Source organism: Pholis gunnellus, assembly GCF_910591455.1.
Source record: "Pholis gunnellus genome assembly, chromosome: 11".
In the NCBI taxonomy this organism is placed as follows: Eukaryota; Metazoa; Chordata; class Actinopteri; order Perciformes; family Pholidae; genus Pholis; species Pholis gunnellus.
This window is the reverse complement of record NC_136538.1, coordinates 2873006-2933762: the sequence shown is the minus strand read 5'-3', so window position 1 is coordinate 2933762 and position 60757 is coordinate 2873006. Positions and strand designations below refer to the sequence as shown.

The 60757-nt window shown below is 41.4% G+C and overlaps 2 protein-coding genes across 4 annotated transcripts; one reads left to right on the top strand and one right to left on the bottom strand.

The window, feature by feature from the left end:
- The first annotated feature begins 15378 nt into the window (after nucleotides 1–15378).
- LOC306703009 (uncharacterized protein) lies at nucleotides 15379–30818 on the top strand. 3 transcript variants are annotated; one of them, XM_079168811.1, is made up of 9 exons: nucleotides 15379–15416; nucleotides 19191–19255; nucleotides 22829–22979; nucleotides 26556–26616; nucleotides 26697–26766; nucleotides 26915–26992; nucleotides 27866–27928; nucleotides 28014–28076; nucleotides 29781–30818. In XM_079168811.1, exons 3-9 carry the CDS (start codon nucleotides 22858–22860, stop codon nucleotides 30053–30055), a joined length of 732 nt encoding a protein of 243 aa, XP_079024937.1. In that variant the 5' UTR covers nucleotides 15379–15416; nucleotides 19191–19255; nucleotides 22829–22857; the 3' UTR covers nucleotides 30056–30818. The 3 variants fall into 3 exon arrangements, with proteins under 3 accessions (XP_079024937.1, XP_079024939.1, XP_079024938.1); XM_079168812.1 differs by lacking the exon at nucleotides 15379–15416 and adding an exon at nucleotides 19861–20001 and having other exon boundaries at nucleotides 19179–19255; XM_079168813.1 differs by lacking the exon at nucleotides 28014–28076.
- Nucleotides 30819–30947: 129 nt separating this feature from the next.
- Nucleotides 30948–59854, bottom strand: nt5c2a (5'-nucleotidase, cytosolic IIa). The gene is made up of 18 exons (XM_079168809.1): nucleotides 59785–59854; nucleotides 58592–58713; nucleotides 50659–50732; nucleotides 49264–49381; nucleotides 49054–49149; nucleotides 47024–47115; nucleotides 42685–42742; nucleotides 42122–42215; nucleotides 41966–42019; nucleotides 41769–41852; nucleotides 41566–41607; nucleotides 41241–41348; nucleotides 40499–40565; nucleotides 39804–39974; nucleotides 39317–39368; nucleotides 38285–38345; nucleotides 37611–37787; nucleotides 30948–37522 (listed from the first exon to the last, which is right to left on the bottom strand). The coding sequence occupies exons 2-18, from the start codon at nucleotides 58690–58692 to the stop codon at nucleotides 37289–37291; spliced, it is 1683 nt and encodes a 560-aa protein (XP_079024935.1). The 5' UTR covers nucleotides 58693–58713; nucleotides 59785–59854; the 3' UTR covers nucleotides 30948–37288.
- Between the last annotated feature and the right edge of the window lie 903 nt (nucleotides 59855–60757).

Below are 60757 nucleotides of genomic sequence, written 5' to 3'. Positions count from 1 at the left end.
CTATGTGTGCATACATCTCGAGTCCTCCTTAATTAAAAAAAACACGACTGTGGAGGTTCAAGAATCACATGGAATTCATCTGGGAGACAGGCCGCATCCAAGTGTGTGTTTAGATCAAACAAACGTGTTATGGCGGTATATTGTCTGCGCCATGTAGGCCACGCTCTGCACTTGCACTTGTATTCGCTTGGTAAGGCGGTTGCAACTTTCATCAGCTCTATATATTATATATAATGTCGGTATGTGTAATGAGAGAGTGGACAGAGGGTCAGGGTGGTGCTGCTTCATAAACCGGTCGACGGGGAAGATTTTAGACTGTGTGATGAGCATGACAAGAGCAAAGAGACTGCGTGGCATGAGACCGGCGGTGGTCACATGCGCGCCCTTCCTCTGCGCGCACGACGGCTCCGGGAGAAATGAAGTGACTGAGGGCGCATTCCAACATATGGATCGGCGTTAAGTCCGAATTAAAAGGCAACATCAAATGACATTCATACAAACATAAAGAAGTAACGTTTTACATTTGTGTTCAGGTGATTTTACACAAACGTAATGTTAGTTTTATTTAGTAAATCCTCAACGGGCTCCACTTGTTTAATTGCCTTTATACTCAGTTAATGTGTATTCTCTTATTTGACTGCAGTTATTACTAAGCCAATAGTTGATGTGCTTACGATTTAAAAGATAATAATAATAAAGCAACAACAAATAAATGTATGACTCTGGCAAAAAAACATGCCTGTAACAAAAGAAATCCCCGTTTTTTGAATTCTTCGGCCTTCATGTGTTTATTTTCCTGTCAAATCACCTCCTCGGCTTTCTCCCATCCCAAAAGCTTTACAATAAAAAAAGGCGGGATGATTTCACAACGAGCTGTTATCACGTCAGAGGATGTCGTTGCGTCGGGCCGGTGGTATATTACAAAACGGGATGTAGACATGAGGGGCATCCAGATACATGATCATCTGAATACTGTGTGTTATAATTATAGTTATAATACCACTATGCTGAGTGCAGTGCACGTGTATCACAGTGTTACCAGTGTTTCATCAAGTGACTGACACAACTGTACAAATATCTCATGCATCCCCTCAAAGGACCCCCGGAGGGTTCCGGACCACAACACCCACCCGCGCAGACTAAACCGGGTCCGGTGTCTTAAGAGGGCCGTGCACCGCGCGTATAACCCTCCTCCATCACCACCACACAATCCACATCTGCCCGTAATGCGAGGACGAGTTTATACGGCCGCCGTAGTTAAGTCTTTGTTCATTTTACACTGTATGAGTTGTCAGAAGATGATTGAGGGAGGGTAATGGTCCACTGGGGACAGCGGAACGGGGTTTCCTGCCCTGAGAGGAGCCTGTAAAGGCTGGATGTGTGAGTGTAGCGCAGTGTGCAGAGGGGCCGATTTATGTTGCTGATGTTGAGATGCTCTCAAACACATTACGGTGATACATTACTGGGGTTCAAGGTTGGACTGATGCAGAGGTTTGGTGCTGAAAGCTGTTGACTAAAATTAATCTAAAATATTTGCATCTTAAAGGGGAAGGTTTGCGGAACAGAATGTAGACCAAAATGCAACTTCAAAACTCCAATAAACATGTCAGTTAACTGTATTTTTAATTGTAATCCACTCTAAACCGTTTAGACAAGTTTCCCTGACACGCTCACTGTCTTGCTTAAGGCAACATCAGCAGTTGGTGGACTGTGTGTTGTGACGTCAGTCCTAAGCCTATAGTATCCTTTAGAATAAAAGATAAACCGCCGTCAAAATCTAAATGTCCACTGGCTCTTATCGATGGAACTTTCATGCCTTATAACATCCAACAAAACATGGACTCTAGCTCCCCCTAGTCTCCAAAAGCTGGCAGTGGAAAAGCGCAGGGAAATATAGCAGGGGAGGGGGGCACAGGCTTAATCAGCCGCGGAGGGCCCGGAGCGTCCAAACTAAGCCTCAGTGTGAATGGAGAGGACGAATTTAAATCTTATACTTTTGGATCTATTCATGAAAATTTACCAAATAAGCACCAGCAAAAGAGAAGATGTGTTTTTTTGTTGAATTCCGAGTGAAGAAGTTACGGAGACACTGAAGCCAAATCATTGTTACATTTGAAAAATAATACTAATAATAAAACAGAAGATCTTACAGATAATATTGTGATATATATCTTTTGTCAGGATTTATGGTTTAGGTTATAGATAACTAATTCTCAAATTCTGAAGTGTTTGCTGTTTAAGATTCCAGATGAAAGCAAAACGTGTGTAATCCTGAAATGCCCTCAAGCAATGATGTACAAATGTAATTCCACAAGAATTTATCAAAAGGAAAAACAAAGTGTTTTGAGATGCTTAACGGTAAAATGAACATGTGTATTTATTTATTTATTTACAAATCTGTAAAAAAAATAATCACTTGACCTGACTTTCTAATTATTAACATTATTTCACGCCTAATTGTTTTACTGTTAAAATCTGTGCTTTTGAATAAAAAATCCCTAATAATGGCAATAAGGGGCAGAAACAATTTCACTATCCCTGATAGCCCATAATTGGTGCAATATTAAATCTCGTCCCGACTGATTGAGGATAGGATTATTAATCCAGTCCAATAATTCCGCAGCAGATATCAGCGGCTCGAAATAAAGTCGGATTCGGTAAATCTTCGCGCGGTGTTATTCCAGCGGGCCACAGTGTGAGCAGGCCGCAGCTCACAGAGCTTATGTGATAAATCATGTATTTTTAATGAATATCAATAGAAGAACCCCCCCACCAAAAACCAGGAGCCGCCCGACTATCTAATTAGATTAAGCGGCGACGAGGGGCGGCGCGTGCCGGACGGGGGAATACTGCGGTAATGACTGCTATCACGGCAGCGACTTTCTAATGGGTTCTGCCACACAGCCAAACCAGGGGGGGGCGAGGTGTGTGTGTGTGTGTGTGTGTGTGTGTGTGTGTGTGTGTGTGTGTGTGTGTGTGTGTGTGTGTGTGTGTGTGTGTGTCTAATCCGTGACACCCTTCTGTCGGCCTGTTAACAAGGCGTCATAGGCTACGTCACATATAGCGAAGTCTGACGGCTCCGGAACTTCGGCATTGTTGGGGAAACAAAGTGGAGGGATGGCTGACGACTGAAGATAATATTTGTATGATAAGTGATCAATAACACGTTGTTTTCATAAATGACTAATCCCACAGGATGAATAAAAGTTACACAGCTTCATCTTTCTCTTCAGAAAAGATGCTATAATAAAATACGTCGTTACTGTCAATATCTGCAGGATCAGAGTAAAGCACCTACCACGAAATATACACTCTTACTCTTTCCCAAAATGACGGTACAGAGGGCTTTACAGGAGAAATAAAAAGAGAAATTGTTGGGGCATAATGAAGAAGATAAAAGACAACAATACACGTTTATGTGTGAGAAGAGATCTAAACACAGAATATAGTCAATTAAGGCCTTCTCTTAAGAGACACTACATTTAAGTGATAAACATAACAATGCATCAATAATTATAATTCAGCAATTTAATAGGCATTATTCTGAAATGGGTCATTCTGCATAATGAGCCCTTTTGCTTTTGGTACTTTTACTGAAGTAAATACCTGAACGCAGACCGTTTCCTTTTTAACAGACTATGTATACACTTGAGTACAAGACCTGAGTATTTCTTCCATCGCTGGTCTTTAATTGAAATCAAGTAAAAAAACAACTGGAAACCAACGCAAAGAGGCTATTCAGTGATTTCTCTCTCTGTTACAAGACATTTTTCTGGATTTTGGTGATTTTGGTAAAAAGAAGGCCAACAATCACAACTTGTTATTGACTATAAACCCACCTAAGGACACTGAATACAATAATACAATATAGTAAATAAAAATAACAATGATGTTGAAGACATAACAGTATATGTAACGGGAAATAAAAAAGCCTATCAGTTTAAATCAACACAATATCCTGTTATTATTTCTAGCTTAGATAATATGTTTGGGATTCATCCTCTGATATGTTAACACACGATACATTCTGGAGATGAGGTGATCTCATTGCTGGTTGGTGCATATTGCTTCACAGAGGTGGCTTTTTCCAACCCTGGACAAACCAAGAGCTTCAAATCCTTCAGCAGAGACTACAGAGACACGGGAAAGAGGGCCATGGCTTCACTCATATCTGGAGTTACTATACGTACAAAACATACTTTCAATAATCACATAATCTGCATGCATTGGAGGAAAGACCTTTTCTTTTTGCACATCCTGAACCTTCATAATTCAATGCTCCGTTTTTAGACTTTATTGTCTCATTTGACATTTTATTTATCTCTATATTCATCATTTCACTCTCTAAATGGTTTGTCAACACAATGTGTTTTCCTGTCATGCTTATAAAGTAATCTGAAAGTGAGAGGGCGGATGAGAATGATATTCAATGCTTCCATTGGTTTTGACAACTAATTCAGTACATACAACTGAGCACAGGATGGCCCCAGAGAGCTGAACACGTCTCACTCTCTCAGGAGACTTTCTGTCCTCTGGACGGACCACAGCTGCTGTCACTACATGACATCACTTTCCATCCCTGCTTCTTCTTCTATTAAGCAGTTAAGGAGTTGAGAATATGAAATGAAGTATCTATTAACTCTGTAGCTATTTATTTGATGTTAGTATTTTATTATTTTATTCATAAGTAGTATTGTTTAATTACTCTATACGTTTGCTTATTTAGGTTGGATTTTTTTCAATATTAAGATGTCTTTTTCTTTTGATAGACCTTCGTTTAGTTTGATTTGTTGTTTAAGTATATTTAGTTTTTTGGTTTGTCCGTTTGCTTATGAATTGGGTAACACTGTGGGCTGGTATAGGACTCACAATTTTCAGTATAATATAATAATATATATATATATATCATATAATAATATTCAGTATAATATAAAACACACACCCACATGCTATGATGAGGTTTCACTGTTAATTGAATAATTTACATCTCTATTAAATGTTGATGCCTCCATGACCAAGTTCAGCAGATGAGACTGAGGACAACTATGTAGAAGAACAGATGTTCACTTTGCCTAATATGTAGCTTGACAGAGTTCTCATGTGTGCCCTGGTGTTCTCATATTTCCTTACCTCCTCATCCCTCACTCCCTAACTGTCCGTGCTGGATCTGTCCCCTTTGTTTTGAAAAGCTAAATAAGTTATTAGTATGACTGCATCCAGCTAGCCTAACCGGTCTGGTACAGCTAGAAAAGAAGCTTCATGTACATTTAAAGAAAGATGTAGGAAGGTAGAGTGGAAGGCATTGAAACAGGTAAAGGAATTTGGGGAGCACATTCATCTTGATGCAATTCACTTTTCCTGCCAAGGATAAGTGAATTGTTTTCCATTTCTTCAGATCTAGTTTTACTTTCTCAAGTAGAGAAGAAACGTTTTCTTGGTAAAGGTTCTGCACATCTCTTGTGATGTTAATGCATGCATATTTAAAGCCATTTCTCGACGTTTTGAACGGTAATACATTATCCTGAATTTGAAGCACCAAGTTATTAACGGGTAGCATTTTTACTAAAATGTAGTTTATACCCAGAAAATGTACCAAATCTTAACAAGGTGTGGATAATGTGAGGTACACTTAGAATAGGGTCTGACATATATAATAATAAATCATCAGCATATAAAGATAATTTATACTCTTCCTCTCCTCTAAGAATTCCACTTTAATGTTAATGACTTGAGTGTGATGATGAGGGTTCTATGGCCAGAGCAAATAGTGGGCTGATTGGACAGCCCTGACGCGTTGCTCTTGACAATGTGAAGTATTGTGATTGCCTACCATTTGTAACTACAGAGGCCTTGGGTGAATTGTATAGGAGTTTAGTCCATGAAATCAAGTTGGGACCATAACCAAATGTCTCTAAACATGTAAATAAGTTTTCCCATTAAACCCTGTCAAAAGCTTTCTCTGCGTCCAGCGAGATAACCACTTCTGGTAGCTCACCGGATGCTGGAGAGTGAGTAATGTTTAGAAGCTGACGGACGTTGGTAAACAAAACCGGTTTGGTCAACAGAGATTACTTCACTCATTGTGGTTTCTAGGCGTAGGGCAAGAGCTTAAAAAAAGTTTTAAAAAATTAAATAAAAAATGTAAAGTTAGACTTGATAATAAAAATATCCCCATAGTCGAAATGATGAGATAGAAAGTCATAATTATGAGATACTTACACACAACAGTCATAGAAGCAGCTCTTTGGCTGGTTACTCTACATTTGAAACTTGTAAGACTTCTTTAAACGTGGCTTTACAACACATGAGATACTTCACGTGGGATTGTGCAAACGCACCCTTGAAAGGATTTTAAGCTTTGAACAAAGTTATTGTAATAACTTGTGTTTTATATTTGTCTTTGCTATTTTCTTTAAAAGTTTGATGGAGTAATGTGGGTTTCTTAACCCTGTTGGAGCTGGAGCTTTTCAGGGGAGAGACAGGCCGCTGGACTTTGCTGCTGCTAACTTTCTGCAGCGAAGTCACACCAAAAATGAACTGGATCCGGTTTACAATCAAAAAGTATTTAATAAACAAGAGAAGCTACAACAGTTGCAAACAGAATTAAAGCTGCGAGCAGCGATGAACGGGCCCTCGCCTCCCCGGCGCGTCGGGGGCGGCGGCGGGACTCCTGCCTGCGCGTCGGAGAACGTCCGCGACCGTCGGACCGCACGTCCGCGAGCGAGACGTCGTCGATCCCGCGTGGGACCGCCCGATACCGGAAATGATGCTTTGCAAACAGTCCGACGCTATGGAAAAATGACACCGAAATCGAAATGGCCAACTTCGGTAGGTTTTAGAGCATGGTGCCAAGAGACTTATCTTTAAGTCTCTACAGGATACATAGGCCTACCAAGTTTCGTACATGTAGCTCAAACGTAGCGCTGGGGCTGCTCTTTTGAAATATTTTAGGGGGCGCTACAGAGGCAATTTAAAACAGACAAGGCTAAAAATCATACCACATATTTCTTCCAACGCCTTTGACACATGTGCAAAGTGCCATGAATTTTTGAGCATCCTAACCTACTGAACCATATTTCCTTCAGCCAGTAGGTGGCGCTATGAGTTTTTTGATTTTTTTCAAATCAGGTATGTTCAGGCTTGAAGTGGCATCATGCACAATAAGTTTAGTGCAAATTGGATAATGTACCTTGGAGTTATAACAACTTCAATTTTGCATGGCGAACGATGCGTCGCCAATGCAACAGCGTTCAACGAAAACTCACAATACTTATGGCGATTGTTCATCAATGTTTTAAGGCAATCCTTACAAAATTTGAGACTAATCAGGTCACCTGGCTAGGAGGAATAAATGAAAGTATAAAAAAAACATTGCCTTCAGCCAGTAGGTGGTGCTATAAGTTATAGAATTGTTTTCAATTTATCTGCGTTCAGGCTTGAAGTGGCATCATGCACAAGAAGTTTTGTGAGGATTGAATAATGTACCTTGGAGTTATAACAACTTGATTTTGCATAAAAATGATGCAAAATGGCCGCCACGCCACGTCAAGGTTCTTCGACGAAAACTCTAGCTTTTAATAATTTTTAATCACAAAGGTCTTGAGAGCATCCTGAACAAATTTGAAGGTGATCGCATAAACGCAAAGAGATATCAAAAAGCTTTTGATAAATCTGAGTGATCTACATCCACTAATGATCGAGAGCAAATTTGGTAGCAATCAGAGTCAGCGTGTGGGAGAAGTTTGCAAAGATGTGTTTTACACTAAATTCAAGATGGCAGAAAATCTAAGTAGGCGGAGCTTAGGGGTCTGAGAGGCTTTTTGTTAGATCTAGCGGATGTGGACACGTGTGTTGAATTTCAAGTCAATCGGACAAACTGGCCGAGGGGCGTCGCCGGTCCGCTTTGTAGGGGGCGCTAGAGAGTCATTTTTTTACACACAAATATGGCACCTATATCACACCTCTATTTTCGCCAGGCCTGACAAGTGTGTAAAATTTGGTGAGTTTTCATGTATGGCAAGTACCCCCAAAATGCTCACAAAGCATAAAAATAAAAATCTCTAAGAAAAATACCCCATACAATTTCAATAGGGCCTTCGCTGGCCCGACGTTGTCGGTGGCTCGGGCCCTAATTACTCTATCGATATCAATATGTCCCTTGGGGCAGAGTCCTCACTTGCCCCACCTACAGGCCAGCCCAGCTGGTCAACTACAGAGTGGTAATGGCGCGAACTGAAGCAAAAACCCTCTGGAACTATCTTATATTTAAAGCCTATTTTGAGGCCTCTGCTCGAAAATTTCATACCCATACTCAAAGGGGCTTATCTTACTAACTACAAGGTCCATTTGAACAATTTCAATGGAATTATAACACCAACACTTGTGATAGTTTGTTAATATGTGTACATATCAGTGTATATGTTACTGGTAAATGCTGAATGAATATAACACACAGCTCAAATTGAAAATGTTCAGGTTCGCCTGGAAAAAAAAGCACTTTTGTCTTTGAAATAATGCAGCAGTAAGCCTAAAACTCTCCACAATCATAGCACAACATGTCAGCAGTCCTTTTTAAAAAAAAAAATTGGCTTTGATAAAGTGAAGCAGGCCAAGAGGTTGGAGTACAGAGAGTTCATGCCAGGTCAAGCCAAAATTCTGAATTTTCGGAATTTTGGAACCAGGTTTCCAGCTGTTCTATTCTAATTGTATATACTATATAACTATATATTTCACTTGTTTATCATTAATAGAGTTCAATCTAACTAATATAGCAGTTTGGCATCATTTTGAACCATTTTTGACCTCTCAGGGGCCTGATTTATGTGTTTTATGTGATTTTTTCGTCGCTCAACAGACCAAGCGTCGAAATGATTCGCTGAAAAGTAAAAGGAGGACTATCTATGCATAAATGCCTCGATTATCTCTATTTTACTCTCAAAAGAAAGAGAGGGACCGGGCGCGTACGCAGCGAAATGATTTAAGTGGATTTACAGAGTTTTTCACCCAGAAAATCAGCTCAAGGTGTCACGATTTATGTTTGGATTTAGTTATTTATTCTGTTTTGAGATGTTTCATGTGTCTTGCACTTTATTTCCTGCCTTTGTCTGTCTTACCCTAATTAGACACTGCTGCGTTCAATCACCTGCACCTCCTCAGTGTGCTTCACTTCACTTTCTGCCCCTGTCTGTTCCTCTCGTCATTGTCTGCCCCACCCTTTATTGAAACCTGCTGTGTCTAATCACCTGCACCTTCCCTGTGTATTTAAACCCTGTGTCCCTTGGCTCATTGTTTGTTCGTCTTTGGTGTAACCTGGTCTGTCTGTTGTCTGCCTGCCATTTCCTCCTGGTACGTTTCGTGTCTGCTCCCCTTTGCCGTGTTCCCTGATTCTTTGGATGTTTTATGTTTATGGACTTGTGATTCACACCTTTTTGTGTTGAATACCCTTTTTGTTATTATTAACCCACAATTATCCAACCTTCCATTTCCCGTGTCTCCCTGCATTTAGGTCATGCCCTTAAGTTTCTGCAAAAACTTTACACAAGGTACGATGCGTTTCAAATTTGTTGCTCTGTGGTTTGATTGTTCTTTGTGTGTTCCACGGTGTAACATTTGAATGGTTTGAAGGAGAGAAATATGAAAGATATAACTGCATGTACAATATTTTAACACTTGAATAAACAATAATCAAATGCAGACAGTTACTTGCCAATATGTTAGGAGAAGTTACATTTACAGTCTTGCATTTACAACCGGCCCTTTGAGGGTGACCGTGATGCTGATATCTTGTGACTGATTCCAGCAACTAGCCACTCGGCTGGGTGCGGGAGAAGATAGTCTTCCTTACTTGCTTCAACAAAGAGATTCCAGGCCTTTCACTTTTGGGTGAGGTTCCTGTTTAATTAGATTAATCAGTTAACAGATTATGACATAATAGGATATCTAACTTATCTTCCTGGTCTCCCTCTGGTGTGTCTTGCGTGTGGTAAAAACCATGTGATCTCCCCGTCACCCATGCATCATTAGCCGTCTCTTGCACCTGTGCACTATATACCAATTACCTGCCACACAAATCCATACTGCCACCCGTGGTCAACCTGAGGTAGGCTCCCAAATACAGATATAATATCCAGACCTAACTAATGGCTCCTACAATATCTATCTATATATATGTCTGTGAGTCCGTGAGATTGGGATTGGTCCTGTGTTTGTCATGTCTCGTCATGTTTACTAGTTAAATTTCTTTATTTTTGTCATTTCAGTATTTCCTGTTTTATTGTTGTTTCTTACCTCTCCTCTCGTTTCAGATCACTTCACTTCCTGCAACTGTGATTGTCTGCCCCGCCCCTGATTGATCCCACCTGTGTCAAATCACCTGTACCTTCCAGTGTATTTAAACCCTTTGGTCCCCTGTCTCTATAGGCTCGTTGGAGATGAGCCAGTCCTGATCACAATGCATGCTGGGTAGATAAGACAAAAGCTTTTGTTGTGATTTTTAAGTCGGGGAACCGTAGATGATTTTCTGAAAACCTTGCTTTGGAAAGGTTTTAAACATTTCGCGGACCCCCTGCAGTACCTCCGCGGATCCCCTAGGGGTCGCGGAACCCCTGTTGAAGACCTCTGCTCTATGGCATGGATTTTTATTTTGGGAGGTAAAACCATTTTTTGGGAAGTTGGAGGTGTAATATTTTATCAATCGTAAAATGTGCCACGAGGGTATTGAAACACCAAGGTTTTCTAGAGTATGGAATAAGAAAAACAAGCAATATATGCATTTAGAAGTTTATTTTTGACAAAATTAACACAAATGGTTCCAACCAATCACAATTAGAAAACATCAAACAAATGACTACAAATTACCAGGACCTCATTTATAGAATAAACATATAAAACACGCTGTGTGTTTCATATCTGGAAAGACCCTGATGTTCTGGGTAATCATTGTAAAATGCTTTCTGGGGTGTTCTTCACCAGGTTAGACATGGAACTTCCTCTTCCTCTTCATGCACAGACTCGGTGCCATTCAACACACAAACATTCTCCTATAAGAAAGCATGAAGCACACATTTGAATGTGTCATTTGTCCTTCTTTATCAACTGACACTCGTGCAAACAAACTGCTACACACACACAAGTTACTCTGACGACTGACCCCTGACATCCTGATTGTCTCTCAAACAAATCAAACTGCCTGATCCTGTTCGTCAGTAGATCGTAAAGTAAAAATGAAAAGCTAAGATTCTTGTGATTCGATTTATACAAACCACTTCAAGATACAATCACAACAGCAGGTACAACCAACGCCTCTGTCAGACCACCAACCCACAAACAAACAGATACAATATCGAGGCAACTCACGTATGAAGCCTCACAGTAATCCACCCATCCATAATATTCCAACAAAAACGCTCTTGTTACATTAACAAAGGTCCAGAGTCTGGATGATGGCATGTTTGAGTGGGACTGACCTCAGTGGAAGAAACCTTGAGCACTGGATGTGATGATGAATGGGGAGGAGGGTCACATCGGTTCGAAACTGAAATGACAGCTGACTGCACAGAAGAGAACAGGTCTTTAAAGTTTGATGGGAAATATATGATTGGTTTAGGGCAGGGGTCACCAATAGGCGGACCGCGGTCTGGATCCGGACCCAGACGCTGTCCTATCCGGACCCGGACGAATAACTGATGGAAAATTGAGAATTATACATTTTGGCGGAGCGCTTCTATTTTAACCTGCACAGCTTTTCCAGCCTTTGCTGCTTTTAAGCATTCCAACTATTGTTATCCTGTTTCTTTATTCAACTATTTCTTCCGTCCGTCCCCCCCCCTTTTTTTGCTACTTATCTCCTTCAACGTTTTTTAAGCTATACAGAAACCGTTCAACTATCAAAATGTTCAGCTCTTTCAGCAGAGGGGTGCTATAACTTTTCATATTTCTAATCTTTAAACTTTTTGAATTATTAAGCTTTTTGCAACTTTTTTTTAATGGGTTTCTATGGAGAATATTTTCAAATACTTCAAATAATTCTTCAACTTTCAAATCCTTCTACTTCCTCATACTTTCAGCTACAGACACCATTTCAACTTTAAAATACTGAGAAAATCTTAAGCTACTATTGTATGGTATAATCTTTTTGATATCTTTTTAACTTTTTGAACTGTCCCATTTTAACTTTTATGATTTTTTCAGTCCTTTTCTGTCTTTATAATGGTTGTGTATTGCGCAGCAGAACAGGCTGCTGGCACACAGGTGTTCGTGATTTAGGTACTCTGCAATGTTGATAAACACACAGACTCACAGACACACGCGCACATACACTTCTCTCTCTCTGTCTCTCTCATTCAGTCATTCAGGTCTTGGATACTTTTAGAGGACCCCCCCACACACACACTTATTCTAATGCTACTAATACTTCTACTACAACTACAACTTCTACTACTACTACAACAAATATCACTACTGCTGACATTTTTTAAGCCACAAAAACCATTCAAATATTAAAATGTTCAGCTCTTTCAGGAGAGGAGTGATATGACTTTTCATATTTGTAATCTTTAAACTTTGAATTATTAAGCTTTTTGCAATCTTTTTTGAATGGGATCTCTATGGAGAAAATCTTCAAATCCTGTTAAACTTCTTCAACTTTCAACTTCCTTCAACTTCCTCATACTTTCAGCTACAGACATTTTTTAAGCCACAGAAACCATTCAAATATTAAAATGTTCAGCTCTTTCAGGAGAGGGGTGATATGACTTATCATATTTGTAATCTTTAAACTTTTTGAATTATTAAGCTTTTTGCAACTTTTTTTAAAATTGGATTTCTATTTTCAGCAATGTTTCAGCAGTTCATTTCAGCTTTCAGCATTCCAACGCATTTTCAGCAGGAAATACATTTTCTAGTTTTACATGACATGTTCTAAAAAGAGAAGTGGACCACGAAAACAGAGCTTTTAACAAAGAATGGACGAACTCTTATTTGTTCATTCTTCCTGCTGGCGCTACCAAACGACTCGTATGTTCAGATACCATTATTAAATGCGCCGATGTGAAACGCCACTACGAGACCAAACACACATCTTTAGACCAAACACTCCAGTCTGAACTGAGGGCAAGATGTTGAAATGTGTAGAGATTGTTTATTATAAAGTTCACTGAGACAGTTATGATGTGAAATGGATTTAACAAAAGAAGAAAAAAGTTCACTCCAGCCACACTTTCCTTTTTTCCTTTTCATACATTTTTCTAAAATCAAGCAATTTCTGATGCAAGCTTTTCAAAGATTCATTTTTGTGTATTTTATTTTTAGATGGATCCCTTATTTTACTTGCAATGAGAGAACAACATTTATTTATGTATTATTTATAATCCATCTAGTTAAATTTGAAAACGTAATTATATATTAGATTTTAATTGATGTGTACTTTTTTTATTTGATTTGACAGTTGTTGACTACACAGATACTTTGTTACTACTACTAGGCTTCTTGATTATATATATGACACTAAATAGCGCAAGTTAGATATTATTGTAATGTTCCGGACCTTTGCATGAGGAGATTTTCTCAATCTGGACCTTTCGGAATTGTAATTGAATACCTCTGGTCCAGACGATCCAATCCAGTAAAATAATTTAGTCCAAAACACATTGTTACGTTCATAAATACACACGGATTGCTGTTGCATCATTTCAAATTAGCCGGCAGATATGCCTAATTATTTATGTATTTTCCAACGTAACTCCAGTTCACATGTAAACATTGACGCTCTCTGGGTCTCAAAATGGCCGCTGCACTCTGACCTTTGGATTGACACCTCACTTGACCCAATAGGAGCTTCATGTCCTGTCCACAGCCTACAACAGCCAACGAGAGTCCGCGTTGAAGGACAGTGCCTGCCCCTCTTCTTTCGTGTAAAGACCGAGCCAATTGCAACCGATCGCTGTGATGACTGACGCTTCGTATAGCCAATGAAATTTCAAAAATGACGATATACAGATTCAGGGGTTAGATTTAGAGGCAGAACACGGAAGTCACGGCGTAACAGCGAGAGTCTGCTGCTTGCGTCCGTGCGTAGAATGCAAAGTGTGGTTTTGGAGAGTTTTGGAGAATTTAGGGAAGTAAATGATGGTGAAATAACTTATAGATTACTGTATATCGACATAAATAAGCTTTAGTTTGAATTATGAAAACACATTTGTACACAGCCTAGGTATGTTACCATGGTTACCATGGGTCTCCAAATGTCCTTTTTTGGAAAGCACCTCGACATATCCACATTTCTGTGGTATTGTTATCAACTCTGAACCTGGACTAGGCAAGGCTTCATGCTGTGGTCCCATTGGGTTTTCCTGCTAATAAGTCCAGCTATACTCATCTGCAGGAAATAAAAACCTTCCACTTCAGTGTGTTCAAACTTCTATTACTCAATGCCAGCAGCACTTAAAGTGAAAATAAATAAATAAATTGGTTCAAGAACAGCTTTCAATTTACTTTGGGTATGCCTTGGATGGCGTTTTAGGTGAAGGTATAAGTCATCTAGTACTTGTAGGTTTAACTGCACAGTAGATGTTCGTATCTCTCTCTTACAGCTCTACAGTCAAGCAGTGACGGTTTCAGTCTTTGGGTGGAGCTGCTGATAGTTTCGGTTGGATTGGGACTTCAGAGGGATTATCTGCCCCAGCAGTCTGGTCAAAGGAACTGCCATAAGAAATGATTAACTACACCTCTGCATTTCATTGTTTGAGGAGAACGTGTCATGGCAGAGCAAGCTGAACTTTTCATACACTTGTGAACTGTTTGGTACCAAATTCTTCAGTTTGACACCAAGCAAACTGTATTTAATAAGTAACCTTTCATCAAAGTTTCTGCAGTTCATTGTCCCAATTAAACAATATGAGATTAATTCATACAGGGTGTGAGGTACAGGACTGAATACAGTTAAAAGAGCAGAGATATTGGAGTTGATCAAATGCAAGAAAAATACAAAAAAATATCAAACAGTTAAATGGATAAAAGAAAAAAATGAATTTCGTAGCGTGGCCAGGGAGACGTGGTTAGTTAGGCTGAACATATCCCAGCTCTGCACTGGACCCCAGAGATGAAACTGACTGTGGAGACAGAGAACAAGAAGACAGTGTCTCTCCTGTCTCCTCAGTAGTCTGTCCATCAGTGTCATATTGTGTGTGTGTGTGTGTGTGTGTGTGTGTGTGTGTGTGTGTGTGTGTGTGTGTGTGTGTGTGTGTGTGTGTGTGTGTGTGTGTGTGTGTGTGTGTGTGTGTGTGTGTGTGTCTTTAAGCAGCTCGAACAGCAGAGCTCTGTGTTTGATCAGTCTGTCAATGAGTAATTCTGCTGCAGGAAACACTCATCACATACAGTATCTGAACCTGAACTCACAGCTGTCTACACCATGGACACAGGTAGGCTTTATACACACTGTATTTCTACTTTGACACGTTCAGAACAAGTTCATCTGCCGGGCAACATGGATATATTTTATAATATTTCTGTTAGATTTAAACGCAATGGTCATAGGTTTAGTATTGTTCTCGTAAATGTTCCAATGTTAAGGCTATCAGAGATACCACAGAAAAAGAATAACACTAAAGTATAGATAAGTCGTTATTATTAAAACAGTCTTTACCAAAGGCACAACTTATATGTATATGTAAATGAATAAATCCTAACATAAGCATAACATTATTATGTAACTGTTGAGAAAACCAGGTTTCCAGTCATATACAGACCTATCGGATATCAGTTAAATACTGACACTAATAGCTAGATTGGGTATAGGTGACAATTGGCCGAACTGATATGACACTATCACTTTAATAAATAACAATTCAGTACATTTATTGCTATGTATTTATTTGTCTTGTATTTTGTTTTACAATGTAAAGTCAAGCCTGATGTTGCCTTAAACATAAAACAATAATATATCTAATTAGAATCTAATATCATTCTGTATTTAGCATCTTAAAGGAATACTTTACCCCCAAATGACCATTTGTATATCCATAACACCTTGTGTTACCTTGAATGTTGCTATTTGAAACACTTCTGCACAAACAGTACTTTTATGGACAAGTAGCGCACCTGTACGAGTGCCTGTTAAAAATATGCCCCCATTTACTTCAATTCATCAAGACTTTCTCCATTTTGGGAATCTGCATTCACTGTCAAGAACAACAACATTATCATGTGTATCATCTCAAGTGTTAATCATGTATGTATGTAGATATGTACATATATACAGTATATATTGCAGTGGTGGGCCATCGGGGCCAGCAAGGCCTTCTCTGCTGGCCTAAACAGAATCCCAAAATCATAGCTATTTTATAAGTTAATAATTTTTCATAAATACACTACATGTATTATTGTTTTTTTCCCCATTAGCTTATTTTCTCATTGCACAGCTACTGTCTTCCTCTGTTGCTCTGCTTCCAATGCAGCTTGTTTTAAGGAGAGCTTTTATCCAATCAGATTCAGCCGCTATGTCTCTATGTAAGGAGAGAGGCCCGATGCCCTCTAGAGAGCCTTTGCAGTTTAAGTAAATGGGGACGATTTTGTCATTTTGCATGTTTTGCTTGGTGTCGCTGTGTTTTTTTAACACTCAATGGCTGAAGGAGGAGAAACGGATTTCTCCAGAAGGACATTTCTAATAAAAACTGGACATCGTAAGAAAGGGTCTGCCAACCCCACAGCTAGCAGCCCTAACCCAGCATGGAAAAGGATTTGTACGAACGATATTTCTGGCTGACAGCGGCGGAGGAGCACTGCACATTTTAAGGCTAAGAATGTGTTTTATTTGCCAACCTGAGGTGGCTAACCAAGGCAGCAACACGACACCATAGCACAGCAAGCTACGGTGCTTTTGAAAACTTTTGCTGAGACCTGAGTGGATCTACAACTCAACGAACAAGTTCGCAGGAGGACCTCTGGCTGGAACTGAACCTCACCGATCTTCTGTACAACTCTATATAATCAAAGAAAGGAGGATGGACTTTGTCTTTAAGTGAACAGCAGCTTTGGTAAGTGAACTGCTTTTGTGTTTTTACATCTGCAGTAGCGTTACTACTGTGTTCATTTGTCTATGGTGTCATTTTTATGATATGGTTAATATTGTTCCCTCTGATGTGAATAATATTTGAATGGACCGTGCTCTTCAGTGTAGAGTGGGATACATGTTTTAGTGCTGCAGTGTTGCTGGATTGATTTGTCATGCTTTGTTATCATATACATACATGTGACTGGTTCTTGTGAGTTTGTTCTTGTCATTGTGTGAATTACATTGATTTTGACTATATGCAGTGTCCGTTAATGACGAAGCATCCCGTCATGCGCATCATCACAAACATAGAACATTCCTGAAGCACATTTTTTAAATATTCATCATCAGGAATATAAACAGCAGCAACAGAAACAGTTCTCTGATCAATTCAATTCAAATTATTTTTGTATAGCCCCAAATCACAAATCATACTTTTGCCTCAGAGGGCTTTACAATCTGTACACCAGTGGTAGGCCATCAGGGCCTGCAAAGCCTTCTCTGCTGGCCTAAAGAGAATCACAAAGTTATAGCTATTTTATAATTTAATAACAGGGAGAAAAGAGGAAGAGACCTTAGGGAGAGCAACAGAGATGGGATCCCTTTCAGATAATATGGCTGACATCTTCACATTAAAAACTCAACATGAAGAAAACATTGTCCATCAACTGTGACTTTGAGCACCAAGCATCAGGATGTAAACACTCAGCAGTCACCGACCTCACGCTGCTTTCATCCTTCTTATTATTCTGTGACCGGGCAGCAGACAGCCAGCAGCATGCTGGGTAGTGGAGTAGCCTGAGGTCCTAGCTGGGTTAGCTTAGCTTCCGTCTGAGCTCTCCTCCCTCTCCTCCATGGGGCAGTTTGGTGGTGTTTAATCCAGCAGGTCTGGCTGGGTGGTCGGCCGTGGACGGTGAACTTCTCAAAACCCACTGCTCTTAATCCTCACGCTTCCTTTTCACATGTTGATGAGTGTATTCTCTCATATGCCATTAGTGATAAATACGAGAAAAAACAATAAAGACAACAATGTAGCAAAATTCATAGGAGCTACCGACACAGCATGTACATGCGCTGTTGTTGCCATGGCGGAGGAGGAGCAATTTACCAGGAGGTCCGCTCTACTGTTTTTTCAGTTTTTAGGTTATTTATTTTATGGTTCGGGCTACTTATTAGGGTTCATGTTTAGATTCTTTATAAGTTAAGTAGATCTGTATAGGTTATGTAGTTTTGTAGTTTTATAACTTTAGTTAAGGATCTCAGCCCTCGTCTGCATTGAAGACAACAACAAGCAACCATCGCCGTGAACAATAACAGAATCACCCACAACAGAGAAACGCTACTCAACATCCGAAAGGCGAGCACTTACGACTGTCAAAGCCTTCTCATCCCGAATCCCCTCTCTCAATTTCCAGAACTGAGGAAGACCCAGTGGAGGACCCTCCTCTGCACCCGAAGCAGATCTCGAATCAGCTGAACACCAAGAACCAAGACCTGGCTGTCAGCTGAGGCTCCAGATCGAGCCAACAAGAGGCACGGTTACTCCGTTTATCACGTGCATGAGGGGCTCTCGCGCTACGGTGTTGGCCCTCTTGGTTGCCCTGGGAGCTTACATCGGTCACTATAGACATTGTTTATATCCTCCCCAAAGCTCACGCAAAGTGGACAGCCCAAACGGCATGTCTGGCTGCGTCCTGAAGGTCTGTGCCCACCAACTGGCCCCCCACAGGAGCCCCACAGGGCTGTGTCCTCAGCCCCCTCCTGTATTCCCTCTACATCCAGGACTGCGCGGAGAGGCCCAGCACATTGCTGGATGTGGATATTTTCCTTCTTTTATGGAGCCTCCCAGCAAAAGCATTTCACACAATTGTACTTTTATAACCAGAGTTACAATAAACATCTTGAATCTTGAATATATATAGAAGGTCTTCACATGAAAATCTGCATACGTAAATCTGCATTTATCTAAAGAATAAATGCATTTACTTTATGATGAGCCATAGTGCACGGTAATTATGAGTTGTGAAGCACACACACATATTTTACTAACAATGTGTTGGATTTTACAGTCGAATAAAACGGGGCCATTTATTTACAGCACTGAGACACTGTTTGTTCTGATAATCTTGTGCTTGTTTGACAGGAATCAGTCGGGATGATTAAAGAGCTGCTGCTTCAATTCTTCTGAGCTGGAACTGAGAGAACAAGGTAAACATCTACAGAAGGTCGTGGTCTCAACAGGACCTGACGTCACACAACACACAAAGCATGTGTTTCCTCATGTTCCTCGAGGCCTTTGCATACATGAACTGTTATTTTTATGGAGTTTGAAAGTAAATATGAGCTCATATGTTAACACACCAAAACAGTCATCTGTCATAAATATTCAACATTTTCTGTGTGTTTTGGCATCTGAGGAAAAGCTCAGAAATGACATTTTTATTTAGGACGTTTTTATATAGGATATATAGCTCCCAGACACACATGAGCATGTACTTTAAAGATAACTATTCGTTTGAGCAACACGCAGTGTCATTTATCATCCGTGTGAGTTACTTGTAGTTGAACATGTTGAAAGCTTTGTTGGCGTTCCTCATAAGTGATCACAGAGGGGGAATTACCTGTGACCATTTGTCACGTTAATGATCAGAGAAACTCGAGCTAATTTACATGCAGCGGCCAATAGGTTTCTGTATAAAACACTAAAATGCAAATGTAGTTCCTTGTGTGTTGTTTTTTCAGTTTTTTCTGTAAATAAGCAATAAAAGCTGTTGGCTGTTGAAATATCCAACAGGTCTCTCTTCCCCCTGTAGCGGCTCCTCCTCGCTGCCTGAAAGCTCTTTTCGGTTTGAGTTGGCACGTTGACATGAAGTGAAACCAAACAGCCTGAAGTCTAATGATTCTGTACAGCTGAACCTGGAGCTGTTAACTTCAAGGCCGCTGTTCTAATAGAGGTGAACATTTGGACTTTACATTATTCCCTAAGGCAGAGGGGTCCGCGACCCCTAGGGGGTCCGTGGAGGTACTGCAGGGGGTCGTGACATTTTTGGTTGATTATTATTATTAATTTATTTTTTATAACATTTTTTTCCAATTCTTTTCCCACAAATGTAAATGTCTTTAACTACACATTAACATGAATCCAACATGAGACACAAATGGAGCGTGTCCCTGCCCTTTAAAACCAGTCTTTTCTCATCAGTTGCTCCTATACTGTGTCTGTCTGTGTTATATTACATATATATATATTATATATATGTTTTATTATGTGACAACACTATGGTTCAGCTTTTGGTTAGATTTGGGTTTAAAATTACTTTGTACATGGCTCTCTCTGTCTCTCTGTGGAAGGAGTGTGGAGTTGACGGAGCGTGGTTTTGAGAGCGATTAATAGCGTTTTTTCGATCTTTTTCTTCACTGGGTAACGTGATAGTGTAGTGTAGTGTGTAGGGTTCACAGGGTTTGTGTGTACATTTAGGTTTGTTTTAGGGTCTTTGTTTGTGGGTGTTTGCAGTCGATCAGCACGTGCTGATCGGCATGCTAAACGCCACCATGCACCTGACCGAACTAACCAGGAAACATGGCGTGAAGATGGCACCGTAGCGCGGATGAACAATGCTGTGGTCATTTTTTTAGATAGCGTAGAAACTGAGGAAGTGTTGTTGGAGAACGGGATCGAGGTGAACGATAACTTCCTATCCCACCGGAAATAAAAGTCACTGTGTCCAACGTTCCACCGTTTATCAGAGACGAGGCAATAACCAGAGAGCTGTCCAAACACGGGAAGATAGTGTCTCCGGTTAAGAAAGTGTCTTCTGGGTGTAAATATCCTCTGTTAAAGCACGTGTTGTCTCACAGGAGACAGGTACTTATGATCCTGAACAACAGGAGCAAGGAGATCAACATCGTGTTCAAACAGAGTAGATGACTTCAACTATGTCATTTTTGCAAAGTCTGATGACTTTAAATGTTTCAGTTGTGGAAAAGAGGGACATCAGAGTCGAGCTTGTCCTGAGAAAAACTGCTCTCATAAAGACCAGAACCAGAACCAGAAAGGTACTGAGGAGGGCAGAGGGGACAAGCAGGACGGACAGGAGGGGACAGGTTGGGTCCAAAAGGGGAGGGAGGAGGGGACAAGCGGGGCCCAGGAGGTTCAGGGTGGAGGGGACAAGTGGGGCCCAGGAGGTGAGGGTGGAGGGGACAAACAGGGCCCAGGAGGTTCAGGGAGGAGGGGACAAGTGGGGCCCAGGAGGTGAGGGAGGAGGGGACAAGTGGGGCCCAGGAGGTGAGGGTGGAGGGGACAAGCGGGGCCCAGGAGGTTCAGGGAGGAGGGGACAAGTGGGGCCCAGGAGGTGAGGGAGGAGGGGACAAGTGGGGCCCAGGAGGTGAGGGTGGAGGGGACAAGTGGGGCCCAGGAGGTGAGGGAGGAGGGGACAAGTGGGGTCCAGAAGGTGAGGGAGAGTACTGGAGGACAGGTGGAGACAGTTAGTGAGGTGGACATGGAGGGAGACGAGGGGCAGCTCAAAGCCCCTCAGCTGAAGAGGAAAAAGGAAGGAAACAGTGGAAACTCACAGGCCAAAAAACGAAAGGAAGTATAGGAGCAGCTGAGTGTGAGTCCAGTCTAGAGGAGGACTCCGAGTCCAGTCTGGAGGAGGACGCTGTTGAGCCCTCTGAACACAGAGCTGGCAGCTGTAGGATCTCTGAAGTGTGGAGGAAATAAAGGATTATCTGCAGAGAAGTAAAAATGTAAAAGGAGCTAAAGTGGAGGACTACTTCTCTGACAAAGATAAGCTCTCCAACTCTGTCAGATCACATATGAGCAGCGAAGACAGAGGAGGTCTCACAAAGCAGGAAGGCTTCAGACTGAAAGAAAATAGTTCAGAAGATAAAGAAAGAGCTGAACAATGATGGAGTTAATTGTGAATAAGGTCTGACAGTCTAAGGGCAAGTCAAAGACAAGTTTCTGTTTGTTAGTTTTTATTTATTTAAAGTTTTAAACGTAAAGAGACCGGAGCCCACGTGCTCACTACACTGGCTGCTTCAGGAACCGCTGGTGATCAGAGCCAGGAGGGACATCCAGGACAGCATGACTCCAGGTCTCAACAGCATACTGTGCTTCTCTGGAAACACCACCCTGAGGGCACTGGTGGATGTAGCTGGTCCTGGACTGAGAAACGCACCTGCAGTGGCTTTTCTACTCGGGCTGGATTCTATCCGGCAGAGCAGGAGGATCCTGAGCAGGTGGGCGGAGAGACTGACGGAGGACGAGGTTGAGATGCTGCAGGAGTACGATAGAGGAGGAGAAGCTCCTGACTCTACAGATCTATTTCCAGATCTAGGATTTATTCCAGCGCTGAATGGGGTCTCAGGACCATCACTCAGTGAAACAGAGTCTAAACTCTTGGACCTCCACACAGTGACAGGGTGTGAGACAGTGCTTAACAAAAGCAAACTGAACCAGAGAGCCGACACTGTGAGGAGACAGAACCTGAACAACAGTATGAACAACAGTATGAACAACAGTATGAACAACAGGCAGGATTTCAGGCAGGATTTCACTTCAACAATGAAGAACAATGTTGTGTGTCTGGAGATTAATTAATATTCAACGCTCATTGAAAACATTGTGAAGAGAAACTGTTATATTTGGTTTTTGTTTTGTTTTGTTGATTTGTGTCTAATTCATTCCCATGGCAACGTTTTTTTTGTTTTTTCATGTTGTTGGAAGAAAATAAAGGTTTCTAAAATTCAAAAGTCTCTCTCTCTCTCGCTCTCTCTCAGCACCATCACTTCCGTCTCTCTCAGTGATCATGGTGGCAGTCGGCACAGAAGTCGGCGGGTCGTGGTTCCTGACATCAGGAGTCGTTGGTTTCTTCATCGTCCTCCTCCTCCTCTCCATCTTCCTCACAGCTCTTTGCAGCAAGTGCAGCAGGTCAGCTGGTTCTGTGTTCTATATTTCTATTTCTGTCTACGAATGCATGTTCTGATCCAAACCAACAATCCTAAACTGAAGATATCTTCTTCCTATGTGCCATAGAGCTCTATTACAAGCACATCAATGAGCCCCGCTGTTGCATTGGGTGACATGTTCCTTCATTATCATGAACATACACACTAGTTTATTTTGACATGTGAGAGTAATCACACGGCAGCTATTTGGCTATTTACACCTGCCCAACTTGAATATGCTACCTGATTTAGCAATAGCTAACTAGCCGAAAAGCCTTCTGACAGAAAGGGGCACTAAAAGTAAGGTAGGTAGAGGAGGATGTAGGAGGAGTAGTAGTATATTAAAGGAACAGTGTGTAACATTTATGGGGATTAATTGGTAGCAATGGAATATAATATTCATAACTGTGTTTTAATCACCTGCAACTAAGAATCATAGTGTTTCCATTAGCTTAGGAAAAGCCATTTATATCCACGTAGGGAGCAGGTTGTCTTCCACGGAGTCCGCCATCTTGCACCGCCATGTTTCTAGTTTCTACAGCAGCCCAGAACGGACAAACGGAACACTGGCTCTAGAGAGACTTTAGTGTGTATACACACACATAGACACACACACACACACATAGACACAAACACACACACACACACATAGACACAAACACACTCACATAGACACATAGACACAAACACACTCACATAGACACACACACACACACACACACACACACACACACACACATAGACTCAAACACACACACACAGACACAAACACACACACACATAGACACAAATACACATAGACACAAACACACACACACACACACATAGACATAGACACAAACACAAACACACACACACACACACACACACACACACACACACATAGACACACATACACACAGACACACACAGACACACAGACAAACACGCACACACACACACAAACACACACAGACACAAACACATGAAGTGCGAGCAGAGAGGCTGCTGTGGTGAAGTGAAGATTACACGCTTGTCACTGTACATTGATGTTACAACCGGGCTGAAAGGCTGCAACATGAAGGTATAAAAGTAATAAATAAACATTTATTTACAAACTAAACAAATAAGCAGCCGTGTCAGCCAAAGAAGAGGCAGAGAGATCCATGTTCAGATGGTGCGTCTTAATAGACAGCAAACAGGACACAGACCCCTAGTGGAAGGGAGGGTTCGTCACAGTGCAATAAAATATTTGCGAGACAAAAAGCTGTTACTTTATCAATACATCTGTGCAACAAGTGTGGACACGTAAACAAAAGTGAAACATAATTCAATCGGCCACCGCTGCTATGTTTATACGATGAAACGATCAGTTTCTCTGCTGGCTGAGACAAAGCAGCTACCAGAGAGATAATAATGACTTTATATCGTGACCTTCTTGTTGTAAACAAACAAACAACTGAATTTATTAGTTATTTGTTGTCTATATATGTTTTTTAAAGCAATTATTGAGTCATGTAAAGCAGAGTATTAATGAGAGTAGCTCCTAGTTGTACTAACATCTAAAAGATAACTCACCTTACCTTAGGGCCACCGTATCCCAACATGCTTGGAAAGGGAGGGGTGAGCAGAGGGTCGTGTTGTTGCTTGCAATCTGCAACCTCACCGCTAGATGCCACTAAACCTCACGTACTGATCCTTAAAGGAACAGTACGTGAGGTTTAGTGGTGGATAAATGGGTCAAACTCAGGAACATCACCCAGGAGGCTGTGGTTTTAGTCCTGTATCTTTACACTTCGTTGCCTTATTATTCTTTTTAATTATTATTGTTATTTTCAGTCACAGTTTAGGTTCGGTTACTTAACTACTTGCTTAAGTTTATACTGCACATGCAGGATATAATGTGTGCCCTGGTCGAGTGCAAATAGCATCATTGGCTTCACTGTTGGACACCTGGGGGCTGATAGCACCTTTAATTCATTATCAATGAATCATTCAAAAGAACTCTGTGCAGTGTTGAGTCTTATTTCATATATTTATATATATATGTATATACACACTGTATATATATATCCAGTCACAGCTCCTATTGTTTCATGTCTTTTTGTGAGGGAAGTTAAAGTCTCCTCATTGCTCCACATAGTTCTCATGTTTCAGTTCGTCGTGCTTCATGTGGGCATGTACAGATCATCTGTCGGGACTTTTGAAGAGTAACTTTTAGTTTCATTTATTGACTCTGTTTATGCTTTTATCCACACAACCTTTACACTTCACAAAGATTTATTGTGATATTTTGACATTTCTCTTCCAAATGTCCACCCTTTCTGAGGGAGGGTGTTGATGGGAACACTATGTAATGTGACAGATGTCTGTGCAACCAAATGTAGTTTTATATTACAGTCATTTGTCTCGTCAACCCTCTTTAACGCCACCACTACTGTGACACACAAACTGTGTGTGTGACTCCCACGGGAACTTGATAAGAAAATGTCCCAGAGGTTCAAAGCAGTTTCAAGCCAACCGGTGATATTCTAACGGTCTAATATTTTATACCTGCTGGTGAGTGTTGAGGACAAAACTGCAACTATAGGATTTTATGAGACCATCTTACTTTGGATGTAAAATATTTATCTGAAACAGTGTTCCAACAAACAACAAGAGTTTGTTTGGATGGAAGAGGATCATCAGATATCTCAAAGGTTCAGTTGACTGGACACATTTGCACATTATTCATCTTTATTGTCATTGCACAGAGTCCAAGAACTGAGACAATGAAATTCATCAAAGAGCAAACGGCTGAAAAGTGCAGAGTGATGTGGGTCATTCTCTTTGCAGACACCAACATCCTTTAAGTTAACTTAATATTCACATTAGTTATACATGTTCAATAATTAAAGACTGTCCTTCCAATGATAAAACTGAGTTTATTCATCTCATGTTCAATGTTTCATGTTGGTAATATATTTCAAACCCTACGTTCTAGGAATGATCTTGTCACTTTGATCATACATGGAAGTGGAGCCTTCACTTTTCATTTAAAATCAGTTTCATGAATTAAATCTCATTCACATTTACATTCAACATTACATATATTAAGTAGAACATTAAAGTTGTTAAAAAAAATGTAAAAAGCTAATTATTATTAACAATATCCACTGGCTCAGAGGCGGAGCGGGTCGTCGCTTTGAGTACAGATGTGTATGGAATACTCAGTAAGCTGTACGCTGAGATATAATATAGCATGAACAAAATATATATACAGTGCAGGGTTAGGGTCAATAGTGAGCCATACACATGAGGTATGACAGGAATGCAGTGTAGACACTAGAAGTCTTGTTCGGCTGCTGCTGTCATATAGTGAGAGCACGCTTTATAAAAGCTCTGAGGGTTTTGGGGAAGTGTAGTTAACTGCAATGCTGTGTTACGGGTTCAATTACAAACAAATGAACACATATCCAGAAAGAGAAAAAAATCCCAAAGGCCCAAAATCTGATGCCAGTCCCAGAAGTCTCTGGGTTGTTCAGGTTTATTATTTATCTTTTAGAATAAAGTTGATCTGATTCGTCTTTTTGTTTTCTAGGCGTTCATTTGAGCTGAGAGACTCTGAGGCGGACAAAGATCCCTCAGCGCTCATCAAAGTGGTGAGAGATCTTTGACCTTTGAACTCCGTCTGTTCATTTCAAACAATGAAACATCCTTTTAGTGTCATGTTGATTGACAGGCGAAGCTGGAAGAAGCCGTGGTGGTGAGAGACAATCCGACGACCAATGAGCGCCTGAAAGATGAAATAGGTGAGTGAAGTTCTGAACAGCAAAAGATGACCATATGTTTTTCATCTCTTATCCATCTTCTCCGTGTGTGCCTGTGTGCGTGTGTGCGTGTGTGTGTTTGCATGTGTGCGCATGTGTGCGTGCGTGTGCGTGCGTGGCGTGTGTGCAGACTTAAATCCTGGAAAAGGAAACACTGTGTCCGTCACTCCATGGAGGAGCCACTTGGGGGCGCCACAGAACCACCACGGTCAGTCTGCCTGATCAGTAAATGTTCAACATGTCAGACATGAGATGCTTGAGGGTGAGCTCAAAAAATGTTTGGATTGCGGCCGCTGATAGCACCAAAATTCATTCGCAACCGCCATCGCAAGGTCAGACCCCATAAAGCTTTGCAGCTGAGTGCAATTTGACCTTTTGTTTTTGCATCTGATTCTAATTATCCAAATGGCAAAGTATAGATTATGCTGTGGAGGCGATGCCTTGGTTGTGGGAGGGGAGTCTGAGCCACAAACCCCACGTCTTTTTCTCATTTATGTTCAAAAACAATCATCATCTATTGGCACATTTTAAAATCATTTATTTGCAGTGACTGCATCCAAAACAATCAAGGAGTTTGAGCGGACACCCCTTAGAAATGTACTTCTGCTACAAACAACTCTTAAAAGACGCTAATAATTTAATAATTACTTGAATTGGACTTGTTTGCATAAAGGGTCAGTTTTAGAGCCACATGTCTGTATATTACGTACTTTGAGTACGTGCAAATAGCACGAGGTCACAGAGACACTATCGGCTTGGCATCGAAGGCTACATTTCACCATTTGTGGGTGGTTTGACAATGACATGGTTTTGTCTTATTTGTGCAAAAGCCGTGCAATCCTTTTGTGTATTTAGCCGTATTGCATTAGAGGTATATAGTGTGTCCGTTCTGTCTCTTCTAACATGCTCACTGACCAAAACAGGTCTGCTGGATTTAAACTGTGCTTTCAGTTCACTCTGTGCCTCTTATTTGTCCCAGTAAACAACTTTACAATATGATGTAGATCTCCTTTAAACAGACAAAAGTCTGTGTGTGTGTGTGTGTGTGTCTTTATACGTGTGTGTGTGTGTTTATCCTCAGATGGTCAGACCAATGACATCGCAGCACTGAAGAACACAGCAAGTAATGCTGAAACTGCTGAAGGTATTTTTCTTGATCATGTTCATAACAAGTTAGCAATCTCTTGTTAGTTTTTCGACGCTGGATTCCCACTGCTCTGTGTTTTCAGAGTCGCCTCCTGAAGAGGAGAGCTCCGTCCCGTCCACTCTGTGGAGGAGCCACCTGAACCCAGGTCTATACCTCAAACACCCAAGAACACAGAAGTGATTAGAGCGACATGTTCTCACACCAGTGCGTCAAATACTGCAGCTCGGTCAGTAGCAGGAAAGCTGTTCATACGCTGTCGCAAAAACCAGTTGACCGTTACCTCTCGTCTCGTGAGGCAAGAGCCTCAGTGAGTAAAAGTATCAAATAATCACAACCGTACATAACATGATATGAGATTGTCATGGTAACGTGATATGTCACAGCAAAGTGCTGTCCCATTTATATCTGCACCATTTCAAGCCCTCAGTCTCTCACACTCAACCGTTTAACAGGAGACATCCCATAAGTCCCCGAGGGTTCAGGGGTTCAGGCTTTGGGATCGGGTCCTCCTCCTCAGGCTGTACGGAAAGCCACAAGTGACATTAAACACTCCTATCTAACAGAGTTATGTTATGTTATGTTATGTTAACGATGCTGTTTTTGACCAACAAAACAACTTCTTATGCCGATTGACTTTAAAACCATGCTTCACTGCGGTTCATTACAAATTGCAAAGCTCTGACTCACCACTGTGAGTTATACTCTCGGGTAGGATGGCCTGCTTTGGCCACGCGGAGGCTCAGTCATTGGCACACCTTCATTTATAAATCTATCCTTGGTCTGCTCTCGAACTACCTGAGTGTCCTCATCATGCAGAGAAGTGTCGGGACAATACTCTTTGTGTTCCCAGGACTTCCTGCTCACTGTCCCAAAAGCCAGAACGGAAATGGGAAAAAGGGCTTTTGTGTACTCCGCACCCTCATCGTGGAATATGTTGCAAAATGACTTAAAACTTAAAGAACTGATACCATTTACTGCTTTTAAATCAAAATTGAAAGCAATAGAGGCAGGTTCCCAAAAATGTAAATGTTTTTTAAATGAACTCGGTTTCGTTACTCTCTTAACTTTTACTTTCTTTTAACTTGTCTTGTTTTGTGTTTTCTGTCTGTAACTATGTGTCTCTGATGCTGCTGCCTGTCTTGACCAGGTCTCCCTTGAAAAAGAGATGTTTAATCTCAATGGGACCCTCCTGGTTAAATAAAGGTTAAATAAAAAAAATAAAAAGGCCTGGGTCTTTTGCGGCTTTCAAAATCGGTTAAAAACACTTATTTTCATGGTAATAAGCCCCTCCTTCTGTTTAGCATAGCCAGTAAGCTCAACGTTTCTGTAGCCAATCGGTCAAGAGTAAAACGAGATGGATGAAAAGTGCCTGCCATCGTTAGGATGTAGATCTGTGATGTTGAATTGAATTGATGGTAACATGGTGGTCTGAGTGTGGGCTTCGCAGTCCAAAGGTCTGGGCCGGAGACGGATGTTAAGCATTCTAACCTCTTTGCTCTAATGCTCTAAAATCGCTGTGTTTCAAAGTTACAGAAACTTTGATGCAAAACAGAAGGAGGGGCTTGTTACCGTAAGAGACATCTGTCTGTCTAAAGTTCCTCAGTAGAGCATCAGTGAGAAGCAGCGCGTCAACATGAATCAGGTGAACATAGAACCACACACTCACGACCTGCAGGCCGTGATTACGTCATGTTCTGACCATAGACTGTATAAGAAGTGGACGTAGTCATCGTGATGTCACCCAGTGGTTTGTGGACTGCCGTTTCGATCAAGTGCGTGGATTACGGCCGTCGCCATGTTGTCTGGTAGTGGCAGCGACCTTAGTAAAACCTTTAAGTCTGTCTTACAGATCTGAACAGCTCCAACGCTCCAGACAACATCTACCATACCATTAGGGGAGGATGGAGCAGCAACCATGCTGACGTAGCATCACCGCTGACCAATCACGAGCCAGGGGAGGAGCCTGGCGTTTGCTCTGCAGCGCCGGGGGATTCGGTGTATGCACGAGTTGGTAAGAAAGACAGACCGACTGCGTTCCCTGTTCGTCCTCCTGAGGAGGTGCTGGTGGAGGAGAACGTGTTTTCTCCTCCGCTGCCCGACAGGAAGACACAGCTGGAGGGATGATGATGAAGGCTGTGAGGCGACGGAAAGGACAGAGGACAGAGGACAGAGGACAGAGGATGAAGGATGAAGGAAGGCAGCTAAAGGACCAAACATGAAAGACAAATAATAAAGGATGAAATCTGAAGACAAGAGATGAACGATACAAAAGATAAAACATAGAAACAACATCAAATATGCAGTGTGGGGAAGGCTCCTTTTGAAAGTAATAGGTTACATATTACTATTTACCCTCTTAAAAATGTAATAAGTAACTACAATTTGCTTCATCAAAGTTACTTATATTTATAAAGTTACAATATTACTTCTCTGACAAATGTTTTAAACTGGGCAATAAGGTTTGAAAACGAGCATTTTACAGTAATGTTAGAACACGTTTTATGATTTCAGAAAGAAAACACTGTTGAATTACCGACTCCATGTTGTTTTCTCTGGCTCCTCTCTGGCTCCTCTCTGGCTCCTTTCCCTCGCGGTAGTTAGAAGCGTATAGCAGCTAAAATATTCCACATATTTCAGCGCCGGGCGCGGAGTCGCACCGCTCATCAATGACACACTCGCCCCACACGCATCATCCGGAACATAGACAGCAGCATCAGGAACAATTCTCTGGTCCGGTAATATGGCCGACATCTACACATTAAAAACTCAACATGAAGAAAACATTGTCCATCAACTGTGACTGTGTTTGAGCACCAAGCATCAGGATGTAGACACAGAGTCCTCCTCCTCTGGTCCACCAGAGTCCTGCTCTCTGTCCTCCGGTCTAATCAAGTTCAGCTTGATCCAGGACCACGATGGATCCAGGTCTCTGAAGATGTGGACTCAACACTCACATGTATAGAAGTCATATTCTCATAGACTTCCATACAATCAGACTTCTTTTTGCAAACAGAGGAGTCGCCTCCTGATGGCCAGTAGAGAGAATGCAGGTTTTAAGACTCTTCCGGCTTCACTCGGCAGAACCGGAGGTTTGCCGCCTGGTAGCGACACATCTCGGTGTGATCAGCTCTCAGGTTGCTTAGAGCAATGCACATTGATTTGATTGACAGGCGGTCAAACTCAAACAAGAGAAACAATGAAAAACATTGCTCAGCATTTGAGCGCATACTGCCAGATGAATGAAGCCTTTGTGGCCGTAGAGACAGCTCACGAGCCCTTCTGCTGCACACGCCAAAGACGCAAAGCAACGGAAAAGAATGTCTTTGGATTTAACTCCTTTGTAATCACCAACATTTGAATGAATGTAACTATATTGTTTCTCAGTAACTGTAATGGATAACGATAACATTAATGTGCCGTTATGTGTAACTTCATTTATGATGTGTTATGATCCCAACACTGAAAACATGCTAATGGAAGATTTTAAAACAAATCAAAGAAAGAAATAAAGTGAAATACACACAGTGTTATATGTAATTCCTTTTTATGAGTGGATTTACTGAGTCATAAAAGGGAATATTGAACGGACAATTGAAGACTACACCTCTCCACTTTGTTTTCTGTGTTATTTGAATTTTACGATGAAAAACAAATGCAATAGAGCAGTAAAAACATTGAATTGTATTCAGACACAACTCTCTCTCCGATGCTGTCGTCACTGACCGTGGACCAGCTCCACACCTGTATGTGTGACTGACTCAGACCAATCAGCGGCTCGCGCTAACCTCAGCATGTTGCTAACATCGCACAGCTAAATGTTTCCCGGTGGAAGCTGCACTTGTGAACTCTGATCTCTCATTGATATCAAGCTGTACCGAGTATTCTGCGTGCTGCTTACCTCTGTAACGTGACGTGTGTCACCAAGACACTGTTACATACAACCATTTCAAACTCCACCTCCACTTTGAAACAGGCTGTATGCTATGAACATGCTAAGATGATCCTGATCATCACAATGACATCATGGTTATTTTGACACATAGAAGCAATTAAGGGACGTCGACGCTTTGTTTGTGTCTTATGACCGCTAACAAGCATTCGTCAAAACTCTTCCCTCAGTCAGTGAAACCAAACTTTGAATCGCTTTTTTATTGCTTCACAAAAATTGCATTTAATGACATTTTCTCAAATCCATGAACTCTTTTCTCATTTCTCTTGCACCACCTGCAAAACACTATCAAACGCTAACACACTTTCTTCAAAACTGTTAGAAACATTTAATTGAATGCATGCATTTAATGCATTTCTGACTGTATTGAAATATATGAAAATCAAATCAAATCAAATAATAATCATTCCAATCCTACCCAGCTGTCCTGATTTGAGTCTTGTTACCAAACAGACAAAAGGAGACGGCTTCACCACGCTTTAGTTTGAAAACATGGATCAAGGACAGAAGGGCCGGGAGAGGAAGACCAGGACCGCTGGTCTCTGATGAGATACAGACCATAGTCTCACTTTGACAATCTGAAATCTGCATTTTGCTCAAGTAAACGACTATATGCGTTATATATAAAATGAAAGGATATTGTTGCAAATTGCTGCATCCATGATTCATTCTGGTTCCGTATACTTTAGTACAGTCAATAAAATCATTCCAACTTCAAAGTACATGATTTCTGTTGTTGCTGTGTTATGAGTGACAGTGTTTCCTTTCTGAGGGACAATTGTTAATGTTGAAACATCTATGAAGGTTTTGGTGGTTTGACTGAGTTTTGGAAGTGAGATTAAATGCATGTTGGTAATGCAGACTGTAGAAAGAGTTGTGAAGAAGTGGCTTCAGTGCTGACCGATGCTTGTTAGCAATTGCAAACAGCTGTAAGGTCCTGTAGGCATTTACCGAGTACTAAATGATTTAAAGGAATTCATTTCAGTATATTTGAAGGACTGACTTATTTGCCTCTTTGAACTGAAGTCAAAACGCAGGTTTAACTCCATCAGGATCAGTCAAACTATTAGATGTAAGCTGAAGGAAAAAAGTTCAGCTAAACACGAGACATGTGCGCCAAGATGTCAAGGACAGATGTGAGGAAGGAGGAGGTCTGTCTATAGATTTCCTGAAACTACTTTTATACACTCTCCTAACAAACAGGTCCGACCCGAGGAAGATCTGCAGGAGGAGCTTGGAAGTAGAGTAGAAGCGGTTTCAAATCCTCACATCCTAAAAGCCATTAATGGTCATTAAAAACACAGCCGAGAGAAAGCGTGAAAGGACGGGAAGTTCAGTGGAAAGGACCAGATGACAGCTCGACTCTGCTTCCACAGAGGGTGGGAAGGCCTACTTCCTGTTGTACTGCAGACATTTCTGGTTATACATTCACTTCCTTGATTTTAACCGTTTTCAAAATGTTACGGTCTTATTTCTTTCTAATGGTCAACGATCTCATTATGAACCTTCAAAGAAAAAGCAATCCCTACGAAGTTCAACGAACTCAGCTTTGTAATCAAATCCACAGCTCATGGTATAATAGAACTAATGAAAAGCAAGGTCCCTTTATCTGTATGCACCTCTTTTTATGAATGGTATTGGTATTATAAGCAACAGATGCACCAATAGGCATATTAGTAAATGTCCCTACAACACGAGGACACGACACCACGAGGAACTCAGACATTATCTGGAGGCACGACCTCGTTCAGCTTCCATTCTGCATCATAAACAAAATGAGAGGAATACATCTGAAAATATAACACTAAATATATATTCAACAAACATGTATATCTCGTATTTTTCAGATGATGACAAATGTACTCTCTGAAAGACTGAAGAAGAAAGTATCATTTTGTTTTTTACTTTTTGGAAAGACTGAATCATGAATTGTGCAAAATGCATGCAATTAATATTGAAGGTAAAAATGTTATCACTTATTTTGAAAGCGGTGACATCATTAAGCTACATTTCCGAACTCAACCCCATCTTTAAGTTGGTTTTCATTGAAACTGAATTATTTGAGTCTCTTCAATTTGTAACAAATAAGAAATTCATGTCACCAACTAAGGACTTCTCAGAGATAAATAATTTGTATTATTAATGTTCATACTACATTCCGATGATGGCTGACTGTTCATACTTTAAGTATACTATACTATTTCAATAAATGTTTGATTTTGTCCACATATCCCATTGACTAACATGACGCACTTCGTACCATGAAAGAGAAACACTGAGCCACACGGCAGTCTCGTCCTCTCCTCCTTTGTCATGAGGATGTGTTTACATGTTTGCGTGAACATTTGATGCTTCCACGTTTGTGGCTTTTCATTTTGACCATGTTAAAAATGACGCATTAGTAATAATGCTGAGATTTGGACAAACAAACCTTGTGTCACGATTAGGCTTTGCCTCTGTGTTCTGTGTGTCTGTGTTACTCCACTCTACCTGTCAGTCACTCCCTCAGCCTAATTCCCTTCACCTGCCGCTGATTAGTAATCAAGCACTTCCCCCTCATCAGCACAACTCTTCTCACCTGTTCTTCCCTCTTCATAAGCTCCTGCCCATCAGTCACTCCTTGCCAGATTCTTGCAATGTCTACCCGCCCGTTCGGCTTGTCCTGTTCCTGGTTTCCCTGTCTGCCTGCCCTGTTTTCTGTCCTGCTGGATTTCCTCCCCTCTTCCCTTGTCTCTTCCGTGGATGCCCCATTGTGCCTGTAAGTCTGCTGTTTGATTTGAATTGTTTATTAAAACACCTTCTACACGCTACTCTGCCTGGTCTGCGCTTGAGTCCTCCACCATGCCCCGTGACACCTTGTGAAGGTGCCACTTTGGTTCTCGGGGTAATTGTGACGTCATTTCTTACTTCTGTTCACTAGTTCTACAAACCGGTCCATCGATGAACGGAGAAAACAATCAGCAGGTCCAGAGTGAATATAATCATTATACGGTCAAAGTTACTGAAGTTAACGTATTATTACTTTTACTTTAACAAGAGTTTTTACACAGTGTGGTATTAGTACTTTTACTGTAACAGCTTGTTTTACAGTGTAATTACTTACAGATGAAAATGGTGAACAGAATATCGGAATTGTGACTATCTTTGACCGGAAAAAAATTAAACTCGTCACAATGTCTGATCAGAAAATGTAATGTAACAAAGATTTGAAATACAACTTCAACACATGCAGAACTATTGCTGGTTAAACTAAAGACTTTACTCTTCAGCATGTCTGATGATCAAACACAGGCATGCGTAACAGCTGTGTGATTGTATAATGCTGAAACTGTTGGTGCTGCTTCAGAGCAGAGTAACACTGCAGCGCCAAACAGCCCATAATGATTCACAAGGTGCAACAGGGCTGAAAAAGGTTCAACAATCAACAATTTAAACGAGTCAAACTAGAGTAGGAGGCGAGGCCTCTTCAGCTCATGTAACCAGCAACACAAACAGCAGAAGCACATTCAGCGAATACAGCAGAGACACTTTGCAGGCATCGATACGTCGTGATCACTCCAGCACATCAGACTTTAAATAGAGGCAGTAAGAAACACATGAAAACCACCGCATCAGCACTAACACGGTATTGCAGCATCATCCTGTTGACAGTCTGTGTGGAGTCCTCACCTCTCACATTACAGTACCAGCATGTTAACAGTGATCAGCAGCATGGAACACCGTGACTGTCAAGAAGAAATAGTGCGTCAAAATGATGACAGTATTGAGTATAATTAAAGGTATTTAGACTCATCCCATATTTACAATCTATTATCTCATTAATTTGACTTTGTTAAAATTGTAACCGTTCATGTAAAGGAGCAGTATGCGACATTTATAGCATTAATAGAATATTAATAAAACAACTCTTTGACTCACTCTGTGTTATCAGGGCTTCTCTTTTTGTTCACATTGCCGACCGGCCGCTAAGCTTTCACCTCCGGTTCGGACTCTTAAAGCCGACGCTGAAGCGTCTTAAAACCTGCATTCTCCCTACTGACCAGCAGGGGGCGACTCCTCTGGTTGCAATAAGAAGTCTGATTGTATAGAAGTCTATGAGAAAATGACTACTTCTCTCTTGGTGTGATGGACAGGTCTCTACCAGAGACATTCCAAATATGGTCACTTCTGTTCATTGGTTGAAAAACAACAACATGGTGACGGCCGTAATCCAAGCGAAGGCTTCAAAACATCAGTCCACAGACCAATGGGTGACGTCACCATGACTACGCCCACCTCTTATATACTGCCTCTGCTTTTTATCGCATGTCAGTGCATGCTAGTGCATGTTAGTGCATGTTAGTGCATGTGATCGTGCCCCACTGGTTAGCTCTGCACTGCTCTCATCCAGCGGTTACAGCTGATAACGTCATCATGACATTATGGGGTAAATGTTGCCTCGTTTCAGAAGTTTGCATCTTTTGATTTAAACCTACCTAAGTATTGTTATTATCTGGCAGAAATGGCCATGAAAGCAATCCACTCATGTTCAAAACATACTTAATGATAGAACAATAGTTCTCATGCACTCGGTACCATCTCAAAGCGAGATGACTAAGGCAGGGCGTCGTATCTACATTCCAGGCGCACTATATTACAGTAAGGACTTCAGGGTGACACGTCATTCACACTCTCCAATGTTACAACACAGAGGTGAATTACTGGGTAAAGAAGTAGGTGAGGTTCCTCTAAGCTGTTATCATGAGCTATTAGCAACTTCCTGTTGACATCACCTCACCACAGCAGCACATTGCGAGCCGTCTGCTTGACAGAAAACTCTCCTGTGGAATAGAACCGTTTTAGGATTGAATCGTTAGTGCACAAACTACAGTCCAGTTTTCTTCCAAGTAAAAATCCGCCCTCAGATGTGCTGTTATTTAGTTCATACATTTCCCACAATTCCTATTAAATAACCCCAAAGAAGGGATGAAAGTTTGTTGGGGCAAGTCGATGTTAGAGTCGATGATCCAGACATCAGCTCGTCATCAGCTCTGTTCAGGCTGTCGGTGTCTCAGACCTCCACAAATGTATTGTGGACATTTTAACAGAACCGTTTCTTCTTCTAGCTCTTCTGTAACACCTAGGCCAGTATTCTTGTCATCCTAAAAAAAGAAATGACACCACAAAAAAAACAATATGGTCCCAAAAATGCAAAGTCTATGACAGACGTGGAGTGGAGTTTTAGGGTGAATTGTTCCTTTTAGATCGGTTAAGCTGAATGATTCTTCTGAATGTAAAAGGATCAGCGGATGTGGCAACAGACTGTAGTTAACAAACAAAGAAAAAAGATCCGCTTAAAAACCAGGATGTACTGGATGTAACAGCAAGCCTTCTCTGCAGACCCCTCTGCTCTCCTCCTCCTCCTACTCCTACTCCTCCTCCTCCTCCTCCTCCTCGTCATCGTCCTCATCGTGGCAGTGCGTGATCTCCTGCGGAGCCTGAGGGAAGAAGTGGGCGGGCTGGATCTCGCTGATGGACCGGGTCAGCTGGTGCCGTTTGCACTCCATCTCGAGGTCGACGTCGTGGCGCTCCCGCGTGGCCAGCGGCGACTCTGTGTCGATGACGCTGACGTGGGCGTGCTCCACCGTTGACTCATGGGGCATCTGGGAAGGGAGAGTTTTCAACGTAAAGCCATAAACCCGAAAGCCTATGAAGTGCAGAGACACAAACGTCGGTCAGAGTGGAGCTCACCTGCACATGTGCAGCTCGGAACAGATAGCTGAAGGGGTAGTACAGCAGGTTGATGAAGGAGGCGGCGTACAGGTCAGCGTAGCGCATCACCTGGGAGGCGAACAGCGTCTGCCGGGATCCACTGCGGAACAGACTTCCCATCATGCCGTAGCACATGTCCATGTCATGTGTCACTTTCTGGAAAGGACGAGGAGACTTATTATTTCTCCTCAATCCTGAGGATTTTAGCAGCCATGATTTGTCTTTTTGGCAGCAGACACAACCTTTCTGAGCAAGGGGAAGAATGTGGTCTTCTTTGTGGGAGTGGAAGCTCTTTGAGTGCACGGGCGTAACATCCCTTGCAGGGATAAATACAGTTGTACTGAACTGTGGTCACTTAATGTAGACTTGTCTCTGTTTGACTGTGCTCTGTCTGCTGTGTTGAGTTAATCAATCATTTAGTCCAAATGAGTGCTGTTCTCGTGGTGTCAGTTAACCATTATCTGCTTGAAAGGTGGTTTCTACTCGCCCTAGTGAAGCTCATGTAACCACAAGTGGTGGCGGCGCCTGGTCGTGCACATCGGAAGTTTTGTAACTTCTAGTTCCTTCTAGTGGACCTCTAGTGGACTCTACTTTAGTGGAGCTCTTTGTACGGGAACAGGATGAAGAAATGATTGTTATGGAGGAAGTTGTACCTTAATCCGTCTCTGCAGTGAGCTGATGTCGGGCCTCTCATTGCTGCTGCTGTCCAGATGCCTGAGCAGAAAACACACGTGTGCTGTGACGGGTTACCATTCACTGGACAGAATGACGGGTGCAGTGTAACTGGATTACAGTGAAGCATTTGATGTTATTATCTTTTAATTGGTAAACTAAAACACTATGACATTGATAAGGAGTTATCTTTCATGCAGAACACAAAGGGTGTATGACGTCTTAACTGATGACTTACTCGCTGTTTTACACCGATAATTCAAAAATGTAAACGCTAGTGGAGGACTAGGAAGAGTGTTATCTTCAGGGTTACACTTGGTCTTTGATTGGATAAAACAAAATAAGTGGTACTCGACCAAATCCACTATTCTGGGATGTGGTCATGAACGGTCATGTGTGCCTACACTGCAACTGTATTTGGCCAAACTATACGACAGAGAACGTTAAATTGGATCTTCAGCTGTAACATGTATTCCACTAAACCAGAGCTTTTACACAAATGACCAAATGTAGTGACTTTCACTTCACTTCATTTCACTACAACAGCAGGTTATGGCCAAATCATGTACATCATCCAAAGTACAATGTTATTTATTGGGCCATCCATCATTGGAACAACAACAACCGCTTTCTTAATAGAACACAATGAGAAGTGAACATGAGCTGAACAGAGCGTAACACAAATGTGATGTTGTATAAAGTATGTATATGTTGAATGTGACCCCTGGAAGTATTAAAGAAATAAATGCATCTGAGTTTAAACCATTTCAAATGTCCTTTCCACATGGAGCCCTGCCTCACACAGCCCTGCTCAGCTCCATACACTGACTGACACGGATCCACTGATCTGAGATCAGTAAATCAAATAGTGACTCCCAACCACATCTGTTTTTGGAGCAAAGTTACTCTGCTGGTTAGTTGGTAATTCTGTCGCTAAAAAGGAGCATTAAGAAGCTTTTGAAAGAATACATTGCAAGACACACCAACAGCTGACCAAACAAAGAGGAACTCACTTGTAAAGCTCTGCAAGGAAGCATTCCAGAGACTGAAGTTCCTCAAATATGGCTGAAAAACAACTTGCATTAGTACATCTATAATGGCTTCAATCTTTAATAACTCTTTTGATCACTTGTGTGCAGAGCTCTCCTCTGAGCTGCAGAGAATTATTCTACGGTCACAACGTTCCACCTGGTTCCACCTCGTGAAACGAAGACCTCTGGAAACTACATCTTCTGTCATGCTTGGTGATGTTTGTGTATTATTTACTGACCCCAAAATCAAATCCATTTTGAACATTGATGATTAAGTAACAGTGAACTCCCGCTAAAACTGTTAATGCTGTTACTAAAAGTTGAATAACTTGATTTCTATTAAAGCCAGATCATAACTGCTCTCAACGTCTGTTGCTGCTAAAATCACACCGTTAAATTCAACTAAAAGCAGCGGATAGAAAGCCATGTATGTATGTGTATGCATGAGTGAGTACAGGTCTAGTCTCACAGCTCTTGTCCGTCCACACATGCAACTCCTGGGCCAGCTCAGGGATCACCAGGAACGTCCTCCAGCCCTGGCGCTTCTTGGATTTGAGGATGTCACCGAAAATGTGGTCTCCAATGTAGATGATGTCCTTTCCTTTAGCGCCCAGCAGGTCGCACACGATGTCTGAGGAACCTGGGATTACAAAAGATGCTTTCATTTCATCCCCACTATGAAAAGCTCTAGAAGCAATAATCAATGATGGTTTTATATAAAAGTTGCAATTATAGCTGAGATTCAACCCCACACAAGGTGTTACATGTGAGGCTACTACTGATGCTCACATTTCAACTGAACTAATGTTTCTATGAGTCGGCTCATCGGGTCTGTTACTCCCATATTGCACGATGTACTTCATCATGGCATCTTTATTCTTCTCTTTCTTAAAGTTCAGTCACAAGTAAATATGTCTGCCCATATAAGATATACAGATACTGATGTCAACAAAGCAGCATCCAAAAATGTTCCCTCTGTGTCCCCGTTACAACCATGAACTGTATGACTCAGAATCAGCGGCTGTGAGATGCATGAGCAATCAGCAGGTATGACATTAGGACACACGTTGATGAGTGTTTGTGTGAATATTTCTATTCTTAAAGCAAATCGAGTCAAGGGAATTAAAAAAACAACCAGCTGTGTTAAGAAGGTTCCTTATTTACCTCCAGAGTAAACGATTCCATGCTGGAGAGGTCCCGTGTACGTGCCGATCTTCAGCCGACCTGTGGTCTGAAAGAAAGCAGGGCTGTGGTTACGCTGGTCTATTCACTGCCACCAGTCATCTGATCACGCGCAGATGCATTGACTGTCAGGTCTGTGCGCTGTGAGATCGGATCAGCCACACCACATGCCGAGGTGGGCTGGATAGGGTTGAGTTTGGATCTCAGTGAGTCGTGAACAGCATGTGAACACGATCCAGACTACTAATCAAACATAGGTCTCCATCATGTTGGAGCACAGCTGAGACCTGCTGTCTGAGTCTGTTAAGTTACTGATGATGGAAGCACAACATTTCATGATTCTGCTGCTTCAAAGCTTTGAAATAACAAACAAATATCCAATAAAGCAATGAAACAAGCCCACTAATAGTGAGGAGGAGTAGTAAGCAGCACAACTAAGGGGCTACTTTCACTGACAACAACGTATAAGAACTTCAATGTGTTTATCCGCCATTTTAACGTCGCTGCTTTGCCCACTAAATATATCCCATCATTATTTCAGGTCACATTGAACACACATATGCTGACACAGCTGAGTTCCAATCTGGCGCATTCGATCACAAAGGTCACATCAAAAAGACAAGTGTAACCACGGCCCAAGCCTTTGTAGACTTATTACATGTTAGTAAAGGTGTTAGTACAGTATGGTATCGTGTCCATGCAGGTTCCTGTAGCACACACTCACAGTGTCCACTTGCCGCAGCACTGTTCCCTCTCCAAAGAACACAGGCTTGCGAGCGTCCACCAAGATCAGGTCAAAGTAGGACTTCCAGGGCCGGTGGGGTGAACCCGGCTGTGATAAACACACACACACACACGCACACACACCATTATGAAGTCAATGGTTCTTAAGTCAATCCTGGTTGTACAGCAACACGTCTCCTCATCTCATTCATGATAATTGAGAGCTGCTGTTTCTTATTGTTTCGACCATCAGACCACATCTGCTCCACTTTGATTCAAATCCATTCAGATTCCTGACAGTACAAACGTTATTGAGTCATTGTTACCTTTGGGCCGTGAGGAAAGTCAAACAGGTAGGTCATAATTTTCTGGAAGAAGACAAGAGAAGTTTTTATTTGATTTTTCTTAACATGCTGGCCCAGATCATTAACATCACCTACCATTATAATTGTATCACCATTCATGCAACAGCACAAATGGATCAGTACATGGTGACAGTGTAGACAGTCTGAGTGGACTTTCCTCTCACCTCTGTGTATTTGTAATCACTGTTAGTGGCCAGAAACACTTTGGCTACTTCGTTCATGCGACTGAGGAGGAGAGGAAGCTTTGCCTTGGTGGAGGAGAAACAGAACCAACATCAACAACGCAAAAAAGACCTTGTTTTACCATGACAGAGTAATAGAGTACTTGTTGTCACGCCAACTATAAAGAAGCAGTACGTACATCCTTTACCACATACTTCTCCAGGTTTTCAACAGTCTTTTCTTTTAAGGACCCCTGAGAAAAGAAACAACAGTGCACTGATGGCTGGGACTGAATTTGACTACAGATGACGGCCGACAGCTGGACACTTTTATTGTGGAAAATAAATGATTCTACCTTGAAATGAATCCAGTCCACGCCGTCTCTGACATCCTGGAACATGCTCTTATAGGACATGAAAAGGTCGCCATCTCTGAAGCCGTTCTCACAACTACAGAGACAGTTAAATGGCGTTACCATCGGATCCTGCATAACATATTCTGAGAGTCAAAAACGATAAGGGCTGTGGTTACGCTTGTCTTTTCAACGCAACTTTAGTCATTGATCGTGCCTAGATGCATTAACTGACAAGTCTGGATGCTGCGAGGGCTTTTGATACTTCAAAATAAAAGGTTTTCAATTACACAATAACGGGGGGCATTTATTGTGAAGGATTCATAGGAAATTTGATGTGTTTATCCACGATTTTAAAGCCGCTTCTTGTATCCGATCACTATTCGATCAGGCAGTTTCCATTGAAGTGTCAAGTGCGGACACACATGTGGACACAGCTGTGTTCTGGCGCATCCAGAAAAAAGCACATTCACAGAAAAGTCACATTGAAAAGCCATGAGTAACTACGACCAAGGACTCCGTGTTTCCTCCAGACACACAGCGTTCTGTGTGCGAGGATGCAGTACCTTGAGTATCGGGAGCAGTTACTGAAGAAATCAACCAGGCAAGCAAAGAGGTAGGTTTCTGAGGAAGAAGGAACAGGACTGGAGTCAGTGAGACTGAATATGAACATGTTTACAACATGACAGTCCATCCTTGCCAGTGAACTCCAGTTTAAGCAGTATTACTCTTCTTTCATCGGTGTACCTATGTTCAATGTTTAAGCGATAGGAGTTGCAGTTTAGTCTGGGAAGCAGGGGTATGAGATGTGCCTCTCTGCTAACTTTATATAACGACTAATCTAACCGAGGATTCACTTAGTAATTACCATTCCCATGGCAACCTCTGATTGCTGAATCAACAGTTACAGTGGAACTAGCTCCACAAGTTTCACTCTTCAGACATCATTTGGGTTCAAATGAAGGTAAATCTGTGTTCGTTCAAACAATGTAGCTGTGGAAGCAAACTGGCCTCAACTTTTGGTCTTCACCCCTTCAAAATAAAAGCCCCATGGAGTAACTGTTTAACAGAAAGCTAAGTATGAGGCCTATCATTGAATATCAACCCGATAAACATCAGCCAGATACAGGGCATGTGTGTCTGTGTCATGTCACAGGTAGCCATGGTGATTGGTAGAGTATTGTTGTTCCTTTGACACGCTGTTCTGATGCGATACCTTTCCTGTGGACATCAGACAGTTTGAATCTGTCTCTCTCCCCATCGGTGTTATTCAACTTTCTAATGACAATCACACTCATTTAACCCTACTTTACTATTTCTACTACTTCACACCGATGACAGCCAGCAATACAGTCTAGCAACAGCTTTTCAAAAAAATCCTGAAATCTTTTAAATCTTTTATAAATGAATGGTGTAATTCAACTTCACATTCACCCAAATGAAACCCATTCCCACGTTTCCAACTACTTCACTTCTTTACACATTGAAGACACCAGTTCAGCGTAGCGTCAGATGTTCAGCATCCAGCATTCACACCATGATACCGCAATATCCTCAGAAATACTTCTTTGTAGAACACATTATCTTTTTAAAGTCAGGCTTTTTCAAGGTAGTATTAAATTCAAACTACAATTAAATTCCTCACTTTTTGTGTCAGGAAATAGGAACTAAGATACTACGATCCGACAGCTATTCTGCATATTTGTTTTTATTCATCCGAGTGGGCAGTGATGACACGTGGGCAGACATTACTCAAGAGGCTTTCATAGTCTACAGAGCGAAGACCGTTGAACTGTGTAGTCTGCAAAGGTTCATATATCCATCAGCGCTGAGATCACAGATGGGGCTAAAGCTGCATTCATGTCATATGGTACAGATGGGAAACATTGTCATGTTAACGACTTGCAAGTGTTCACGTCATCAAGAGGATTGCATGATGGCTGACAAAATAACAGCATACCCATCACATCTCGGTGCAATAGATGTGATGGGTATCAGTCTTTGGCTGATGTGAGGCCTCCACATTAGTTTTGGACTCAGACACTTCCGTATTAGTAAGCACCAAGTCAGATATATTGGAACTTTCAGAAAGATCACAGCCATAGCTGACCCTTCGCAAAGCCCAGCTGCTGCTCTGTCAAGCTGTCAAAGCTACCATAGAGCCCACACTGCCACTAACTGCACTCCCTCAATACAGTATTCATTTTGTCAACAGTCATTTTGACAATAAGTATTCATTGACATCCCTTTATTTTAGGATTAAATTGCAACAACAATCGCAGACAAAAGAAATGAGGGCGAAATGTCTTTATGCCCAAACGAGTAAAGACGAGACAACATAGTTGGCTTTGTTTTGGGCAGACAAGGATAGTAATTTAGATTTAGATTATTTACCCTCTTTAACTGAACATTAACCATTAACAAATAAGATTAAAATGTACTTTCATAATGGATGATGTTCTGTGACCTGACAAAAAATAACAAATTATTAGCTAAAAAACAATTGATAGGCATGACGGCTTGAGATTTGAGTTTGCTCAGCTGTCTCCTTGGCTTCAGCCTGTATCTGATAGGGTCTACTCGCCGTCATTGTCAGACCTGCTTGGTAGTGAATATTATACTATTTGTAGAAGTAGTTCCACTTGTGGCTCTAGGATGGTTACAGACTCATATGATCCAAACATTTCCAATAACTCAAGTCAAAAAGTCAAAATGTATTGAAAAAGACAGATTTAATCATTTCCAAAATTCACAACATATCAAACCAAATATTCAGCTTGAATCCATTTATCTGTTGGCATTGAGCCGTCCAAAAACATTTTCACTGGGTTTACTTTTAAACCGGTTTGTTCTCCTGCTTGCTGCAACGTACACAAAGTAATCACGCACTGAAACAAATTCAATACAAATAATAATATAGGCATAGATAAGCCTTAATGATGCAGTTTACACAGTATTAGTTTTGCTGATTTATTGGGTCAGAGTTCTATTGAGTAAAACATGACTGATTGGCAGAAGACCTCAGAAATATATAAAAGTTTGTTGTGGTAAAAACCATTTTCAGCGTCTGATAACCAACAATGATCAGTAACACATTCTCAGCCTAGACGGCTAAACACATAGTTCATGGTATGCTTACATTCAGATGTTTTTACCACCAGGAGAAATATTCTTCATGAGAAACCCATTACAGCATCATACAACTGTGTGAGACAACGATGACTAAAGCACTGACTGAAATTAAAACCAGTTCCACAGACTAAAGCTTGACAAAAACATAACAAAATGTCTAAAATGTGACTTCAAAGCAACTTCAATTTACAGTAAGCAACAGGGATGCCACCCGAAATCCGGTTCTCCGCGGTAGTAAGTGACGGTAAATGGACTGTACTTGTATAGCTTTCCTAGTCTTTCCACTCAAAGCGCTTTCACACTACTTGTCTTCATTCACACACTGATGGCAGAGGCTAAGTGCCTCTATCACGTTTATTCCACAGTGACAGATACAGCATAGTGAACACAGACAAACTGAAAACAGCTCTCTGATCAGTATCAAAGCTCACTGGAGCAGAGGAGTCACCACGGTGATGTCACACACCTCCGGCCACCTCACCTTCATCTTCCTCACCTGCACACTACGATTGTGGAAATAAAGACCGCTCTCGTGCGATCACGCCATATCTTCATTATCAGTCCTCATCATAATGCCATAAAAAACCGTGAGTAAATACATAAATTGTATTCACCGATCAAACTTCCTTCCTCTATATGAGTGGTGGATACCACCGATTATCGAGACCATTGTGGAAGCACTCAGTCTGGCTGCTGTAAAGATCAATACTACGGTGAGACTCGTGATGTGTTGTGTTGCACCATAGATACTCTGGCACCGCTCAGACTGCGTAAATGGAAGAATTGGGAGTGAAGGAGTGTTCCTCCTCTCAGTCGTCTCCATGATTCACCTTAAAGAGCCGCTGATCAGCAGCTCATTTCTATGCATCAACAGTCACGAGGTGATTTATGGTTGAATGTGGGCGTGTAGAGGGCGGGATGTGAGGCCGAACCAGCTGCTCACATTTACAGGTTGATTTGGGATTTTAAAAAGGAAATTGTGCGCTGGCAGGTTTTACAAATCGGAATATTTTTAGGCGTACGTGCATTTCCTCATTTGTACGAATGCAAACACTGTTGTATAAATAAGACCGCATGTGATGGAGACAGAAGACAATGTGATTAAGGAACAACAGTGTTAGATAACGAGTATCACTATAACACAACATTTAACCATGACGAGCTCCAACTCCACTAAACCAGCCTGAACATGAAGAACATCTGAAACCACTGATGAGCGTCTGTGGAGCAGAGCCGGATAACTGTCGGACCCTGTAGAGCTGGACCGTGCTACGCTATGATTGGTCAGTCTGCATTCGGAGGGTGGGATGTAGCAAAGCGTCGATTGCCATTTGGATATAGATATGCATGCTACTTAACATTCAGAAACTTGTAGTTACAATGACTCCCATTTCACATAAACGTGGCATAAGCAACAGGTAATAATGTTGGTCTTTGTCTATTGAAACTGAAGGAATATAACTGGCTTCTTAGTACCCGTTCACACAGACATTGCACAAATCAAATAACAGAGTACAAACATCGTCAGTCAATACCAACAACACCAATGTAGAGACTAGAGACTAAATGATGCATTGATTATTCAGACTAATTATCACAGGCCAAATCATGAAAGTTACCGGAAGCCTGCTGGTAAAAATGGCTCAGTTGATTCACGTCATATACATCAAATACCTTAAAACCTTAAATGCATGACTATATCGTGTTTTAATACATTAATCAATTTCATTCTAAGACCACCAAAAGCTGTGGCGTGTTGATGTGTTTTCTTACCGGGCAGGTTGAAGAGTGTGTTGAGGATGTAAAAGCGCTCCGTGTCTCCACGCTGAATAAACTTGTTGGGGTACATGTCTCTGATGTCAGGTCTTTGCAGAATGAGCCAGGAGGGTAACAAGTAGTGACAAAGGTCAAACCAGGGAACATCAGTTATACCGGTTCATTATTCAAATTACAGTGCATCTTCATTATCCCCTATGCAGTGGTCAGAAGTGTCTTATTACTACTCTACAGTGCCATCAGTGGTTAAAGGTGCTGAATTCAATACTGTCAGCAGAGGGATTGCCTTTCCACGGCTCTCAACATAGCAATGGCTGAGCTGGCAGCTAACGAAGCTAACAGCCTGAACAGTGTAAACAACGGCAACAGTGCTGACGGAGCTAAGTGTTTAACTTAGGAGGAACCAGAAGCCGGGCGCTACGCTTCAGCTGTGACGCTGTCGGTTGAGGCTGTTTTTTAGCTGTAACCGCCGAATTAGCGCTTTGCAGAGTGGCAGCAATGAGCTCGCCAGTGGGGCACGCTCACATGCACTAAAAGAAATGTGCAGCCCAGCCGAGCAGTGGAAACAAAGCACAGAGAAGCTCTGATTACAACACACTTCATTCTCTGCTCAGGTCTATACCTTTACATACTCTTCCGGTGGACCACCATGGGACCTTATTTTGAAAAATATATGCACGGTAGTCAATGGAGAGAAACAAATAACTTTTTGATCCCGTATGAAGTGTGACATGTGGCGTTCGTCAATTTAAAAGGAACATTTTTTCATTTTAAAAGTCAAATTTTGTCCTCAAAAGCTACGATGCTTGTGTGTTTCATACCAGGATGTACTTACACCAACAACGGGTTTTGCTCGTTCTTTTGCTTCCCGGGTGATAAAAACACATCAGGTAAGGAAACATTATATTTGTGCGTGGAACATAGCTACGTTAGCTAGCTACCTAGCAGGCCAAGGTAACGGCCTGGATGGTGACGCACATTGTGCAGGACAAGAGATGTAGTTTCACACTAAACTAAATGATACTACGACAAAACTATGACAAACTGCGACTTTCTTGATGTGCAAACATATTTTTAAATTGACAAACATCTGTGTAATTCACGGCACTATTCAAACGGCATCAGAAAATTATTCGTCTTTGTTCGTTGACTACTGCACATACTAATTTCCTAAATAAGGTCCCATGGGGGACACCAGAAGGGGCAGGACTTCACCTCTTTATATTTTTTTGCTGTTATTTTAATGCTTTGAACATTTATCACCTTTAAAAACGTATTCAGTAAGTTTAAATTCAGTCTATCAAATGCACTTGAGTACACTGTGTGTAACCTAGACGTTTACTGGCTGCTTCTGCGCCAGATGTCTAGACAAATCAACAAAGCCACACTCATAGGTAGGCAGGATCCAATACCTTTACATCTTCCTTATAGTCTATTCATGGGATTGTTCGCCATGCTAGTGGCTAAGAATGTCAATGTCTACCACTTTGGTCCTGACTGGAGTACCTCAAAAACTATTGGATAGATTGCCATGAAATCTTGTACAGACATTCACGGTGCCCAGAGGATGAATCCCATTGACTTTAATGATCCTCTGACACCAATAGATGGAACATTTCCATTTACTCCATGAAAGATCTCAACATCTACTGGACTGATCGGCACATTTTCTGCAGAAATTCATGGCGCCCAAATGATTACTCCTAACAACTTTGGGGATCCTCTGACTTTTTTCTTTTTTGACAATTATGGTTTTTAAGTGAAATATCAGCTCATCATTAAATGTATTACCACCAGGTCAAAATTTAAATTTGTCTAATTCTTTGGTTTATGACCAAATACCTGTAAAACTAATTACATTCCCCTCAGCTTCACGTTGTGTTCATGGCTATTCAGCTAAACTAAGATGATAAACATGGTATCAATATTATACCTACTTAACATCAGCCTGTTAGCATCACTAACAAGCTTAGCATGAATTTAGATTGACATTTTTTTGATAGCTGAGCGAGAGTGGTGGACCTCACCCCTTCACGAAGTTGAATCCATGCACACACACCAGGATGTTCCCGTATGCATCCACTTTGAGCAGGTTGCCATACATTGTGTCAAACACCAGACCTCTGAGAAGAATGGAGACAGGTGAGTGTCAGGGACAGAGAGCACAAAGCACACCTGAGAGTGAGGATTTGTTGCACTGGTATTCAAACAAAGAAAGCAGGGCTAAGTGAACCAGCCTGGTGGGGAAGGAGGGGTCGTAGACAAAGTTGAGCAGCTCTTGTGGATAACCAATGGACACCAGACGCTCCACCGTCAAGTCGAAGCCCATCGACTCGTACTCAGGAGATTTATACACTGGACAGACAGAGAGGGAGACAGGCTTCTGATGAAGGCGGCACACCAAAAAACACAGTGATCGTACAACAACCCCACACAGAGGGTTAGTTTATCTGCATCGTGCAGAAATGTCTTCCATAAACAACATCTTCTCTCAAAATAATCGTTCATTTACGACCGTCAGGTAAGTTTGGAACTGCAGTTGTAACCAGAGGTCGCGTTAACCGAATATTTTCCGTTAATGGCGGAAGTTTTTTTGACAATGACGGAAAAAAACTGAAGGCTGTCTGTCATTTTGACGGACTGGAGGCCTTGGAGCTCCTGTGACCACGACGAGCACCAGCGCGGTGCCGGTGCAGCGCCTATGCTGTGGGATTTCCTCCCGGTGAAGCGAGTGCTTGCAGGGTCGGGAAATCCCACGTTCACAGGATCTGGTGAGTCCAGTCTCCCGTGTGGCAGCGATCCGAGGAAAATACGGAAAAACATAATTGATCTGCTCGGTCGGAGACGTTTCTGTCCGTTTTCTCTCTCCATTCTCTAATAGATAGAATTTGTGTGTCAGTTGAAAAACTCAAATTATATTACAAAATTCAAAACTGTATGAACACCGGATCTATTATCATTACATTAGAATCACAGAAGTCCGCCTTTACATACATCTTTAGCCTCCGTCTCATTATAATACAAATATTAAATGACAGACAACGAGAATTTTTTAACGCAACCACTGGTTGTAACTGCAGACTCTTTAAAGCCAGACAGGTTGTTACATTCAAATACATTGTGGAGAAATGACTTTGCCAATCATTTCTTAGCTCATAAATGCAGCTGACTCTCATGTATCAGATGTATCAAAGCTGTCCACAAGCACAGGCCACAAAACAAACCATATGGCTCTAACCCTCGCTCCAACCACAGTCCCCTCCTGTTATTGTGGTATTACATGTCTTGAATGCCTCCAGGTCAGAAATATATCCTTACACACCGTTGGACAGGAGCAGCTTGGGTTACAGTGGGTGCTGCAGTGAGACTGCCAGAGGACTGTGCCCTCAAGGACCCACTATTTCTTATTCAGGGCGCTTCAAGGAGTGGTCTCTGCCATTGGGACAGAGTCAGACAAAGCCTGATTTTTATTAAGTGTTCAAATAATTGATAGCCGCAACGAGCAAGAAGGACGACCCGATAAGGACAACGCATACAGCAATACTCTGTTATAATAGTGTGTCGTTTAAACACATATAAAGCTCAGGACAGACAGACACAGTGCAACATAAATGAACTCAGACTGCACTTACCTGCCAGAGTGTAATCCATATCAAAACCAAAACAATTGATCTTCTCCATGGCCAAGCTTCGGTTGACAAAGACTCTGGAAAGGGAGAACAATGTGTGGTCAATCAATGCATGCCAGCTGGCTGTTTAAATGAAATGTGGCACTGCCACGGTTTCCTACAGCAAACGTCTAATTCATGGTGAATAGTAGACAATCAGTCTGGTGGAACATTTTAGAGTTACGGGGGAAATACTAAAGAGCAGCAACACTTTCTTCAGGTCAGCTTTTGATGCATGGCAGACATAGTGAACTACCATGAGTCACAACCACAACACCAACACCAACAGACATGCAATCCTACATATTTGTAGTGACCAGTGCATCTGATGTAAAAACCTCTACGCCTGTCAAAAGCCTTATGGTTCCACTTCAAACGGGACTTCTGGAGACAGATTGAATTTCAAACACTTTTCCTAAAAGTCTAAGTTGTTAACAGGAAATGTAAGACAGCGAACAACATCAAATCTGAGCTCAACATCAACTCATCAGCTGCTACACACACACACAGGCATCAATACTATCATCCCTGACCTGTAGATTGTATGGGTCATATTCATAGCTATCTGTCAGTAGTTTTAGACGAGCGCAACAATCTTTCTCAGACGTTGCCACCAAAATGCTGTAGGCAGTATAAAAATCAACAAAATAATTATTTGAAAATGGAAATATACACTCAGCTGCCACTTTATTAGGTACAGCTAACTGACTAAGTTCTTCAACATGTTGCTGTTGAACTGTATTGCATTATTCACCTTATGATGCTCCGCCCATTTTTTACGGGTCAAGCACAATTGTATTCGTTCTTCCAGTTTAGCGTTAGGAGCGTTGTAAACAATGAATGATATCTGGGAACATTCAGCAGCTTCACTGCAGCAATCAGATGGTTTTACAGAACCACATCCATCATGGCAGTGACTGGAAGGGCGACAGATGAAAACATTTTATGACTTTGTGGTGTTTTTTTGGTGTGGATGGCTCCGCTATGAGGATCTACAAAAGTAGTGAAGCAGATCAGTACACCTGCCGATCAGACTCGGCTGACAGAAGCACATGTGGACGGTGTTTTAGTGATTACTCTCACTGTCAGAGGGCTGGACGAAAGGTTTATAATTCATTAGTTCATCTAAAGACAGAATTAAACCAACCAGTTTACAACAGACAGTCTGTCTGCTAGTGCTCACCTGAGTGTGTGATTCGGTTTGAATCATAACACATTCCCACTGCGTTTAGCTACAGGACATAAAACACTGGTACCTGAAAATAACCGAGGTAACAGTCCCATCCTCGTTGGACGAGCAACAGATCTTTGACTGTTCTTGTGTTCCCGAACACACTTGGATCCTGAAGGATAACTTCTGCTCCCAGCTCTCTTCCTATTCAAGTCCACATTCGCTGTTTTCCCCGCTGTCACACGAGGACCAGCTAGCCGCTTAATCTGCTGACACAGCGCTTTACGGTCCCCCGTCATCGTCTGGATGAAACTGATCCAAACACAAAGACGGAAGTACACACGCCGATCGCTACTTGAAGTGATCTCAAGTAAGAGGCCTTTGTCTGGGCAGAGAGAGGTCAAAGTGTGTTATTGTAACCCTGTTTGTCTTGAAGATTATTTTTACTGTTGATAACGTGTTATTGTGTACATTACGGGTACCGCTTTGGCTTTGCTTGTGTTTAGATCAGCTCACCGCGGGATAGTAAACTGTACTTTATCAGTTAAAGCTCCAGTGTTCGCTAGTCGGGCTCCTGTGTGATAAAGTTACAGTTACTGTACTTCACTGCGGTGGTGAGGAGCCTCTGTGCCTTGCTTTGAGAGTTTTCCCATTCTATCCTGACTAACACACACACACACACACACACACACACACACACTTGCTTGTTTGTTGCTTTTAGGTTTAGTACAGTAGCTGCGTGTAGTTGTATAACAGATAGTTTGTTTAAATATTATGGATTTTTGGTTATTGGTCCCTGATCCCAGGGTGGTGCTCCATTATCATTAATCCATATTAATAATCCTATTGATATAAATATTCGTATTAATATAATAATAACCAAACCTGCTCCTGCCATACCCCATGCTTCAACATGCAGTGTGGACCTGTGTGTAATTACAAAAACACTGTCTACATGTGCTTTTTGTACCGACTGGCCAATCCCACACAGCCAGCAGATCCTCACAGCTCCAAAAATGTAAGCATACATTTCCCAACATCAACTATCAAATTAAAACGTAATTAAAACATTGACGCGTAAAGGATGACAAAGCTAGGAAGTCTAAGCAAAGTAATCGGACCTCTAAAAACGGAAATAAGATTACAAAATGTTGTTTAATACATTCGAGCATATTAGGCAACCTACAGACTAAAATAACAACTTATGTGCAATTACTGCTCGGCTGTAACACGTCAACAGTAAAACTCTCGCTGAGAGCAGCTCACAAAAATCAGCCTTGTACTCTCGTCTCACATCTCTGACTGCTGACGCAGAAATACAGATTACGTGTAATCTGTGACTCTACTCAGACTGCACACTGTCCTTGAGTTTCCATTCAGATGGTGTGAGAGATGACGTCGGGTCGACAGTAACAGATGAGGATTAAAAGGAAAAATGCAGGAGCAGATGGAAATGCAACAGAAGGAGCTCACACTGACAAATCACAATGACCACCGCCTGCTGTCTCCACAGCGAGACACCCGAATATCACTCATCAGTGTCAGTGTGGAAGCACTTCCATGAGAACTGGATGAAGGGTCAACTCACATCATGGACATCACAACAGAAGAGTCATTTAGTCAGTAGTCGCAGTTTGTTTTTAACAACAGACGGTTGGCATACCTCATTGCAGGATGGTTTTGAGCCAGATCCCTTGGAAAGCTTTGTAATAGAGAATACATGTCGTGTTACCACTGAGCTCATGCTACATGGCTCTGGTGTCTTTGTCAGAGAAGAATCGTCTACTACGGGGCCGTTCACATGTTGCGTCTAAATCCTGTGGAAAACCCAGGCCTTGTCGCTTTCTTCTATTTATCCAAAGTGCTTTGGGGGTGGGGTTGCTGTTACTAAGCAACCAAAATCGGTGTGATAACGATGACGATAGTGGAGTTGCTGTAATTTAGCAGTAAGCCTCACCGACGAAACTAAACCAAGTTAAATAGATTTCCAGCAGCATAAATCTGGAATGAACTCCCCACTGAGGACAGCAGAGTCGCTGCCCATCTTTCATCAGGCTGAAAATTCACCTCTTCAAGTGCTACCCTGAGCCTTCCACTCAGCACTTATTGTATTAGTTTGTTTCTGTACGTTTGCTCTGGTTTATGCTCTTAGATGCTGACTTCTGGTGACTAGTAGTTCTCTTGAATAACTATGTTGAATACACTTATTGTAAGTCGCTTTGGATAAAAGCGTCTGCTAAATGACTGTAATGTAATGTAATGTAATTTACGGAAGAAAGAACAGATATCTACAAGCTCTGATTGGTTGTTCCTCGTCACATGGCATGCAGTGGGCGTCCAAAAGATGAACTATAGTATATAGGAAATAGGCGTTTGCTCGTGGCGACGGCGTTGCTCTTGACAACAATGGATTTGAGGGGGCAAAGCATGCGACATGTGAACAACCCCTATTGCAACATCAGTAATAAGATCTGCCTCCAGTACCTGCTATTGATATTTGATCAACATCTTACATATACAATAATCAACATAGACACATCTGACATTTCAAAGCATTCTTTTATTTAGATTTTATGGGACCAGCGGCCCATTTTTTGCATCCAATGCATCTAATAATCTAGGTTAACGTGATGTTTCAATGTTTCTTATTATTTTACTTTCACATTCAGCTTCCCAGGTTGCTGAAGAAAGGAACTGCCATGCTCTGTTCTGTACTTTTCATTTAAAATAAAGTTGCTTTGAAAGCTTCATCATGTGATTAAGCTCAGGAAACAGTTACAAAAATAGCTTGTTCTGGAGCTTTCAGGCAAATCACACAGACTTCACTCAAGTGTCAAGCTCAACCTTTAAAAGGTGGAGTCAGCGATTCAGCGGGTATCTCCTCACAGTTCACTAGCTGGCGCACAACACTACTGCAGCCAATAAGCAACAGGCTGTGGTAGCAACAGGGACAGTACATCTGGAAGAGGGGATTGGTTTGGGTGTCCAGAATCTCTGACTCCGCCTTCAAGCCAATGTGGACATGAACATGTACAGTTCTAGGATAACAACTTAGTATGGGGCCTTGAGCGGAGATTGTTTGTTTAAATGATGTGTGTTTAAAATAAAAGGTACCCTGTGGAGTTTTGACCACTAGTATAGCTGTGGAGTATGTTTTGTATCTACTGCCGTGTTTCCCATTCATTACCTAGACTGTGGCAGCCTGCCAGAGTCACATTTAGTGTTTCCCACAGGATTTAGAGATGGTGGGTGGTAAACTCCTCTGGAAGTATTTCAAGTCAAATGCATCAATCTTGTGCACTTTGAGAGCACAATTAAAAGGCTAGATCTATGAAAACTATTTTGTGCACTAATTGTGGTGGAATGTAGATTCAGGCTCCTCAAGTACTGTAATTAAGTACATTTTTTATTTAATTGACATGAATATTTTAATTTTATGTTCCTTTATACTTCTACTCCACTAGACCGCAGAGCGATATATTGTACTTTCAACTTGACAACATATATTTGACAATATTAGTTACTGGTTAGGCTACTTTACCGATACAGATTCTTAATACAAAATATGAATCAACTCACAAACTATGATGTATTATGAACAAGTATATAGCCTAGTTTTTAAGTATGTAAAGTACTTCAAATGAACTCCACCTTTACCAGCTGCAACATTAAAGAGATGAACACATTAATGCATCAATAAATGTAATCCAATGATATAGGTCTACTGTACATATCATTTGAAATGGATCATTCTGCATGATGACAATAGTTGTACTCAGTGGCGGCTGGCCAATAGACGGCCATGGGGTGTTGCCCCTCCTTGAGCCACAAAAGAAAATGTACCCAGTAATATGTGTAAAATATGATATCTGCGCAAAATATATGCTTTTCCTGCTCGTCCTCTGTGTGCCTGTGTGCACGTCTCAGCAGCGCTGGGGCCATCGAGAAATGGCCCACAAGAGGCGAGTCTATGAAGCAGTTTAGCCAATTGATGATTAAAGATATAAATGAGTGACATACAATTTAGCCAATCAGCGTCCTCAAATAGATTCAGCTAGGGGCCAAATTCGTTCTGCCCCAAGCTGCGCGTCCTCGTCTGTAGTGGTCTCTACAGGCGAGCGCTAGCGCGAGCACTGCTCCTCCAAGACCCGTTTGAGAGGAGAACTTTGAGGAGAACTTTGAGGAGAACTTTGAGGAGAAACTTCAGGTCAAAGAGCTGATCCCAGATCAGCCTGACCTCACAATCAGACAGCAGACTAGCGGGAAAGGGAAGCAGTACATGAAGCTTCTCTTCCTTTTAAAATAATTGTATCAATTCATGACATATATCATTTCATTCTATAAAACCTATCCAGTTTTGATACATTTTCAGTACAATGAAATAATATATATTATTTGATGTTTTGGCACCTCAAACCCTGAAAATGTCAGGCGGTGCACCTGTCCTAGCAGATGAACACTAAGAAAACTATTAAAAAAGGTATTTAAATGATAATAAATTCTAAATAAAATACTACGGCATGCTTTTATTGTTGAAACGATTCAAATAAACCACATTTTCACAAATACCAATAGTTTTAAGCTGTTGCAATAATTTAAAAACTTTTGTCCAGCAATTTGAATGTTCTCAAATGTCAGGGTGGCACAACTGTAAAGATGGGACTTTTATTATGAAATTAAAGTGCAAAACAGTAAACAGGATATTGCATCATCAAGAGGAGCTCAACTGACCTTCATAGCAGAGTGAAAATGTTTTTATATCTCTTTTGAATGTTGATAAAAACAGCTACTTTCAACTTATAGGTAGAGTGGTTCACTTTCCATGTCAGGGCGGAACAACCAATGTAAAACTAGAACAATGTTATTTTATCATAAATGTCTTTATTCTATTTAAAATGTATATGTATGAAGTTGTTAGCAAGAACAAAAGCTAATGCTAGTGTCCTAGTAGATGCCTGTTTCATTTGAAATAAGTTGCAAACGTCAGGTGGAGCAACCGGTAAATCAGGTGGAGCAACTGCAAAGAATGTCACTTTATGATATCATATTTAAAGCTCTAACATCATATACAAATTATAATTTAAAGCAATAAATAATAGGTTGAAGTGAAATTTATTTTGCTTAATATGATGTGAAGAACTATTGTATTGAATGTATTCATTTGTATATTTGTATTATTATGTTTTTCTGTTTAAATGTAAAATAAAATGTTAATTTTCCATCCATCCATCCATATATGTACAAAACACAAACACAAAATACGATGTGTTAGAAACAGTAGACACTCTAAGACAGGGGTGTCAAACATACGGCCCGCGGGCAGGATCCGGCCCGCCACGTCATTTTATGTGGCCCGCGAATCCGCCAGCAAAAAAAAAAAATGTAAAAGTCGGACAATTTACAAATATCCGTTGTATCGCGCACGGCGGAGCTCCTCCCCGATCCGCACGCGCCGCGCACACCTCCACCAGCTGCCACATACGCCCCCCCCCCCGCCCCCCCACCGAAGACGAAGGAGCACCCCCCCCCCCCCCCGCCGACAACCGGCCCTTTGGGGGCAACCATGATGCTGATGTGGCCCCAGAGCGACAATGAGTTTGACACCCCTGCTCTAAGAGATACTTGTCAAAAATTTCAGTTTGAATAAATATTCGGAAAATATATAGTTTTTTATAAATATGTGGTTGCGCCACCTGACATTTTTTGAAGATTCATGTGTTTTCAAGTGGACTCATTTTCCCTCTCGTGTTGACAGATGAATAAATCCGTCAGTAACAAGAACTATGGAGTTGTGTATTTCCTGGAGGGAGTGATCGTTACTACTCTGTTAATTTGTCTATCGTGTCATTTTTATGATATGGGTAATATTGTTCCCTCTGATATGAATAATATTTGAATGGCCTGTGCCCTTGAGTGTGTGGTGGAATGCGTGCTTTAGCTGAATTGATTTTGACTCATTGTTCGTTAATGCCGCCACATCCTGTCATGCGGGTATTCATGTATCTGCACTCATAGTGTATTTGTAGGTGTTGAGCTTCATTTTTACGAGTGCAGACCCAGGTATAAAATGCACGGCCCGCCACTGCTAGCTACTGAAGGTAAACTCAATGTCTACACCACAGACTGTATAAGAAGTGGACGTAGTCGTCGTGACGTCACCCATTGGTTTGTGGACTGATGTTTGGAAATCTTGAGTTTGGACTTTTTGCCATCGCCAACTAATGAGGCTCAGCCATGATCTTTATCACTTTGAATTAGTTTGTTTATTTTCATAATTACTAAATAAATGTCAGGTTCCTGTCAGATTGTCAACAACAAACCAAAATGACTAATTTCTCCATGAACAAAGCCTGAGCCTCATTTCTACTGTAGGGGGAACACATCTGCTAGAGGTGGATGTCTTTACTGTTTAATATTTATATTACTTGTCGCTCTTGTTTTTTACTCTGCATCTTGTGTGCACTGTCCACTTGCTGCTGTGATCCTGTACATTTCCCCACTGCGGGACTAATAAAAGATTATCTTATCTTATCTTATGTCCTTCTGCTTTAATGTATCTGAATGGGGTTTTATCACATAGACCATTAATATGAAGCCTTTCTAATGCATTGAAATAACATCACACACACACTACAGCCAATAACTATAACTTATTTGTCCGGAAGGTACCTGGTCCTAGTTTAAGACTTTAGCAAGACCTTTTTGCCAGTCTAAACTAACACCTACCTGTGGTGAGCTTCACGTCGATACTTCTTCATGGCCACGCCGTCCATGTTGGCTGGTATGTCGGCATAGTTCTGCAGACGGTCACTCCACGAAGTTGTCATCTTGAACCGTACCAACTGTTTCTGTGAGGAAAAGGAGCTACTTGTTAAACCCAGAACCACACAACTGTGGTTAAGTGAGTCATCATCTGCAGAACCGTGGTCAAGCAAACAGTACAGTAGTGTAACTTCAGATGTTATACTTGGATTTCATATAATGTACAGCATAATGTTGTTTTTGACTTGTTATATCATATAGGTCACGGGTCGGAAACCCGCGCATGCGGCTCAGCCCCTCTGTTGCGGCTCCCTGAGGCTACTTCCACACTAAAACGCCTGAAAACGAATATCACCTGACTCTTCACATACACTGGGCATGATGGTGTCTGTGTAAACAGGAAGTAGATTGGTTGCTTAGTTAAAAAAATACGACAGAGTAATAAAGTAGTCTTTAATAATGAAAGGTCGTGTTTGATACTTAAGATATACTCTAAAATCTTCCTCTATGAACTCAAACACACATTTCGTGGAACGTTTTAGAAGTTTTATTTTTCAGACTTAGTTACAGCGCATTGTTGTAACTATTATATGAGTAATTATACACCATTAAATCAACTGAAAACATTACTCATCATTTATGTATTTTAAGTGGATTTTTAGCTAAAAACTGTCCAGACCAGGATATATATAAATAAATATATATATATTTATAATACAAAATAAATAAATAATATACTAACGGTTTAACAAATACTTTGAGTAACGTTACGTTATCAGCTGCAGGACCACAACACTCAGACTCGTAAACAGAGTTTTTATAACGTGCATAACGTTAATGAGTTTTCTGAACAAGAGCAGCAACACCGAGGCTAAGCTAAATATAGCTCGGTGTCCCGTAACGGTAACTTCAGACGCTGATGTTTGCTTCAGATGCTAATGTTAGCTCATGTAACTGCTCTGTTATGTTTCCATCTTCTGACAGTTTGGACCGTTACCGCTATGTTAGCTTAGCCAGCGAGCTAATTCACCTGCTAAAGTGAGTTAGCGTTATTGTATTTAACGTTTGAAACATCACGTCATAGGAGGTGTGCGGGCTTTAACCGGATTAAAACACTCTTTACTTGTGGACAAGAGCACGACAACAACACTACTCACGATGTCGTGATCTCCTGGTTCTTCTTCGTCTTCTTCTTCTTCTTTTCTTCTTCTTCTTCTTCTTCTTCTTCTTCAGATGGTGAATTGCGGTCGCGTGCAGCATTATCGCCACCAACTGTAGAGTTACAGAACTCTTTTCTCGTGTGTGTCATCAGTCCTGTGTTGGAAGATAACACGTGACCGCGTGCTTCAAAAGACAACTCTTCATCACTTTTTTGGGAAGATTGTTTTTCAGGTCCATGTAGTACGTCGTTCCCTAATAGCCTACCTTTCTTACGTTTGTATATTTAGGACAAACAGGTGTCTTTTTATTTACTTACTAGGGACAGTGCACGTTCATCAACATCTCAGTTTCCACCTCTGTGGAATGTGCCAGAGTTAGCTAGAGAGCTCATTTGAGTACAATTCATCAGCAAACACTATGGTACTACACTGTACAGCACAATACTATAAAATACATAAATACAGTACAAAAGTAGCAGATTTGTAAAATCAATTGGCGTGAGTAACAGCAGTGTCAGAGATGAGGTAGCATGATTACTATTGCAGGTTTGGTTTGCTTCATCTCTTTAGTTTTTGTTTAAAGCTTTAGTAATTAGAGCTTTCTCTGAACTCGAGAAGAAGACTGTTCCAGTAGCTCTGACTGAGGAGAAGCCAAACTTGATCCACACAAGGGATGGTCCCCTCTGGTGTTTCACGGTGTTGCCCTGCTGCTGCATTATGAACTGACTCAGTGTGGGAGGTGCAAAGACAATGTACAACCTTAAAGACGAGGCATGCATCTGCAAAATATTTAAAACTATCGAAACTAAACAGATTGTACTATATTGCAATGGTGCTATTGGCCTTCGGGTCAAGGATGTTTAGTGTCTTTGTAAAGGGACTCAATGGGTTTCAGAGTTGTCATGAAAGAGTCTGCATTTGATTGCAGATATCACAGTTCTGATGAGTGTATAGATCATTTTAGATCAGT

Excerpts from the sequence above, each read along its gene's own strand:
- LOC306703009 (XM_079168811.1), top strand. The coding sequence starts at position 22,858 with ATGGTGGCAGTCGGCACAGAAGTCGGCGGGTCGTGGTTCCTGACATCA. Across the intron at positions 26,617-26,696 it reads CCTCAGCGCTCATCAAAGTG|GCGAAGCTGGAAGAAGCCGT; the intron begins GTGAGAGATCTT and ends GTTGATTGACAG. Across the intron at positions 27,929-28,013 it reads TAATGCTGAAACTGCTGAAG|AGTCGCCTCCTGAAGAGGAG; the intron begins GTATTTTTCTTG and ends CTGTGTTTTCAG.
- nt5c2a (XM_079168809.1), bottom strand. The coding sequence starts at position 58,692 with ATGACAACTTCGTGGAGTGACCGTCTGCAGAACTATGCCGACATACCA. Across the intron at positions 47,116-49,053 it reads GGATTCAACTTCGTGAAGGG|ACCTGACATCAGAGACATGT; the intron begins GTGAGGTCCACC and ends CATTCTGCAAAG. Across the intron at positions 39,369-39,803 it reads TGTGTGGACGGACAAGAGCT|CCATATTTGAGGAACTTCAG; the intron begins GTGAGACTAGAC and ends GTTGTTTTTCAG.